Genomic DNA, 72,089 nt, shown 5'->3' with positions numbered 1-72,089 from the left:
ACATTATTATATTGTGTTAGGAGGCTCTCATGGTCAGAGACCCGTTTGGACAGGGGGACTCCAAAGACTCAGAAATCAGAGCATAAAAAGATGTATGTTTTCAATTTAAAAGATCCCATAATTCTGAAGGACAATCTTATGTGGCCTCGTGTGATTTCTGTGAGTGCAGGGTTGTCAGGATGGTTTCCCTCAGCCAAATGGGCAGTCACCAATAAGCTCACCAGCTCCAGATGCCTGCCCTCTATCCTCTATCACTGTTGGGCATGGGATGGGCTGCCTGCACAGCTGTCTGATCTGCCCAGCCAGGGTATGTGGGACACCTTTCTGCAGCCGTGCCTCATCTTGGGCTTTGCTACTGAGACTGTGACAAAGTCCTTCTCCCTGCTGTCCTCAGAAACACTGTGGAGCCAGGCCTGGCCGGCCTTAAGAGATGTGGATTTGTTTGGTACAGTAAGCACAGATGACAGATGAGGTGTCATTATTTCTATTAATGGTTTGGTCTGTGGCTGCTACATTAATCATTAATTGTGCCCTGGATTTGGGAGCAGGCTTCAGGGCCTTCAGCTGTTTTCCTTTTGAGACTGTCAGCCCAAGCCTGTGGTTCTCTGCTGGATAGGTGAAGCCTTCAACATCCTCCTAGACCAGCTGCTTTGGTAACACACAGGGAGTTTGAAATCTCTCCATAAATACTGTGCCTGTAGTGCTGGGGTACCAACCACCAGCCATGAATTAATGTGGGGCACTGACAACTGAAAGAGCCCAACACTGTTTTAATAAGTTTGAGCTGTTTCAAGCTGTGGTCATGGCATCCCAGATGAATGAGGGGGGATCCTCTTGAGACAGCAGCTCCTTCAGCTTCTTGAATGCTATTTTGCAGAACACCTGCCCAGCTTGAACCGTTTTCCAAAGCTTCCCTTGTGCTGCTGAAAGCAACCTGAAAACTGCAGGCACATGGGGTCCAGGTGGAGCACTGGCTTGTCTTAAGCTGGGTAGGTGCTGATTAGTTGGCTGTCACAGCAGAGAGGCAGGTCTTGAGCCTTACCAGGCTCCTTCTGGCTCCAGACCTCAGCGTTGGGCCTAAACAGCAATCTAAATGCCTCAGAAAGCTGGGTCTGTCTGTGTTTGAAAGGCGATGCTGCAACCCAGTTGATGTAGGACTGTCCATCATGATCATGCAGCATGGCTACCTGGCATTTTGTATCCAGCTGCAGTAATGGAGTCACTTAAAATCAGCATAACATCATTCTTTCATTTGATGGATTCAACAGATTTGACAAAACTCCTTCTAAAAATGCATGGAGCCCTCCCACATGAACCTCCTTCCCTCCCCAAGGCTGTCTCTAATCTCTGTAGCACCCACAGGATCAGTAACTATGACAGATGGTACCAGATGATAGCCTATAGTTGCCCTATACTGCTATATACGCCTAAATCTGTAGTAGGTCTAACAGATTAGAAATCAATTATATAAATAAATAAAACCACTAGATAATTTATTATTACATTATATTCTTCTAATATATTATTTATTAATAATAAATAAATAAATACACAAACAAACACATCTAAGAATATATAAATAAATACTATGCAGTTGGCCTAACATCATAAAAATGATGCTTGTCAGTCAGCCATCACCGCTTTTAGGTGTGGAAGAAGGTATGATGCTTGCAGAACAGACGCTGCTTGCTTTGACTGAAGCTGTTTGAAAGTCCCTCCGCAGTACAGATGGGCGCAATCATCTGATCCAGTTGGGATTAGGTCCATGTAATTTAGTATTGTGGAGAGAGATGAAAAGATTTTGGAGAGGGTGCTGCCTGTTAGTGGAAAGGATAAATTGGAAGTGCTGCTAAAAAGCTTTGGGTTTTACTTTCAGATACAGAGAAAAGACTCTACAGAGAGAATTTACCCCACAATCTCTGACTAGCAGAGGATGGCCACCTGAAGGAGAAGATGACAGTGTGGTCATTTAGTTACTATTTTGTCAGCTGAGGTTATCTGGTTATCCAGAGCTCACATGCATATTCTTTCTGTTTGTAAAAGCTTTCCTGAAATAATGTAGCCAAGCCTCACTCTAGAATAGAGCAGTATTCATATAATTGTTTTTCTGTGTTATAACTTCGCCAAAATTTAAGAGTTTATATTTAAAACCTTCACTGTCAAAATGTGTGCACAATTTCTATTCTCTGAAGCAGTTTGGCTGTTTCCAAGAAAGCGATTACTGTCTTGCTCATGTGAAAAACCTCCAAACATTTTAGTACAGGTAGAGCTCTAGAGCAGGGCTGGAAAGCTGGGAGAGGAACTGGGCTGGTGTCAAGGTTTGTCCCTTGCTTGCCCTGGGAAAATTACCCCTGGAAGACTGAGGTTTCTGCTGTTTTACTTCATTCTGTGTGCAGGCTGTACAGGCTCACTGTGTGTGTGGCCATAGACTCATTGAGTGGTTTGGGTTGGAAAGGACCTTAAGATCATTGATCACTTGGAGAATTGTGTGCAGTTCTGGTGTCCTCAACATAAAAAGGCCATGGAACTGTTAGAACAAGTCCAGGGGATGGCCATGAGGATGATCAGGGCTGTTTAGCCTGGAGAAGAGAAGGCTGCGTGGAGACCTCATAGCAGTCTTCCAGTATCTGAAGGGGGCCTACAGAGGTGCTGGGGAGGGACTCTTCATTAGGGACTGTAGTGATAGGACAAGGGGTAGTGGGTTAAAACTTGAACAGGGGAAGTTTAGGTTGGATATAAGGAGGAAATTCTTTACTGTAAGGGTGGTGAGGCACTGGAATAGGTTGCCCAGGGAAGTCGTGAATGCTCTACCCCTGGTGGTGTTCAAGGCCAGGTTGGATGAAGCCTTGGGTGATATGGTTTCGTGTGAGGTGTCCCTGTCCATGGCAGGGGGGTTGGCACTAGATGATCTTAAGGTCCTTTCCAACCCTAACTGTCCTATGATTCTATGATTATGTGGTTACAGCCTCCCTGCCATGGGCAGGGACACATGATGGAGGGGCAGTGAGGGATGGGTGGGAATGAGGATGCAGGAGCAGGAGGTAGGACAGAGACCTGAGTTTGGGGAGGGGGCTCAGGCATTGGAAGTCACAAGCTGCCAGGAAGGTGGAAACTGTCTTGAGGAATAGAAGAGGACAGGTGTGCAAGGGTAAAAATTCACTTACTCCCTTCGCAGAGAGCAGCTCCCTCTGCTAAGAAACCAGAATGGCCATTTTTCATTGGCATCTTTGTGATACACCTGAACAAGTGGTTATTTCTGCCTCACTAGGCAGTTTGGGGCTGTGTGAATGCAGCCTGAGAACTTCTTAGCCCCTTCCTCGCTTGTCATAAGGGGTTGCTTACAGAGTGAGACATGGGACAAATTAAAAATACCAAGCAGTTTTCAGGTTGCCTGTGCAAACCTGACTTTACTATCTTGAATGGTAACAAGAGCAGCCTCGGGTTACCTGCTCCCACATGGCATTTCCAACAGACTTGCAAATAGTTCAGGATATACAGACTGAGGGATGTATCGGAGGTGTGGGAAGAAAGGCTGTCACCTCCAGTACCTCTGCATTATTTGTTGCAGAAACTGGGAAAGTGTGCAGTGAATAAGATGGAGCAAGGGAGAGTCTCCTGGGATGGGCTGTTAAATACTGCCCTGGAGAACTCGATTTTCTTCCTGATGCTGCCTGAATTCCATGGGGATTTAAATCACATCACTTCGCTGACATTTTTCACAGGTGATGCCTGTGTGTTCTTCAATTTCTGGATTTCTTATCTGAGCCCTTCAGTCTGACTTGTTGAAATGAAATGAAGAGCACTTGGAATTTCCAATGGAGAACAGGAGAGCTCTGCTTTGTTCTGGAGAAATATAGTGCAATAAAATGCTACGTTCCCTAAGAAAGTCAAACTGTAAATGTTTCAAATGAGTTAGACCTGTTGACATTCCTATCTCTGTACAAGCCTCTATTTGTAAAATGGACATAAGGAAGTCTCTTAATCTCACAGGACATTTGTGAGAACAAAGCCATTGTTTTGGGGAAAACACCCATGCTAGGGAGTACGTAGGGAGATGGATAATTCTATCTCTACAATGAAATTTGAGTAACTTGTAATAAAGGAGGCATTGATGGAGCATGGAACAAAGATGGAAATAATATAAGGAATTAACTCCAGCAGTGTTGGGTGCTCTTTCAGAAGGATAGGAGCATTGCAGTTTATGGCCACGTAATTAACAAATACCACAACACACATGGGATGGAGCTAAGCTAGGTTTGCAAAGGCAGACTTGCCTCAGGAGCCCTGTACTCAGCACTACCAGCTGCTCCTTGGGTTATGGTTGTGCCACAGAACAGAGAGGAGCGTTAAAGGCAGTGAAAGAAAGAGCAATGAGGGCAACTGAGAAAATGTTCTGCCAAGCAGTGCCAAGTGCCCTTACCCTTGGGTGCTGTCTGCATTGAAATACATTTGTCCAAAGGTGCTTGTGCACCTTAGAGATAGCAGTCAGTGAGAGTTTGGATACCAATAGGTACGCACATATGCGGCAGGGCTCAATTTGCAATGCAAATGTAGTTACTGAGGTAGATAAATTTAATTATTTAGAGACATTCAAGCCAGATTTCTGAGTGCCACACTCATGCGTATTTGTCAAAAATAATCATTTGCTTCATTTACTCTGCAATGATTTTCATATTTTGGATTGTCACCTCAGCTCTTAAAGTTGTGATGTATGGCTGGCACCAAAATACCTGAGGAACTCCAGACAAAGAATAAAAGCTTTGGAACGTGGCTGTTCCTGCTCTAGTATGACAACAAACAGGCTTTATTACTTAATACACAGACCTAATACCACCATCTGGCAGGTGAACACAGAGGGAAAGCAGTGTGTCAGAAAGCCAGATTAGCATTGTAACTAGGTGTGTAGCCATTGGGAGGTGTCCAGGAACAGAAGCTGTACGTTTCAGAGAATGAAACCTCAGCAGATGAATTCCCCATGAGGTAATGGGGAAATCCTGCTCTCCTTATTCACTTTGGTAATTTCACTGAGGTATGAGAAAGGCAGTTTGGACCTGTATAAGTCTCGTGAAAGGTACAGGAAGAGCATGCCTAAGGCAGAGATCAAAATGACAATGCTTTGGTAGGGCAGAAATGGAAAGAAATTTGGAGCAGATGTGCAGCAAATTTTCTGAGAGCATGCAACTAATTTTACTCTTTTCATATGCAACATTAGGAACAGTACATAATTTTCAGCCCAAGCAGATTTGGCACTGGCATATTTTAGAGGTTTTTCATGTGGAGTGGTGTACTGCTCCAGGCCCTCCGTTCCTCATGATTGATGTGTGCTGCTTTCTGTGTATGAGAAACCTCAACCTGTGCAGGTATAAAATGGGCACATAAACGGGAGATATCCAGAAAGGGCTTTTCCTCACAACTACAGTGACTGAAAACTCTGGACAATTTTCTTTATTCATTTCATCAGATCTCCTAGGTTTGGTGAACTCCTTCCTTTTCTAAATAAGGAACCTACTTGTTCTCCTTTTTGATGGATTATTCTGGTTAACCACCCAGCTTTTTACAACTAATGCAGTATTTCTGGAAAGGATCATATCTTGCAAATCAAAGATATGCTTTTGTATCATAATAAAAAAATATTAGGTGACAATGTCCGTAAAAATAATCTTCATTCAGTATTTTTATCCTATCAAATATTTTTTCTTGCCATACCTGTATATCATTGTGACACATTCTTTTGCTAAAAGACTTCCAGGGGGAAATATTAAGTTTTCTTTCCTTCGATAATATGTGTTTGGGAACCTTGATTTTTAAAAGAGAAGCAAATTCTCCTCCTGTTTGAGGGCCTGCATAGAGATAATTTTGATTGTATAGGCCACTCATGAACAAATCTGAATTTGTTCCCTTGCTCATTTCTGGTCAGAGTTCAAAGCACAAGTACACAAGACTGTAAGTCACTCCTTCTGGCTAATTAACATGATTGTATACTATTTGTCTTCCCAAATATATACTATTTGTCTTTGCTCAAAGTCCCTTCCAAACTGGCTTTGAACACTTCCAGGAATGGGATAGTCACAGGTTCTCTGGGCAACCTGTTTCACTGTATCACCACCCTCATAGTGATGGTGTTGTAAGAATTTCTTTCTTATTATTCTCATATCTAATAAATCTACCCTCTTTCAGTTATGATAACAATGTTTAGCTTTTGTCTAAACTGCCAAGAGGTCTTTGAACTGGTGCCACCAGGGAAGTATTTCACTACTCTTACGTGACATTATTGCTACCTTGTCTGGCTGCTGTTTGCAGGTTCTTCTTTCAGACCCATCAAGAGGACGAATGGAAACATCAGTGGTTCAAGAAACATGGTCTCAGTATGAGGATCAAAGCATTTGAATACCTACTTTATGTGATATGTTGTAGTCTGAAGAGGATGAAATTATTAAGTTTTGGCTACTCATAAATTTTTCAGCGTCCTTTGCAAAGAGGAGGCTAGAGAGGCCTGGGTAGCAGTTAAAAGAAACAGCAAAAGAACTATTGATGGGTAGTGGAGAGGTGTCAGTTTACCATTTATTTGATTTTCCTGCACTGCTTCTTCACCAGTTTGCATTAGGCCCAGTGTGGATTCATGAAATTTGAATGAGTTTACAATATTTTTCAGATAAGAGCAGACCTTATGCAGAAAAAAGTATTATGCAAGAAGTAGTATCAATTATGCAAGAATAGGGAGAAAGTACAGAGCAGCTGACTCAAGGCAAATAGACTAAGTGTTGGAGAATGCTGCGGTGCTGCTGATCTATCTTTTAATGAGTATTTATTAAGAACAGACAATATGTGAGCTCTCCATTTCTGGCTTCTCTTCAGCTGGAAGGCATCAATAGAGGAAGGCTAACAAGAGTGGTTTTGAGATACACATATATTAGGAGTGTGTTAGAAGCTACAAAGAGACAGAAAAATGGTGCAGGTATGGAAGGAGTATTGTATTTACATTTTCTGCAATGAAAATAACATAGATTTGAATGTTGCTCTTGCTATTGATTCTTGTTGACTTTATTGAGAAACACACACAGTCAGAGACATGCAGTTTGATTTTATGTGGCTAAACATTTAAGCAAAGCTGTCACGGGCTTTTCAATGAGAAATTCAATTACTGAGATTTTGACAACACTTTCTGTTTTCTCAGAATTATTAAGATCCGATATCATCCCCACATTTTACAAATGTATTTTTTTTCTCCACTGTTTTATCCTTTTTACTGAGGGCATCAGTAAGGTTTATTTTGATTTTTTTTTTCTTTTTTCTTTCCCCCCCCTCCCCATTGCATTTATTTCTTTGCTTCTCTTTCCCCCTATTCTGTTAATCTCTTTTCTTTCTTTGCATGCTTTCTCTTCTTCCATTTGCTCCTTATTATTTCCACTGTTTAAATTCTCCCACTTTTACATTAATAGGTGAGTCACAAACAGTCAACAGTTTTAGATGGCCTGTCTTCTGCAGTAAAGAGAATCAGCCTTTCCATTTGTGAATAGATAACTTGAATAGTTCTTGATAACTTTGAATGTCTTTCTCTAGCAGTTTGAAATGGTGAAAGAGGAGGTATGAGGTGGGCTTGTGAGGGAAGATGATTCTGTAAAACCGAATGCTGTGGTGTATATGATATTCTCCATTCTGAAAACATTATAAAAAGGCATGCTTAAAGATTGCTTTTGATGGAGCTGGACACATTAAACATCTAATACGGTCTTCCTATCAAGTGCTGCTTGCAACACAAACACTTCACAGCGTTCTATTACTGAAGCCCCTAATTGTCTCCATTGAAGTCACAGGGAAATTTATAGAACTATTTCCATGTAAGGCAATCATCTAAAGACCTGAGTGCATCTGGAAAAATAACTGTAGTCCTGTTTAAGCTTTCCTTTCTCTTCAAAATTTGCTTACTGAAGGACCTTGGCAGTTCTCTGACGTCATTTGGCATCCTCAGTGTGTTACATGACAGAAACAATGCCTGCTGTGTTAGCTGCTCTGTCTGGTATCCCAAAATTTCATGACAGAGGTGAATTGAAAGTTCTCAATACATGCATTAATTCTTTGTTCCAATAAGCAGAATGAGAGTTGTTCCTGTTGATCCATGTACTATACCCTACCATCCCTGTTGATCTGAAATGGGGGACACTTCCAGTACAGTTGTAGCTTCTTCTAGGTAGGAACTACTAAAATGAGATTTGAGACTAAGGTCATAACCCTTTTCCTACCACTTGTGTGCAAAACAAGTGTAAGCATATATAAAATACGCTGTTGGACTTAATGATCTTAAAGGTTTTTTCCAACCTAAGTGATTCTATGACTCTTTGATCATGGTGAATGAGAACAGCTCAGCCAAAACTATGGAAGATATAGGGGACATAAAAGGCAGAAATGTGATGCCTGGAGGAGCACTTCTTCTATTTCTCTGGTTAATCTTGCTTCTTTTCAGCCAGCTAATTTAGAAAGTGGGACCCCAAGGGGGTCCCTAGTTTGGCTCTGGCAGTAATTCCCACTGGCCTACTTAATCCAGATGCTCACATCTAATTCAGATACTCAAATTAGGAGGTTAGCACCCTACACTGCATCAGCGGAGAGAGAGATCCTGCTGAGCCTGTTGAAAGCAGAAAGGAAACTTTGCACTGATGATAAAAAGAATCTGGTGGGACACTTGCCTGAGGCAGGTGGTATGAATACTCAAATGTGGACCAAAGCAACTGCAGTGTAAACACACTCACCTGAAGCTGTGCTAACATAATTTTGAATAACGAAATATGTGCAAGGAAACCAATTTGCCTTTAGATATCCCACAAACAGAAAAAAATCTTCAGATAAATTATTCATTGTGAATTATTTGCATAGGCTGATAGGAACTCATTAAACACCGAAAGACTGATTTGCAAGAAAGAAATTAACAAAGTCTTTAGCCTGGTGTTTCTCTTCTCCTAAACTTCAAATGATTGACTATCCAGCAAATGATTTTGTCTCTTCTGCTCTTATTCTGTTCTTCCTGGACCATCCTTACTGAATGTTTTATGGCAGAGTTTTTCCTGTGAGCCAAATAGTTTGAATTTCGCAGCTACATATTAAAGTGCATCAGAAAACAGTTGAAGACATCACATTTTTTTCCGCTTACTTGTGGCTAAATTGCTACAAATTTTTAGATTGCCATACTTAAAAGTATTAGCTACAGATCCATAAATCTCCCATTTTTTTCTAACACATCCCAGACTGTACAGGCCAAGAATCCAGCTTTTCCATTAAGTAATATGACAAGCAGTTCTAGGTGCCTCTGTTTCTGAATACCCAATCTGAGCCAATTTAAAGGGACATCTTGGGGCAACCTAAATCGCTATAGCACATTTGAGTTAGAAAAACCTGGATTCTTGTAGAAAAAAGGCTGAATCAGTATCTAGGTTGTTTCAAGCATTTTTTTTTGTGTAACCTGTTCTTTAAAACTTGCTAAAGATGGCTCCACAGAAAGCCTAGGCAGCATATTCCCAGTACATGCCTATTCTTGGAATCAGGGTATGTAAATTAAATTATATTTGCTGCAAGTTAAGCTGATTTTGTCTTGTCCCACCTTCAGGGGACACAAGAAACATTTGATACCTGTCCTTATATGTTCTTTTCATACAGAAAAGAGTTACTGTGGGTCTCCCCCAATTCACCTCTCCTAGACTTAAGTAGGCTTTCCTGCAGCAGGTGCATTTTCCTGATTCCTTATTCTCAGTCAGTTGAGTGCTCTTTCCAAGCGTCATGCCCACAGCGTTCAGCTGAAGAATCATCAGCTCCAAGGAGAACAGGAAAAAGAATATGTCTTCCATGTCTTCTTCTGTATGTTATTCTTTTAATAAGTTGGGTAAGAATTAGGTGTGGTGGCTTTGTAGCATTGCCAGGTTTTACTCATGGTGAAGCAGTGACCAAGTGCAACCTCAGATACTCTTCCCCAGACTTGCTGCTTAACCAGTTTTTCCGCATCTTGTGTTTGCACCACTGATTTCTCTTTCTCCTAATGATTTGCCTTTTTCCAAATTTCTTATTGTTGATTTCACATCATTGTTCCAATGGGTCAAGTGCATTTTTGACTTCTGTTCTCAACTTTTGCAATTCTGCAGTCCTTCCTGACTTTGACAGACAATATTTTATTAATATAGTCACCCTTCCACTATCCATGCTAGTAGCAGTGAAAAGAGCTGGCCCTGGACAGCCCTTGTGGGATTCCCCTTTCTTGTGTCTGCTAAGGATAACACCGAGCATGCAAAATATACACACACACACTTACACACACAGTGCAAACGCGTAGTGATAGAGTACAGAGATGGAATTGAAATTTGACGTGATAATTCCTATTGTGCCACATTGATTCTGGGATGTGAAGACAATTACATCTCATAATCACTTCCCCACCTTCCCCTCCCCAGTAGTGCATTTGACACTCTAATTGCTTTGTGTACAAAGCACAGACCAAGACTGCTACGACAAAATAACACTATGATTCTGTAACCACTGGAAAAAAAATAATTATATAACCCCTCCACATATAATTTAGTTCTAGCACTCATTTTACTTACACTTGACTCACAGCACACTTTTTATAAAACTGGGTAGCATTTTGCCCCTTGCTCGCTCAGCACCATTTTGGATATCAGTGGTTAGATCATCTTTCTCTGTTACTGTGGTTTAGTGAGGAAAGCAGAAAGTTGCTCATTTTGCCAGAGTTACAGATTGCTTTCCTTTGCCAGTGGAAGCTGTGTTGGCTTAGACTGGAGAGGAATGGGCTGAGATCACCTTTTTGCACTTGAGTATCTTCTGTGAGCTAAATGAGGATGAGAATAAATGAGGAGAGAGGAGGATGACAGTGTGGGAAGGCAAGGTGCTAGGAAAATCCTTCTCTGAAGAAAGGCAGAGCTGTCAGGGAATGTACATCGTCACTCCCAGAGAAGAAAGGGACAGTCCTGCTGGAGGTCTGTGGAGCAGTGCCTTTGCATGTTATGGAGACTTGGTGGGACAATCTGTGGATCCTTGGGTAAACTGGCAGGAGCCTGGTTTTCTGCAGACCTGAGCGTCACCTCCCTGTTTTTAGGGCATGCTGGAGCTTTCTTGATCTCCAGTCACACTTGGAAGACATGTTTCCCATTTTCTTTTCCCTCCAGCTTTGTGGCTGGGAAGAGAGCCTAGGCATTAGAAACCCTTTGACAGTTCATTACTGGCACAATGGGCCACAAACACGTTGCTGGAAAAACACAATCCTTTAAGCAGTGACCTAGTTAAGGCTCCTACTTGTGCAGAAATTTGGTTTTCCCACCTACCTAACCCCAGTAAGTTGTTCCTTTTCTTTCCCGCTCCCTCTGAAAAGCTGTAGCCCTCTCTTTGCAGGTGTGATTCAATCAAACAGGCACTGCATATTCTTTGCTCCTCATCATCTAGTTCCCCCAAGCACTGACCAAGTCATTGCCTACCCATCAGAAGTTGCATAATGCTGCAGAGACACAATGGAGAAAGGGATATTTTTAAATGTGTGCTTTATTTTTTTTTAAACCTGTATAAATAAATACAAAATGACAAAGAATTTCATGTTTACTAAACATTGCATTTGATTGTATGACATTACACAGTGTGTGTCACAATAGTTCACCTTGTAATTGTGTCCTTTTAGCTGTTGGTGCATAATTCTATAACTCATAGGATACAATTAGTCCTGAAGCTGCATCCAGCCACCCTTTTAGTGGAACCCCTGAGTGCTTACAATTACAAGAGCATATTAGGGGAATGCTTGAGCCAGTTGGCCAAAATTGGGGAATTTCATAGAGAAGTTTGGCATAGCAGAATAAGCTGATGGGAGGGGCAGGATAGATTCTCAACAAAAGAAAAGGTATTAAAGGTTTAGAGCACTTTTATTTCTGATTTTCTTCCCCTTAGCAGCTACAGAAATATATCTGAAGTAATCAAAGTTGGCAGAGATCACAGTTCATTTAGGAATATGATTTTTTTTCATGCTCACTGAGAGCAGGCAAATGGGCAGACCTCGCATGATCAGTTTTTACCTGAAGCGCTGGGTCATATTTTGATAAGGGTAAAAATATACCACTTGATGAAATGCTGATTCTCCAAACCACTCACCATTCTCACCCAGTGAAGGTCAACTGCCAAGGTTTTATAGATATACTCTGGTCATGATTTGCTTGGTGCTTCTTTAAATTGTACTCCATGTGCTATTTCACATTCATTCTCTCTAATTCTCTTTAGAAGGCTTGAATAGAGCTACTTTAGCTTCACACTTAGAGCTTATAAAAATATTTGCTGGGAACAATTTTTGTATTTTGTTTGGACTAGTTAAAGCAAATTGGATTTTTTTCAGGTAGATTAGAATTTGTATAGATTTTTTTTCCCATTATTCTGTGAAATACATGTATTTGATACGCATTTTAGGCATGGGGATAGCCATAAAGGATGATCCTTGACTACTTGAAATCAATGATTGGCCACCTAAGTATGGTTTATATTTGCTCACTGGCTGACTTAATGTATATTAATGGGAACTATGTCTAAAGAAACAGTTACAGATTTGAATGGTGTGTGAGCTCCAGGGAACTGGTGACATTACACATAAACCATACCAAGAAGTTAAAAACTGTAGAGGGGTTCTGGACTTTGATGATCTTTGCCTGACTTTATTTTGCCTTGATCAGGAGGTTTTATGGTAATGTTTAGCTGATTCTGCATTCAAATCTGTTTTTTTTGCTATTGTTTGCATTTCCTATTGCTTTCTTGTGAAGTGCTGCTCACTTGCGGTTCATTTGACCCTGGCTGATGGATTTAGAGCTCAATACCTCAATACCTTCCTTCCCTTTGGCAGCATTTTGAAATAAGGTTGGTGATTATCTGCCTTACTGGAGAACTATTTACCACTTTACTGTTCTATAAAACGATTATATCCAAGCACAGGTACCCTACTGATTTGATACTGGGCATACTGCTGTTACCTGGCTCTGTGACAAGGCCGACACATTAAAGAAGTAAATCAGAAAAAATACATTTTCTCAGCTCACTTTCTGCCTCCCTCCTCCTGCACAGAAGTTCTTGTAAATGATTTCATATGCTTCAAATTTGTCAAACTCAGTAAGATTTTCCTATCAGAACAAAGGTAAAAGTGTGAACTTTTAAAAGAAATCCCAATATCTTCTGCTGACAATCTCAAATCCAACAACCCTATCCTCCTCTCCTCTTCCTTCCAGCATTTTATTTCCACTAGGCAGCATGTTTTGAATCCAGCTGTTATGTTCTGTTTGGATCATACTGAAACCCCATAGTTCTTCCTGGCTTAATAGTGGAATATTGAGCACCTTTCAAAAATTTGGTAGTGGAAAATGAGCCTCATAAAATCACTGGTAATTGAGCCTCATAAAATCAGCTGCCACTTAGCAAAAATAATGGGACTTTCACTTGCTTTCCAATTCTCTTCTTCCTGCTGTGGCAACCTTCATTTCCAAAGGTGCTAACAGAGGATAGAGATGGCAGGTGTGGAAAACCTTCTGGTGTGAATGAAACAGTTCATATTTAAAAAGATTTGTTTGATCTAAACAAAGTCTCTTTCACCAGTTATCTCAACAAAGCCTGCAATATGAATCTCAGAAGAGCTGCATGGCATAGAGCCAAAGGCTGAAGGCTACCAAGCACTGGAAAAGCACAAGCATAAATATGCCTGGATGGCATCCAGAGCACATGTACATCTTAGCACATCTACAGAGCACCACAGAGGCCGATTATTCTTGTAAGCTTTTAAAGAACATTAAAAATATGAATACCCTCTTTAGCACTGCTTTTTCATGAAGGACTAACAAAGCTTTGCCCTGCAGTAGCTCGGGTATGGGTTGTTTTCCATTGTAACCATGCTGGTCTGTGCTTGCCTCTGTGTCCTGGGTCCTCAGTCACTCAGGCAGTGTCAGAGGGACTGTCTGGCTTTAGAATATGAACTGACAAAACAAAACTCAGCTTTTGGCTTCAAGAGGAAGAGGAAAACAGTTATCTGGAACGTGATGGGAAGTGCTTTAAACAAGTGATCCTAGCTGTAACTCCTATGATGTCTGTGGAGAGGTGCTGATGTACTGAAAGAGTACATCATTAATGTACTTTTCCCATCTTTTTTCTTTTTTCCCCCCCCATTTCTCCCTTACCCAAGTTTCTCAGTTTATATCTGGTTTCTTGCAGTTGTCAATAATTTAAAACTCTTACCTTATTTTCAGCTCGTTGCTGGAACAGACCCCCTGAAGAGCTCTCCAGGGCTGTGAGTACATTTGGGAGATTTTCTGTGCAGGTTTTTATGGAGTTATCTACAATAAATTAAGGCATTTCTCATCTGAGTCAGCTTTTTGTCTCCCTTGACTTTCCAGTTTCCAATATGTATTTCTCATTTTTACCTGTGAAATGTTCTCCATAAATTTATTATTTGCTTTTCACTTCAAATGTTTTGTATTCTGAGATTTGGCTTTTGAAGCACACACTGGGCAAAAAAATGAACTCACTGATCTGAGCAATCCTTTCCATGATTCTGAAGTCATATATTTGCTCCAGATTTCCCCTTCCTAAGCCAGTTCTTTTAACCTTTTTCCTGAAAATTAGAATCTTCAGGCTTGGTGTCACCACTGACTGCAAGGCAATAACTCTTCCTTTGATGGAGAGGTTTGAAGAGTGCTGAAGTGTAATTTAAATGGTATTCTCTCTCACACTCTCTTTACTCTCCCTATTTTTGTAACTTTGGTATTATAAATCTGCTGTATAACATCCACAGAGATGGTGATATTAAGCATAATATAATGTCCTGACAATGAGCTTTGAATGCTTCTCCTTCCTAGATGTAATAATATATCCTATGTCACTTGTATATGCCGGAGGCATGTCAGAGCAGCAAAATGTTGCTGGCTTTCCTGTGAGAGCTGCTGCAGTAAGATCCAAACTATTGCCAGAAATTACTCCCATCAGAGGTGCTAATGAACAGGAATAATTGTGGAATTGTAATGTGGCTACTGCCCCTGGAGCCAGCACCAGGAGAGGCTCAGTAGAATCCCACCTCTCTTGAAGCCAGAGATCAGGTACACTGGATTGGTAAAACTGTCAATAGGCAAGTCTGGAGCAGTTTGCAATAGCACACTGAGAGGAAAGAAAAGAGAGGAATTCGATTGCAGATGTTCTTGACTCAGGAATCACTTTAAAAGAGCCAGCATTTCCCACTTCTCACTGTAGGTAAAATGCCTGAGGGCTCACTTTGTCCAGAAAGAAAACTGATCTCACCTTCAAAAGAAAAGGAAATGAATCCCTCCAACATAAGAGCATTTTATCAGAACATATGGCTATTTCAGAAGCATTAAAAGTCAGCTGCTTTCCTCTAGGTAAGAGTTGCAATAAAAAAAGTGAGGGCCCATTTGTTATTTTTCAGCAAGTTACAAGCCAGAATCCATTTGACTGATCTCTTTTTCTGTATGATATTATATATATATATATCAGGCTAAAGTCTTCAGTTCTGTGCTCCAGATTAGGTTATGAATGATACCTTTTATTCCAAAGCAATGAAGTACTGAATCTATATCTGAATTTATATAATTAGGCAGCTGTGAATTTTTATTTTCCATATATGGACAGACTCTGTCTTTTATTAGACAGCCTTCATATACAGTACAGCTGCAAATCTTCCATATGCTGATATAATTTTGCTCACCCCTCATTCTACCTTAGCCCTTCCTTGCCTTTGCAACTCTGAAATTTTTATATCATTACTCTCCCATATGCCTGACACAATAAAACCTGAGTATTTCCCTTTCTAACAGCTTTGCATTTCTGCTGCTAGCTTCTTTATTCCTAAACTCCTCATCAACTTCTCTCTCGCTCCTCCCCTGCTGAATCATTACTAATTTCAGGACAGCTAAACTATTCTTCCTACTAGCTTTCAACTATGTTGCTGGGTTGGCTTTTCCTCCTCTTTATATGGAACCAACTTGAGCTGGGCGTATAAAAAATACATAATTGGTGTGGGGGTGTATGTACTATATATACATTAGTGGGGCATCTCATTTTTCTGAATATAGATGACAAATAGGAAATCATTTTTACTTGTAGCATCAGTGAACAGATTGCTTATTATGAAATATAATCAGTATGTGAAGGCATGTTTTCTGCAAATTGTGTTTTCTGCCATCAGTTTGTTTGTATACATTTGAAATTTTGTTTCCAGCAAACTTCACCTGCGCAACTTGGCAATTTCCAGGAAGACAAGTGTCAGTCTTACTCGAAAGTATGCCTGCTCACAGAATAGAGCATATTTAAGGGGACTGAGTGTGGGCAAAGAGAATCAGAGTAAAATATTCTGCATTTATTTATAATGTACTCACATAGAGTCCGGATACCCAGCTACAAAGGTCTTTAACATGATTCTTACATTTCTCACATGTATAAATTTTTAAGTGAACTGTTGTTCTGCTGGTGGACTGTTAGATGTCTTATTCCCCAGTTCTTTCTAGGTAGGTGCTTGCATATATTTCAGTTATTCTCTGCCAGCAAGCTGAAGTAGGCAAAACAAATCCTGTTCTCCTCAGTAAATTCATTAATCTTTATACCTTTAAGTGATAATTGCAGTGAATGTAAACATGAGCACACATTGCTGTTTTGAGTCTATAATCTTGCTTAGTTTCTGTGTGCAAATTAGTGGTACAAATAAGGAAATGAGATATTTTGGAATATTCTGATTTATATGCAGCAGTGTAAGAAGTACACATGGAATTCAGACATCTCATTTGTGAATGCTTGTTGGGCTCAACTATTTCTCGGTAACCTAAAAAATCAGACTTAACATGCCTCTAATTTGAAGATACACATAATGATGATTTTTCAGAATATACTGATTGAACATTTGAAAAGCCTGATTTTTGTAAATTAGATCTATGGAGAACTGTGTGAAGGAGCTCTTGCTAACACAGACAAATGAGGCACACCAGTCTTATATGGGAGTTTTGCCCTCTTAGTTCCAGTGCAGTGCTTAGACGTAGTGTCTCTTACATTAGATTAGCAATTAGAAAATGGATGTAATTTGATTTTCTGTTTCAGCCAGAATTTTTGCCAACAGTGCTTGTGGATCCTGAATTTAAGGCAACACAAGAAAGAATGACTGGAAGGGACAAGGCCAGGACCTGTAACAGGTGACAGGAGTTACCTTTAGATTGCAGGCCCAAACTTCCCACTAAACTGAAGTGGCCAAAAGCCCTTAGGAGGCAGAAACTCATTAGCTCTCAGGCATGCTGCTGTTTGCAGTGACTGGATTTTGATCTGGCTCACCTGCTTTTTACAGTAAAATGCTTCTTATTTAATTGCTGTAACCAGGTGTAATGGAGCAGCTGTAAATATCACCCTTAGCTCTACCCATGGTGGTTTGCTTCTTCATTGAACCAGTTGGTTCAGGGTTGCTGCTCTCCTCCAAAGTATGGCAAAAAGGTGTAAATAGGTGGTCTACCTGGATGTGGGAAGAGAACGATAGATCACTGTTATGGGAAGATCCTGGTGCAGTGGTTGTAGTTCTGCTGGGGAGTAAGGGGGTGGGTCTCTCAGTGATGATGTGGCTTCCTAAGTTTGTGGATGCTAAGGTGTTGATATGAAAACTTTAAATAGTAAGTATTCTGTTTAATAGTAACCCTTCAGGTCTACCTACCAGATCTCAGTAGGTCTAGTTCTTTTTTGAGCAGATAACCCTAAACTTTTGGTCAAATCCATTTGAGATTTTACCTTATATGTTGGTTGCCTGCTTGGGTTGAGTTTCCTAGCTGGGTTAGCTAGAAACTCTCTGCAAAAAGGGTTTGGATCCCACTGACATGGAAATGAATAGATGTGAAGTGAATGCATTTTCCCCGTGCTTGCTGCTGAGCATTATGCAGCCCAGGACAAGAGGGAGTACTGAAGAAGAAGGGCACCCGTTGTCTTGGGGATGCTGCTGCCCCTGAGCTGCTCCACCATCCCTTTCTGATGTTGGAAAGGGTGCACAGACTGATTATTTGGCCAGGCAAATTAGTTTGTTATGTTGGTGATGGCATGGGAATTGTATAGCAGTTTGGGAGCACAAGAAGCAAAGAGAGAGACAGCCGTTTTATTTTAGGCTTATGCTATACATTGAGATTCATTATACAATTTCTTTTCCTAAATGAATACAAAAATAGTAAAAATAGGTTAAAAAACCCAAACAAAACCCCCTGACATCTTGCAAGCCATTTGTTTGACGCACAGATTAAGACTTCTTGGATCTTAAATAATCTAGAATTATTTATGCTGATTTTTTCCCTTTTCCCAAATTAAAAAAGGATGATGACTTGCAGAACGCCAATGACATCAGACTGTCTCTTGCCTGAGAAGTGGCTGCCCCAGGCAGCCACAGATGATGCTGAGGTGCCCTCTCTCCAGGCAGGAAGCTGTGCCAGGACCACGATAAGGTGAGTGGTGGCATGCTGGGGCATGCTGCTCTGCCCCAACCTATGCAACATGGGCAGGAATATGTGTTTGAATTCCTTCCCGGGATGCTTTTGCCATGTCTTTCTTTAAACACCCCCACAGTTTGGAGCTAGAGCTCCTCCCTTTTCTCTAATGAGGTTGCGGAGGGGGTGAAGGGAGATAAGGTTTCCCTGCACCTGCACTGGGCTGGAACCCCTGGGGGTGCCCTGCGGTGATGGTGTGGTGCCTGGCCTATGGGTGGAAGATACTGCCCACCCTTGGGGAGGAGAAGGGGCTCTCTTCCCTCCATGCCCCCTTCTCATCGCACTTGTGTGTACACCAGGAAGGCTTACTTACTTATTTTTAAATATTTATAAGAAAATAAATAACAAGTAGTTTTAGTTATAAATGCAGGGAAGAAATATTTTCCCCCTACATAGCTTGATTTGTATATATCGGGGTTTTAACACCCATAGAGGCCGGGGAGGGGGGGGAAAGCTGTGGGTAATCCATTCTGACCAGGGTCTTCCAAAAAGTGTCTTCCCATGGGACTTATGCCTTACCACGGACACTCTGGCTCAGCAGAACCCAGCAGCACTGTCATTACAGGAGGCACATGAGGAGCTACCTGCGTGTGCACAGGAGCTCCTGCACGCTGCTGGCTGTGCATGCCCTGAGGGCTGCCAGGCTGGACTGTGGGACAGGGACATGGGAAAGGACCCTGCTGCAGCGGCTGGTCTGGCATCTGCCAAGCCCACACAACAGAGCCGTCCTTGCCCCTCTGCACTCCCAGGCACACAAGAGTAGCTACTGTAATTGGGGGTCCACAGTGAACTCCAGGCTAACTCCTGTTAACCCTGCTTCGCTTCCCTGCACCTCCTTGAACTCGCTATCTGCTTCAAAAGTTAACAATTAAGCAAAACACCAGTTTGCTAAGTTTTGAAGCAACCAGTTCTTCTCCCACAAAGTCCACTTGCTAAAGAGCTGTTTCTTTCTCACTGTTTTCAAGGGAAGGCATAGTCTTCCTTCTGACTCTACTGAACTCTGCCCAGTTGTGCTGCCACTGTTTTGTTTTTCTCTTGGAATAAAAATAAACAAGGTGTTGGATGAGGTGGGATTTGGAAGCTCACAGGACAGTCAGCCTAGAGAAGAGCATTTAAAAGTGCACCTTTCAATTTATAGTACACATTTTACCTGAATTCAGCGCTGGCTCAGAAAGCTTCTGAGAGCATATACGAATCCTCACGTGGCTCACTGTAACCTCAGGTACTGTTTTCCCTCCAGGTTCATGCAGTTGACCATGATGAATGTGTTTGCTTGTCTTTGGAAAAGAAGTTCTTTTTCTTTGCCAGATAGCTTTTTCTCAACCTTCACAGTTCTAATTTTAATCTAACTAGAACATTTTCACGTAAAGCTTTGGGCAGAAAATTCTGGCTTCATCAATTAATTTTTTATAGCACAGTTATTCCAGTTATACCAACTTTTCACTCGTCATTTTTTCCTCCAATTAGAATACTTGTAAATCGAAAATGAACTTGTGCTAAGACAACATTAGGAATTATGTTACAAGAAAACTGGACTGATCTTGATGATCATATGTACTTAGGCTACTCTGTTTTTCTGTATGCTTACCCCATAGTAAAAATATACTGTATGCTATAACTTACTGTATGGAAACTGTAATGTGTGTAGAAGATACATGTGCCCTATACAGTCCTATATAGTCTTGTTAGCCTTAGCTTAAATTTTTGCTGTTAGATTTTATTCAGTGCCTGACAGTGTATAACAATACCCTGTTCTACTCTCTGAATTTATACAAAAATTGGGTCACCTGTATTGCAAATAAAACCACAGTGATACCTGGGCTAAAAAGCCACTGAAGAGTATGACAAAAAAACTGCTTAAGCCTAGGTAGTCTTCCAAAATAAAGGTTCACCAGTAAGGGTAAAATCTTATGCACAGTTAGCCACTGGGGGAGCTTTGGACTGAATCAGAGCACAGTATCTGCACCTATGAATCAATTGGCACAGTGAGGACCAATTGACTTTGGTGAAGATTATAGCTCCAGAGGAAAAAGTCAAAGAGGAGGAAGGCCAAAGTGGCTTAGCATAGTCTGAAACCTTGAGAACATGCTGTTTCTGGTTTGTGTTGAGGTATTCAAGCCTCTCCTGTAGAGGAGTATTTGGTGCATTGCTCAGACACATCAGGATTCAGGCAGAAATCAAACAGACCTGGGCTGAGTACTACGCCTTGGACATTTTCATGGCTTTGCCTCACTAAGCCTGAAGGTGGGGAGTAGGCTGGCAGCTTGAGGTGAAACACAGTGAAAAACGTATGGTGGTTGGTTTTGGCTCTGCTTAGGGGAAGCTTCATAGACTGCCTCCTGCTTGTCCTGTTCCCTGTGCAGAGAGGCACAGCTTGTCCTCCCCCCCAGTAAAAGGCAAACAGCAGGGGTTAGTAGTTACCAATGGGGTAATACAGCACTGGGGGGGGGGGGGGGGGGGGAGGAATCTGCCTTGAAAAAGATTTTTAGGAATGGGGTGCACAATCATTCTTCAGAAAGGATTTACATGTCATGCTCTGCCTTGGGGCAAGGAAATGGGCTGCATGTCTGTTCACCCTGTCTTCTGTGGACTCCCAGGCATGCCTTGTGGCAATTTGCCATAGGAGTGCCCCCACATCCTTTTTGTGACAGGTTTGGAGATAGAGGAGTAACTTTATCACTGGTTTTACCACCTTTCTCAAAGATCTCTGAAGGCCTCACATGCTGAGATTTAATGAGATCTGTGAAACTACAAGCTTGTCTTTGGACATCTCTTTAAAGATGCTCCTATCTATGCATTTCAATTAGATGTAAAGAGGTTTATGGTAGCCATCTTTGCATCTGGTGTTTGCAAGTGATAGCATCAGGGATAGCAGAGGTGTAAAATCAGCATTAGCCATGTATTCCTCTCTGCAGTGTACAAACAACCTCTTTCACACATCTCCCATTTCCAGCTGTCCCACAAGCCAGTAGATTGCTGCTGCCAAAAGCATTTTGTGGCTCCTCTGTAACTCTCAACTAATTTGCTAATGCCCTCAGAAGTTTAAAAGCCACTGCAGCTGCCTGTTGACAGCCAGGAGATAAGGTGACTGTTATTCAAATGACATAATAACCATAACATAAAATCTACAGTGAAGTATTATTTAAGGAATGATTTTTGGCTGGAAAACATAGCCCCAGGCCTAAGTCTAAAGAAAACAGGGGAAACAGATCTTTCCCATAGCCTCACATTCATTTGGCTGTCTTCAAGGTGTCCGCCTGATTTCTGCCAAGGCTGAAGTTATTACAACTTCCCAGCAGCAAATGTTGTTTGTTCAAGCAAAGAGCCTGTGCGTTCCTGGACACAGCTTCCTTTCCTTCTGGTCAGAGAAGGGGCTTATCCAGGGGAAAATAAACGTTGCCAGCTGCACCGCCAACTTGCTCTGCTAACCAGTGCGTAACGTTGCTTCAGGACAAAATATCTGGTTATCTTATTTTCTGCTAGGGAGGAAGCTTCAGAAGTATCTGTTTGCTTGAAAACGGATATTCACTAGGTGGCATTTGTGGGTTTTGCACAGTGTGTTTTGGGGGATCACTGGGATTGGATGCTAAAGAGAAGTTTCATACAATGAAGCATACCCTGGGCTTGTGACCCTGTGGTATGTGCTAATCACTGCGTGGGGAACAGGCAGCCTCCTGAGCCACAGCACTCACAGAGGTCCGAGACCCATGGCTCCTGCAATACCCCTTCATGCTCCAGATGCTGTCATTGAGGCAAAAACTGTGCCAACTGCTGAAAACTTTTCCAGTGCTCTTACTTTCTGGGTGAGCTGTAAAAAGGAGTCAGATTGCAATACATTCATCTTGAACCAAAAAAGCAATGGTCCGTACATTGTATATTCATGAGACCACCAGCCAGCTTTCTGCAAATGGGTTTTTACAAGCAATGTATAGTTGGAGTACTCTCAGCAAAACATACAGAACTGGCTTCTATAACCCCACTGGGGTTCAACCTCATGATAAAACCTTACTGTAATGAGCCTGTTGCTCTTAAGGGTGGAGGGGGTGGAGGAGGAACAAGATGCTGCTTTATCTGTATTACTCCACATCACAGATGCTGACAGAATTATTGGTTTAGAACTCACGGCTCCAAAAAGATTCAGTAATGCAATATTTATAAGTTTTGGTTTGTTTGTTTTTTTTTCCTTCTCTCAGATGTGATGTTTTCAATAGGCACCTTAGATATGGGCTCTTTGGAGATGCTGTTAAACTTGTGGTTGCTAAACTGCAGTCCCAACCTTGGGTGTTTTCCATACAACTCTGATGGTTGACTGTCTTTTGGAAGAGCCCATAGCTGCAAGGTCTATTGCTTTACAGGTACTAGGAAGATAGAAGGATTAAGTTATACATTATGCAAAACTATCCACTAATCCTCTTAGTGTGCATTACCAGTGAATGGCCTGAAATAGGCTCTCACTAGAAGAGCCCTAACATTCACTTTCTTGATGACATTTTAGTATTTGAGGTTTTTGTCATGGATTTTGGTGCTGAAATATTCAGTACACCATCTTCTGTCTGCTGCTAGATATACTCACATGTGTTAGTAGAGTGCTAACAAAATTACAGTTGGTAAAGCAGATTACATGTTTAACTAGTAGCGAGACATGTATAAAATAAAATAACATATTTTTCTAGAGTGACAGAGTCACTGGGATTTTTTTTTGTTCTTTTTTGTTTTTATAAGAAAAAGAAACCACTATAAAACCATGATTAAAAATGTTACAAGGGATGATTTACATTTTAAAATAAGGTTATTTTTAGGAGAAAAAAGTGATTTTTAACATGAAAGTGTTTGGAAAGCATTTGGTTGCTGTGTACTGCCTTCTTTCCCAGTACAGTTTGCTATCTTTTACACAGTCTTGCATAAATGTTTAAATTAGGGGAGAAAAGAAAAATTAAATGTGATGGCTAAGACCTATAAGAGCTGACTCACTGACTTGAGTTATTGCTGTGCAGAAAGTTTGTAAAGCCTTTACATCCAGCGAACATTTAGTGCTACTTCAGCCTTGACAGTTGACCTTTCAGTCTGATTGGGTTTAGCCACAATAATTGCAGCATCTGCAGTACAGACCATGCAGACAGCTGCTTAAGAACCCAACTCTCTCATTAGATCTTACTTCATGTGTCTGAAATTCAACCCGCCCTTTGCGTGTGTGTGCAAATTCTCTCGTAATACCTGTTACAGGAGCTGAGCAAGGTACAATCCCCGCAGCTCTTTAAAAAAAAATATTTTTAATTTCTCCCATCATTTTGAATATTCCTGGATTTAGCTTGGAGGGGGAGGGGGAAGGAAAACATCCAAACTACTTCTTTTCCTCAGATATTTAGTCACTACTGGTTTCTTTCTTCTTCTTATTTTTTTTTTCCCTCAGTAAGATCTAGTGTAAAAAAAGCAACAAACAAACAAGTTAGACTGTTGTAATTTGGTCAACCACTCGGGTGCTATCCATATCCACCATTTCAACACACTCTATTTCCTCACGGTTTTCAGGATTCTTCTTCTCTTTCCTCTTCTTTTTGGACGGTGGCAGGAAAGTCAGTATCACAGGTAAAATGGCAAAGCAGTGAAAGAAGGTGACTAATGCTATCAAAAACAAGCACCTGAACAGTGTACGGGTCAGATTTGAAGGCACAGCTGCAAGAGGAATCAGACCAACAATATAGCAGAGGTAGCTCTGCAAAATAGCTACCCCATGCACTTCCAGGGCATTTTTCACCCATTTAGTTCTTGTGAACTCTTTGCCCAGGACAAAGGTTGATAACAGTGGAGCACAGTTGTCAATTGTGTAATTAATTCCGTAAATTAAGCACAACACAGAAATACAATCTAGTTCCACTTTCCACAATGTCATAAAACCTATAACTCCAAATTCAACCGAGGCAACAGTTAGAGTGAGCCAGACATTGATCAGAGAGTCTGCCACAAGGAATGCAGAGAAGAAGAGCAGAAATAAAGCACTAATGCAGGAGTTTTGTAAGGGTGCTCCCACTGAAGAAGCATAACGATCCATGTACACAAATGATGGATTGAAAACAATGAATTTCACCTTGGAGGTGAGAGAGAGCTTCCTCAGGGTCTCCAAGAGGTCATAAAGTTCTTCCCTCTTAGTTTCCATTGTCTTGGCCACCAAGAACATCCTGGAGGCCACGACATCAACTTCATTGTTATATTTCTTGGAAAAGATGATATCCTCTGAAAAATGGGCAAACTGAGGGGTCTTCAGGAAGTTGTTCCTCAACATATCAGTGAAGTTCTTCTTGGGCAACCCAGTAGATATGTTGAGTTTCCTAAGGTAATTTAAGTAGCTTTCAAACCAAGATATCCTCACAAAGCCCTTGGTATACTCCAGCACATCCTCCTGGACACTGGTATTCCAGTACTCGATTGACTCATAGATGTAGAACCCAATAACTGGGCTGTAGTTACTGAAATACTTCTGCTGTGCAGTCGTATACTCAATGGTCCGTGTTGCAGTCGCTACGATGTTGCTCAGGTCCGACCCTTCACTGACCTGCAGGTAGCCCATTAAGGCAAAGGAAATATAAACAAGGTAAAAGAGAACTACAAAAGGCTTGACATAAGTGTTTGTTATCCAGTCACAATAATAGCGTTTCAGGAACCACACCAAAAGATGACTCTCGTAAGTGTTTGTTTCCTCTGAATCATCTGTGTCCTCGCTGAATTTGGCCGTCAGAAGAAACCTATACCATGCAGGCTTCTCTTGCAATACCTCTGGCTTTGGTACCTTTCTGCAGAAGATACTATGCTGGTAGTTGTTTTCTATGTAGCCAGTAAACACCAGGCTGGAACCATAAAAGGAGAGTACATAGAGGTAGTTGAAGAAAATTGCAATACAGGAATTGCAGCAGAAAATCCTAGCTGCTTCAATGTTAGTGAAGGGACTGGCACCTATTCCAAAAGTGACCAGGTACATGGCAGTGGTGAGAGAAAACGAGAGCATGGAGTCTGCAAATACAGCTGCAGTCCTCTCTTTAACGTGTTGGTCTTCTCTAGTTTTCCTCCAGGAAGACAACATTTCAAAAGTCCCATATAAACCATGACCTACAAAGAGAACAAAGCGGGTGTTTAAAGTACTCAAATCAACGTGGAAAAACATAATGCAGACATGCTAAAAGACTCAAAGGAGATACCGCTGGCTGTTACCAGTGCTTGATGCAAGTGTCCTGCAGAAGAGAGAAATTATTATGGAGGTCTAAGCCACAGGAGTACATTTGCCACCTGACTAGCAAACCTTAATGCCAGAGCTTGAGGAGAGTTCTGCATCACTGGTGCAGGGTTGATGGATTAAAGAAAAAGGATTTCTTTTTCTGGTTGGCTGTTTCACTTCATTATTTTGGTGTGCCTGCGATGGAAGATGCTTTGAAATTAGTTTTTCCTGGTGATGGGATATGACCTGTGGTGAAAACAAAGAAATACAACCTTGAAGTGCCTTTGGCTGGAAGCAGAGCATTAGTTGGCTGTTTTGTGGAAAATCTGTAAAAAATAAAATTTCCATATAAGCTGAAAATTGTCAGTTAAATCAGTCACTGATTTTTTCCACCTCCTAAACAAATTTTCCGTCAGGAAAAAAGAAGTCCTAGAAACAGAACACACTAAAAAAGCACAAATTTATTTTAAAGATGCAGAATGGTAGAACTGGTATGGATGTGCTTAAGGCATTAGTATTCTTGCTTTACTATATTTAAGGGTTTGTAAAACCAAATACAGCTCTGTTTTTCTTGGCAGTTCCTACATTTTGTAATTAACTCTTAGATATAGCAGTCATGAAAGGAGATGGACCTGCAGACCTAGCAGGTAAATCAGGAAAAGTACATGGGTTTATCTTAAACCCTGGTTGGTCATCTTCCTTTTTCAGTTTCTATTTTGTGATCGATAATCAAGGCGCATTTGGAGGACACAGACCTCTGCTCTCTCCTAGTGGACCTGAGCTGGGAAGGCAGCTATCGACCACCTATAAGGTGAGAGTGGCTGAGATAAAACTGGTTTAATATTTTACACAGAGGAGAACAAAAAAGTACAGTCTTTGCTTCACACCTAAAATGTAAGACACTAATATTTTCCCATAGTAATTCACATCACGTTCATTCTTTCTTAATAGTTCCTTTGCATCTAATCCCACTTTTTTTACTGTCTTTTAATTACTCCTTCTTATTCTTTTGCTGGTTTTGCTGTCCCTTTGCTACCTCTTTGGTCTGCTCTTGCATTATCTCCAGAAATTCCCAAAAGCCAGTCCACAGTGTTTTGCTCTTACCCATTCCCTGATAACATTAGATAAAATTATAAATGCTAAATTAGTTGCAGATGACCCTAAAGTGCAATCACTGGACTTTTGAAGCTGATGCTCCAGTCAGGCAGGTCAAGGTAATTCACAGATCTCTTAGAATTTCAGGCTGTCTGCAGAGTACCAAAATTGCTCTGTTGGCTCTGTTCTCTCTGCCTGTAGATGATTATCACTTTTGCCACAGTATCAGTCAAGAAACACTGAAACTAATGAGGTGTTGTGAAGAACCAGAAAAACAGAGGATATGTTAAGGGGGCTGAAACTAGATGATCTTTTAGATCCCTTCCAACACAAGCCATTCTGTGATTCTATGATCTCATTTATTCTTAAATATATCATGTAGGCTAAATATTTAATTAACTTGTGAAAATAACCCTTCTGTGGTCAGTACCTTTTACTGCAGTGGAAGCTGTAGCTGATTCACTCCACCCTTCCTGCAAGGAATATCCTATCTATATTTTAACAGATGGCAGAGCTGGTCAGTCTGTTAATGCTGAAAAAAATAGGTGTGGGGTACTTTATAAAGAATTCAAACCACAGTGCTCATAAGATGAGATAATAGGACACCTGGTGTGTCTCCTTATCATGGTCATCTGGTATTTAGAATCACAAAGTCTGTGCTCTCATGTAGATTAGATATCTTACCTGCGTTGTCATTTGGAATTATGGCATGGACCACAAATGTCCAATTTGTAGCAGTATTACAGGCCCGGTTTTGGTATGACATTTGGCATTCATCTTAATTTTCCCAAGCAATGTTTTACAGCTGCTTTCAGAGGCCAGGTCAAGACTGTCAATTTGATAAGTAGTACTGTGCCCCCTCTTAAAGCTAATGGGGAATATTGCAAGTCCCCAGATGTAAAATCAAGTGAAAAAGCATGATCAGTGACTGGCACCCTATTGCTAATTATGCTTCAAATAGTTGTGTTCTAGGCCCACTAGGGAAAGCTATTAAGCTTGCTTTCAGTGTGTTCTTTGTAAAGACAGACTGACCTTTATTTAAATGTAACTGATCACTTGCCAAAGCAGGGAGTGAGAGGTTTAATCCATTTATGGCTCCCATAAGTCCTGCAGACAGGCTCGTCTGAGAATTTCATATAGCATCATACGCATTAGCTTAGAGTGAGCAAAGCAGAATAAAATGAGGTCATTGAATATTACAAGTTCTGTTGTGAGCTTTAGCTATAGCATGTTTTTGTAAAAAAACATTACAATGTTAATAGTCTCTTGCATAAAAATACTCAAATAGCTGTATTAACTTGGAAAGCTCTTGACTTTGCTATGATAAAAAGAATTTATAGCTAATTAAATATGATGCTGAGCATGACTTTTTAACAGATATAAGATTTTGGATAATGTCTGATAAGATGACTCCTGATACCACAGATTTTCTTTAAGTAGGAAGCATAAAACTGCAATTTGCTCTTACACAACCTTTGAGACTACCCTAAAATGGAATTTGATTTAGAGAACTGCTCAAGTAAAGGCATGAAGAGGCGTCACCACATGTGCTCCACAAAGCCAACAGAAAAACATTTAGATACTCTTCTATTTTAGGACAGGTTCCTTTTGTTGTTTGCTACATAATCTGCATGGTAGGAATTGGGATTTTCCTTCAACTGTAGAGTCCGCGATTCCTCTGTCCACTTGTATAATAGGTACAACATTCTCATACCTTTAGGAAGACAAGCCTAAATTGCCAAACTTCCACCCTTTTTGCATCAGTGGCACTACTGATCTGATACAACATCCTCTAAGAAAAAGATTAAGCCCAAGCTTCTGCAAAAATTAGGCATGGCAGTCCGAAGATTAGCTTTATTTAACTAGAATGGGATTTTCCTAACCTAATTTACTCCTTCAAATACCAACTACAAGCACAACATGGGGTAACAACCTTCAACGTCATGTAACACACTGATGCCCATATAAGCGTAATCCACATAGATTATGGCAGATAACTCCATGGAAACATTTTCTGAGAATTTATTTCACTTTTCTGTCATTTCAGTTTCCATTTTTTGCATCCCTAAATGATATGCACTGATTACCTCTATTCCTTTTGCTGGTGCTTTGTCTACTCTATATACAAATGAGAAGAAGGCATATTTTTCCTTGCAAATAAATTCTGTAATTGCTTTGACCAATTTTCCCTTTTTAATAGAGATTAAGCCACAAATCTGTAATGATTTAGTGCAATTTGTTCATTATTCACAGTCATTCAGTAAATAATAAATATGAACTCAAACAGCTAATGGGCTATTGGAGATTTTTCCTGTTGACATTTGCTGTTATGATTCATTGGTCGTGCCCTACAGTCAGGATGTACAACCATGAGCTAAGAAGGAGGAGTATGTGGAAAAATAGATTTTTTTTTTTCTTAAGGAAAAAGGGTTCTAAAAGGGCAAAGGAAAATGTTATGGAAATAGAATAAAGGTATTGGATAAAACGGAGACCTTTCTTTCTTATTCTTTTTTTCCCATGGCTTTGCATTGTAGGACATACTCCTACCAGGTGTCTTGGATGACTGAGGACAGAAACTCTGGCTTTTGTAGCCAAAGAAGCAGATAGTCACTGTTATTTCTGGGGAGCTTAATTTTTTTTTTTTACAGGCTGATGTGGGCTATCTTTAACTTTAGAAGCTAATAACAATACCAGCAATAAAAACAATAAATTATGCCTAGCTTAAACACAGCACTTTTATGAGTAGTCTGAAAATGCTATAAAGAGTTTCATTGGCCTCCTTCAGATTCAAGTCTTGCAATTACACATGCTCTGCAAAATCAATGTAAAGCATGCATGAGAAAAAAGAGCACTTGCAGGAAGTTGTGAAAACTAAGGCAATTATTTTATCTTCCTTCAAATTATCAAAGTATTTACCTCATTTTAAGCACTATTTATGTGCAGCACTTAAACTGTTCTTTCTAGTAGCATTTTAAAATCTCAGAAAAGAAATGCATCCTTTCTCCTGCTGAGTGGTTATTCAAGCAAGAGGCCTTTATGAAGGGGCACCAGCAGCCTAGGCTTAAAGTTGGCTCTGCTCCTGCCTGGAAAATTGTGAGACCGAAGCAGAGAGGGCTGAAAGGATTTAAAGAAGCCCCAAAGCTTGTGAGAGGGCAGTGAAGCGACCTCCCTGTCACCGGAGCCGCAGGTCAGCTCTCTATTAATTTGGCTTAATTACTTCCCTGAAACAAAGGCTGCTGCCCGCTTTTATTGTTTAGAGATCAAGGGATATGTTCAATTTTACATTAAAATCGCGTGAGGTTTTGGTCTTACTGTGATGAGGCTGGGGTATTAAATAGACTTCTTCTGTAAGAAAATGTAAGAGGAATGACTGAGAAAAGGGTTTGGGTTCCTTTCCTTGCAGTTTTACCCATCTATGAAAGCAGAGAATAATGCTACACTGTGGGTCTCATTTTTTTGTTCTTATTGTTTCAAAGGTTGCATGTCTCTCTGTGTGTTTGATGCTTGAGTAAAACCTCTCTGAATAAAGTACCACTTACAGGCTGTGAAGTTACAGCCTTCTCTGGGGAAGGTCGCATTTTAGGGGTAATTAATTTTATTCATCCCATTTTAATGCAGTGGCACACAAAACACTAATAATGATTGATCTACACTTCAGTGAGCTGAATGTTGCACCAGTACGTATGTTGCCCATTACCTGCCAGATTTAAGACTAATAAAGCACCAAACTGTCTTCCTAAGGGGACAGACTTCTCTAGCAGCAAAGCTGGGGTATGGGGTGTTTCCTCCTTCTCAGGCAATGGTTCCTGTCACCTATGGAAGTTTGGTGCTCCCTCATTACTATTAATTCACTTTTTTCTAATCCAAACTGTACTAAAGGAATGGTTGGGATTGGAATGGTTGGGATTTGAAACATCAGCAAACTCTTTTTTTTTTGAGGCTTATCTTTTAACCTGAAATCTTTTCCTGAGAGTGCTGGCACAAAAGACCTGCTGAAATTGGGAATGAGTCATGGTAGGTTGTATGGGAGCCTTGTAAACTTGGTAGGCAAAAAATGGAAGCATGCTCTGACAGAATTACAAAGGTTAAATCTGGATCTGGATCTAAGATTTTTGCTTGTATTGTAATGGCTGCATCCTTGTAACACTCTTGGTTCAACTGGATGAACACTGTCTCGCTTAGGTTGATTAAAGCCTGAAATCACCCCACTGAATAGCAGCACTTCTCTGCAATAGGAATTTAGTGTGCTGCAAAGAAGTGTGTGAATTTACAAAGGGCCAGCTATGTTACACCAGTTTTCTTTGTGCAAATCTGTGAAGGACAGCTTAATTTGCATGCCAAGTGGAGTGAAATATCATCCACAGAGACAAATATCTGATGAATTAACATGAAATAGTTAGGATGCTATAAATTCATATCCCAGCTCTCTGCCAATGCAGTCAAGGTCTCAAGAACTGCACTTGCACAAAATTAGTACATAGGAGATCAGAATCATACTGCAGGATTTGCCCTTTCCAAAACGATACCTGTAATATCATATGATATAATGAAGGTGCAATGAATTTTCCTAGCTGACAGTATTAAAAATAACAATGTTTCACTGGTCAACTCTGGGATTACTTTCCACAGTAATGTCAACAAAGAGGCTGAGATAATTTTCTCCTGCTGACTTATTTTTTCCAGTTAGATCAGTGAGCTCATCAGCTCCCATCTTCTGAAAAGCCAAGTGAAACTGCTAATCCGGACTCCCTTTGTCACAGGAGTTGCAATCAACCAGCTGTGGGCTAAACACGCAACCTGCCTCATGCGGCCTCTCCCAGCAGGCATGATTTTAACTTGGAACATATAGCAAGTTCAAAGTGCTACTGAATATGCAGGCACAAGAGAATTTGCATACAGCTAAAGCAAACCCCTGGTTTCATACCTTGTTCTCACTAAAATAGTAAAATACTACAGCTAACGGAGATCCTATAGCATGCAGACAGAATCAGCACTAAGCACAATAAAACAGTTTTCACTGAGTTTATAGCAATTTAGCAGCAGGGGTTGAGCCAAACAGGTAAATTATTGTTGACATGGTGTTGCAACAAACTGTGGGTTACTCTAACCAATGTCCACCTTTGTGGAACATAAACAGTGCTGCAACACCACAGTTTTGCCACCTGAATGTCAGACCTCAAGGACATTGGATGTCCCACTGCGTGCAGACTTGCCCATCCCAAACATTTCTGCTGAGCAAAGAAAATGCACTGCAAATCCTACTTGCTTTTCCCTGCTCTTGCCTGAATACTTCTGGGAGCTCAGTTCACAGTGTAGAGTAAAATCCTATGTGATACTAACATCCTATAAGGTACTCATCTGATGAACTGTGTTTCCAGGCAGCAATGTTTGTATTAGAAGAATTACGGCAAGGGGACTGAGGGCTGTAGGCAGTTGAGCAGTCTTAAATGCATCCTCATTTGCAAAATCCCCACCACCCAAGTGCAGCCTGACTTCATTTCATACCTCCAAGCACAGGTTCAAAGGTCACGTAAGCCTGAACTCTATGCGCAGGCATGGTATCTCCATTAACAACACATGAAGAATGACACAGGAAGGGATGTACTGATATAAGTGTAGGCTGCACATATTGCAATACTTTATTTATCTCCTGTCACACAGACCCTACATACCTGTATTCTAACCTAATTACAGCTATGACAACATACCACAAAAATATTTTGACAATGCTGTTGGGTGGGGTCAGTATTTGAAATTATTGTTTTAAAGACTACTAAATTTTACACGTATATCACTAGGGTGTACTATGCTTGCAGATGTTAACATCTGACTTGGGATCTTTCCAAAAGAGAAACATGCTGAAATTAGGTATGTCAGTCTGTTAGGCATCTAGGCATGATACAAGCAGATCAATCTCTGAGATCGGCTTACATCTGAATATTAGCCATTCACCTTCACTTGTCAGCCTGATCTCTCCAGCCATGTTTTCAACAGCACCATCCACTGCTGTCAGAAAGCCACAGGCATGCCCATGCATTCCTCAGCTAACTACCAGGATCAAAACCATGAGCTCCTTGCTGCATTCATACCAGATAAAAATCTGCCTCAGTGTCTGGAGAGAGAGAGTTTTGTTTTGTGCTGTATCTACTTGGCAACAAAATAAGAGAAACCAAAATGTTTGATAATATGCTCCCAGTATCTGCTGTGTTTCACAGCTGTGGGCGGCTGTGCCCACAGAAGCGCACTGCTGAAGATAAAGCATCCCCATACAACACACTGCATTGGTTGGTGCATGCAGAGAAGGAATCTTCAACTGGTGCTCAGTGCTCCATGCTGTGAGACCACAATGTTATTTTTAGTAGTAGATCCTGCAGAAAGGCTCTCTAGGCCGTTAAGCCTGCACTCAAATTGCTTAATGCACAGGCAGGAAAACAAGGTGTGTCTGAAAGCTCAGCACAAGGTGATGATGCCTCATTTACGTCTCGTGTAGTGCTGCTTAAAAGGTGATTAAGTTCCTCTTAAGACTCTCATGGAACTCACATGGATCTGCTGCACCGGGGTGATTTTGATTCCAGTTTTCTGGCAATGAATGTCTGCTATAATATCCTACATTTTCTAAGCTTCTAAACTTAACTTTTGGAAATGCCACATAGGATTGGCTCTCTGTTCTCCTGTGCAACAGTCTGGTTTGGCCACGTGCAGCCCTTTCTGAGTCATACTAAAAAGTACATATTTGCACAAAGAATGCTGTGACAAAATCATCCTCATGCTCTCGGTCTCCCCCTAAGTCGCTGGGACACAGTCAGTGATGCTTGGGGTAACAGATGTATCTCAATTACAAACTCCCAAGTACTATATTTTATCATGGCAAGCAAGCAATAGTGAGATGATGTTTCAGAAAATTGTACAAATCACAAGGTAATTTTAAGAGCACGATCTACATATTACTACTGAAATCAAAATCATTCTGTATATAAATCCTGAACTGAAGAAATACATACACATACACAAAACACATAGACATTTCTGTCATTTTTTACCTATGTAATGGGAAAAGAAACAAAGAGAAGAAGCAGTTTAAATAAGTAGAATTAATGCCTCGGTATTCACAGTTCTAGTTTTCATCACAATCCCTAATCAGCAATGGCAGTGACATGGTTTGCCACTTTTTGAGTGTGTGTATTTTAAAGCTATTAATAATAATAGAAGAATATTCTCATTTTATATTACATTTTCAGATTGTTTTTTTAAACTATACCAAATTCAATTCTAATTAATAGAATTAAAAAGATTATAAAGATTATATGGGTAATTCACCATGCATGCGGTTAATCTTTAATAGTCCCATTGATTTCACTAGAGTAAAAATTACTGATTTAGGCTTCAAGAAAATGCTGTTTTTCTGTTGTTGGGTTTTGTTCTTTATTTTTGAGGGGGGCTTAATCACTCTTTTTTAGTATTGAACAATGTAATATTTGAGATTTTGTTACACTGATAGCAAGAATGTCAGATAAGCATGTTTTAAAAATAGAAATACATCTGAGAGAAAACTTGAGTGGCTTTCTTATTTTGAAAAAGACATAAGCAAAGCAAGTTATAGTTCAAAATCTACTTTTCTATATATAAAGTGAATATTTAATTCCACTTAAGAATCAGCAAAGGCTTGTTTTGGCATTTAAATAGCCAGCTGTCAGCTCTGTTTAAACGTTTGACTTGCTCTCCTCTGTTTTCATGAAAGACCTGGCAAAAGTTAAATGTCCTATTTTATGCAGTGCAACAGAAGTTGCTGAGCATTAGAGAAATCTGGTTTTAGCTGCTGCAATATTTATGTCAGCATGGCACACTCACCTACTGAGTACCTGGGCCTTGTGCAGGTCTATGGTTCTGGGGTAAACAGCAGGGGAGCATTTAACTCCTGCTGGCCTCCAAAGGGTGTCCCTGCCCCAGAGTGCCCCGCTCCTCCCAGGAAACCCTCTTCCTTGTCTTTAACTTGGAAACATATGAAAATCCCCCAGGAAGCACAGTGCCCTGCCTAAGCTGTTATCTGAAGGGACAGGGACCAAGGCTTAGTTTTTCTGCATGGAGGATGACAAGAGGAGGAGGGCACAGGGCTGTGGCTGCCTGCCACCACTGCTGGCAGTGTACAGACCCCGTGTACCCCAGGGGAGCCACGACCACCCTCTGCATCAGGGAAGCTGCATAGGATGGGAAGAGTGTGATGCTCGGATAATAAAGGAATGACAGATGTGGCTACCAAAATGAATTCCCCACCGATGCATGTACTTCAAGCCTCACTAGCTAAAAAGGCAGTTAGATATAGAGTTATTATGTTGAGTACCCCTGGGCTTGTCTTGCATCATGAGATAGAATCATAGAATCATAGAACAGTTAGGGTTGGAAAGGACCTTAAGATCATCTAGTTCCAACCCCCCTGCCATTGGCAGAGACACCTCACACTAAACCATATCACCCAAGGCTCTGTCCAACCTGGCCTTGAACACTGCCAGGAATGAAGGATTCACATCTTCCCTGGGCAACCCATTCCAGTGCCTCATCACCCTCACAGTAAAGAATTTCTTCCTTATATCCAATCTAAACTTCCCCTGTTTAAGTTTTAACCCACTACCCCTTGTCTTATCACTACAGTCCCTAACGAAGAGTCCCACTCCAGCATCCTTGTAGGCCCCTTTCCGATACTGGAAGTCTGCTACGAAGTCACCACGCTGCTTAGATTTGCATCAGAAAACAAAATAGGAGAAGAGAAGGCTATGTGGAGACCTCATAACAGCTTTCCAGTATCTGAAGGGGGCCTACAGGGATGCTGGAGAGTGACTCTTCATGAGGGACTGTAGCAATAGGGCAAGTGGTAATGGGTTCAAACTTAAACAGGGAAAGTTTAGATTGGATATGAGGAAGAAATTCTTTATTGTGAGGGTGGTGAGCCAGTGGAACAGGCTGTCCAGAGAAGTTGTGACTGCCCTATCCCTGGCAGTGTTCTAGGCCAGACTGGATGAGCGTTTAGCAACCTGGTCTAGTATGAGATGCCCCTGTCTGTGGCAGGGGGTTGGAACTAGATGACTTTAAGGTCCTTTCTAACCCACCATTCTTTGATTCTATGAAAACTGCAAACTGATTTTCTCCACAAAGTTTTTGGCAGATTATATGCCTGCTGTGTAAAAAAATTACTTGAAGGTAAATGAAAGCTACCTGCAGTCACCTGTGAAAGGTTACCGTTTATGCCATGTTATAGAACAGCCAAGTGACAAGTTCATGACAGCTCCTGAAGACAAGAGTAAGACACAATGAGTATATCTGAGCAAAACCATGTTCTAAATCTGTTTTAAATTTCTAAGCCCACAAGGCAAAATAATACTGGCTTCTAGGAGTGTTGTCCTAGTGGAATATGGGCCAGTGGAATACGAATTGTTTTACCACACTTCAGGTTCCCCATTTCTCGTGAGAAAGCTGCAACTAAAACATCACAGGCATATCCTTAAATTCTCCCACTTAAACAATGTTTGTCATTACTATTGTTCATGATATATAGATCAGTTATAAGTGAAATGCAATGTTCAAAAAAACTTTAGTTAAAGTACATACAACCTATTCTTTTTACTGATTAAAAAAAAAGAAAAAAATTACAAGTTTGGAACTCTACTTGGGCTTTCCATCAAGCACCAAGATTTAACTTAATCCAATTTAACTTTATCCATCTCTGCCAGCATCATGTGCCAGAATGCAAAGGTCTCATGACCTGAAAATGGCAGCATCCTTCCCAGTCACACGTGCCTTTTGGCTATTGCCTATTTGGAGGATATAATTTATTAGAAGCCCAAAATGTGGACCATCTCTCTCACAGGAATACTTAAAATGAAAGGTCACATTGGTTCTTGTTGACCTTCCCCAGGTCTCCATTGACCATATGAGTCCAGTATGTAAAGTATACCATAAACATATATATAATATTCCAACATATACAGAGAGATAGCAAAAGGTTGATTTTCTTTACCACTGAACCTACAGGTTATTTTCATATATACGGTAGTTTCTCTTGAGGGACCTCTCCAGCTGAAGAAAATGAGGATGTCGGAGCCAAACTTGCAGCACCTTTGACTGGGACACCTCTCACAAGGTGCTCCATTAAACCATCACATGCACTGACTTCTCTGCAGTTCAAAGAATGCAGACAGTAAAAGTACAACATCTTTCTGATACTCTTTGCATAAATGAATGCTCATTAAACGTACTGTGTCACCTCTAACACACTTTATGTATAACAAGTGTATACTGGAGCACCACCAGTGAAGAGAAATAACGATTGTATAGCACTTGGTTTCAGTATTAAATTCTCTAATCTTCTTCCTACAGATACAGCTCCTCTTTTCCAAAAGGCATTATATTTACTGAGTCATAGACACACTTCTGAAGCCAAGAAGCATGTATGCATGCAAGGATTTCACTGGGAGTTGTGGTGATGCAGGGGAAACATGGACACATCAGTTGTAATCATGTGTGGCCAGCTGCAAGCTCTACTTGCCCTTTTTGTGCCACATGGGAAAGGGCTGGTACAAGTGTCTAAAATACTCTGCCACTATTTGTATTTTAAGCCTATTTCCTTCCCATGCATTTGTGGCTTCTTGGTGTTTGGGTTCCTCAAGGGGCTTGAGGCATCATCCTTCAGAAGGACTAGAAGAACTAGAGAGAGGGAGACCAGGATGTGGAGGAAGTGGTTAATCATCTCACTTTTGGGTACAAAACACTCACTTTGGTGAGATGACTCACTGACACACTGAGTGAAGAGGGGTGGCCTGGAAGCTTACTTCTTCCCCAAGAACGGAAATGCTGGATAACATATGAGAACATGCATGCCTGCTTAGAGAGCTCAGGAAGAGATTGAGGGACTGAGGCATTAAAAGAGAGGAAAGAAGAATAATGAAGAAAGTTATGTGCCTGGGATTCTGCTCAGGGTAGATAAACCCAGGTTTTTATTTATTTGTTAGAAGAAGAATGAAAAGAACAAAACCCATAATGTTTCAGAACTATAACTGAACTGTACAGGGTTGAACTGGGAAAGCTGAGCAGATGCAGTGACAAAAAAGTAAGTGTACTTCCAGGGCACAAATGGAGTCCTTCAGCAGTGTGAAAAAAAAGCAAAGGATGAACGGTTGATAACTGGGAAATCTGAAGCAGCTGAGATACAGTTGCAGGGTATGGTAGGGACCTGTCTGTGAGCAAAGGATGTTATTGAAGAATATAGGGAAAATGGCAGGAGCAATGGGCCCAGCTGCAGCTGAGGAGAGGGAAGGAGGGGAGAGAAATTGGAAAAAAAAAAGAATCAGAGGGGACACACTGTCAGGGTGGGGAAAACAGGAGAAAAGATGAAGGAAGCTTGGGGGGAGCAAAAGGTGCAGAGAGCTGTGCAGGCATCAGGAAGGAGATGCCGTGGCCTGGAGCAGGGAGATGAGTGAGACCTCGTGGAGGAGGCTGCTGGAAACTGCAAACGAGATGGATGAGATGGGAGAAAAGGGCAAGGGGGCAGGAAGCTGAGGGAGCCAGCTGAGGGAGGACAAACTTCTTCCCAGCACAAAGAGGGACAGCTGGACAGGGAGAGTGAGAAAGTTTAGCTCAGGGAATAAAAACAAGAGAGACTTGGTAAACTTCACATTTTTATTAAGTGGCAACAGGAAAATCAGTGGAAAAGTACTATACAAAGTCAAACATTTGTGTGTGTGTGAGTGCTGTCTTTGAGTGTGGACTGGAGGGCACCAGGGAGACCTATGGTGGGGCGGTTTCTCTCTCTTTGAAACTCTCTGTAGGTAATCAGTGTTGACACTTCAGCTTTATTGAATATAGCAAACACTTGGGTGCTTGATAGGGAGGATAATAAATGCTTTTAGAGGGTACAAATTTGGCATATATTGCAAAACCTAACCAGCACATTATTTCAGAGAACTGAAGGAGCCCAGCTCCCGCAAACGTGCTGGACCTGCTGGCCCAAGCCCAATTGTCTTAGGGTTTTCACACTGGTTGTAAGCTACTTTCCCCGGTTTAGTTACTTGCTGCCTTCATGGCATCAATCCCTTTAGCAATCATCTCGCCCTCCTGTGCTTTTTACTCCCATCATCAAACACACTGACTTCCCCTATTCTTTTGTCTTCTCATGCTTTCCTCCTGACCTTCTTTCCCAGTTGTCTCTGACCTCAAATCCCATCATTGCTGCTCCAACTTTTTGCATCCATAAAACCCCTGGACAGGTATCTCAGCTCACTTCTTCACCAGCACATCTCCCCCTCAGGCAAAGCATGTGGAAGGCATACATCCAATAGTCTGTTTCTGAGAAGCAACAGATGAGTCCCTGCATCTGCAAGATGCTCCTAGGAGCCTTGGTACCTCCAGGTACCTCCCAAAGTGTTCTGTACCTCTCCTGCTCCTGTGCCTGCTCTTGCCAGATCCAACCCTTGCCAGATCCTTCTCTGCCTGACTTACTCCAACTTGTGACTGAACCTCAGGAGGACCATGCCTGGTCCTTCCCAGTGCTTCCATCTGCTCCCTCCCAGTTTGCCTTCCCTGGACTTGCTCTGTTGACCATTTTCCCCTTCTCTCTTCCCAGAAAGGGTGTACTGACAGGGATGTGAGGTTGTAAGAACAGGTATTTGCATTCATCCCTGTTTTGCTGAGTTTCACACAAGCCCGGCTATCATTTCCGTTTGCAGCATACTGCAGGCTCAAGCTGCTCTCATAACTACTAGCTGGTTTTACCCTGCCAGCATTGGAGGCTAAATATAAGCCCGTGGAGCCGGCCTTGCATCCCTGCATGCCCGTATCTGGCAGTGCCTGGCATTCCACCGCGATTTCACTGAGCCCATGCTTTTCACGAACTTGGCAGCTGAAGAGAGCCGCCTCTCCCCAAATAAGCTGTAGGAGTTCCTGAAGGAATAGGAAACAGACTGCTAGTTTTCTCTTCAGTGCAAAGGGCAATGTTGCAATTTTTGTTTGAGTCCCTAAGTTAGATGTTGTGCTCTGCCTCTGGGAAGTGAAAAAAGTCATGCCAAGAACTTGTTCAGCCAGTGCTGCTTGCTGCCCAGTGGTTTGTTTGGTAACACTGTTCTTTTTGAGGAAACTGGTATTTTTAAAGGATTGGCAGTTATTAAACAACATTTAATGCGTAAGGGAAACTTATGATGAATACATTAGCATCTGTGCCAGACCAAACATCTGTAATTTTTAACATGTTAGGCAATAGAAAATCGGAATTTTCATTCTGCTTTTCAGCTGCCACTATAAATCAGCTATTTTAAATTCAAACAAATTGAAGAATTAAACTTTTTGGTTCTTGGGGTCAAAAATGAATAGTCTTTGTTCAGCAAACGATTCCACAGGAACTAGACATGTGAATAATCTTGTCCTTAAATTACTTGTTTACACACTGATAAATGCAGATGATAGTCTAAAAGAAAACCAGGGGCATATGCTAATTCAAAATATGCCCAGACGAATGGTGGGATCCTGCCAAATTTTGCAGGTTTTAGGCTTCACTTTCACGTTAGAAGTACCTATATAAATCCAGAGCTGAAGAACTGTTCCCAGCTTGACTTGACAAGATGCCCCTAGAGAAAAGAGCAGCTTCAGCCAGCCTGCCCTTCCCGCTCTGCTAGTGACCACCGGTAACCAAAGGGTACCCCTGCTCTTTTGGTGCCTGCTGAGGAAAGATATTTCTGGCAACATCTCTGCTGGCTTCAATTTTTGCCATTCAGTTAGCAACCAGTGAGGGCTAAAAAGAAACCTGCCACAACATAAAAATTGTTACAGTAGTCAGTCATCAGTGACTGAGTTACTTAATGAGACACCTTTTGTGAGCTGGGTTACAATAACCTGCCTTCATTAAAAAGTAAAATAAATTAGAATAAACTACCATGAAAGTGATTAAAACCAAAGCACGAAGTGTTTAAACCAGTATGTCATATTTAACAGGTTGGTAGGCAAAAGATGTTCCTGCCTACACTTACACAGCCTGAGCTTAAGAGTGCAACTTGATAATTCAGTAACTTAGAATTGTCTTATTGATGCAAAGGCTAAGGATTCAACACCTACAGATGAGGGTACCCTTCATTGTAGCTTGTTTGCTCTTTGAAATGATTGGTGCAGAAGGGATGTTACAGAAAACAGATTTTTAACATCAAGTATTACAAAGCACCTTGAACAGAGTATTTTGCAGAGATACTCCCAAATTATCAGAATGTGCTTGTGACTGGACAAACTACTTAAACTATTCAGAAAGTAATTCTTGAAAGTATGAAAAAGTCAATAATTGCAAAACATTGCTGGCCAATTTCAGCTAATGCATCTTGGAAGGGCAGTGATGGTCTCAAGATGAACTTAATGAAGATGAACTTCTACATATTGGTTGGAATAACTAATTGTGCAAACAGGGTAGAAAGTGACATGGAGGATCAGTGAATTGCCATGTGCCATCAAACAAATGCTAACTATTTCATACTGCTGAGAAAAAGATGAATGTCATATGGGGATGTATGAACAGGAGTGCCATATGCAAGATGTGTGAAATCATCCTCCTACTCTACTTGCTGCTGAAAGCCTCAGCCTGAATCCTGCACCTGGATTTAGGCACAGCACTCCATGGAAGATGTGGAGTGGCCAAAAGCAAGAGGACTGCTGGAAGTCTGGTAGGCATAGCGTGAGGAAACCTGGAATGAAAGGGAACAGAACTGGGCAAGTGAGAGTGGTCCCAAAGATGCAAAGTAAAATAAAATAGTTTTCCAGATGCAGTGGATAAATCAAGAGAACAGCTGAGTTGCAAAAGGGGAATTCAGGTTAGACATGATGCAAATGCTGTAGCGGTAGTGCAGTGAAACACAGGGGGAAGCAGCCCAGGAGGAAACAAAATGCAGGGTGAGAAGTATCTGTTAAGAAAGACTTGATCTGGCCCTGTGGCAGACAACAGATGATGTCTGGATTGCGTCTCCCTGGCTCCGTGATGCTGACAAAAACTTAAAAATCCTCAGCTGCCATAAACCTCATTAATGATTTATACCAGTAAAGGGGCCTTGCCTGAAATGTGTCTAGTGCAATTTTTTTCTATCTAATTTTTGCTTTTAGCCATAAGAGTATGAGTAATAGCAATAGGGCTACACTGTTAGCCAGAAATCCTTTAGCTTTCTAAAGGTCAGTTTATCTATGATCTAATCTGATGGTCACTGAAATTAAGTGGAAGCAGTTCAGTGGGCTATAACAGCAGGTGGTTTGTGTCTCCAGCTTTCAGTTACCTTGAGTTAAACCATCCTTTATAAGCAAAACAACATAGAGGAATGAAATAAATTTTGAAATGCATGCTGAATCTTTCTGTTGCACTGCAGGAAAAAAGAAAACCAGAAACCCTCCCTTTCTAGCTCTCTGCTGTTTTAAAACAGCTCCCATTAAAAATTCTAGTATGTATGTCTTTAGTGCCTTCTGTCCACCCATTGATACTCCTGTCCCTTGGGAGACTTTATGCAGCTGGGGAATCAGGCAAGATTCATACGAGCTTGACTGCTCTGTCTTGACCTGTTCACAGTGAGAGCTGAGCTCCGTATTCTAAACTTACTCCTTGTAAGAGTAGAATACTTCAATTAGGCAAGACCAAAAAAAAACCCAAGGGAAAAAAAAAAAGGAAAAGAAAAGCAAAGTTGGTTGTACAGCTTGGCAGTTAAAGGAGCACTAAAATAGAAGCGTGAAACTTTTCATCGTTATCTGTAATTCTTTAAGGATTTCAAGTCTAAGATAGTCACTATTAGTGAAAAGTCGTCCCAGGGAGCAGATGCTTTGCCCCCTAAGCAGAGCTAATATTTCATATTTTTGCATTGCTTTCCCCAGGTATTTTCATTTTGTACAGCTGGACTTCAGACTGCTTTTCTACTGCTCTTGCAACACACCTCCCTAATATCGTATGTAATATACACTACTTAGTTTGAGGAATTGACTTTTGTAACAATGCACAGGCATAAAAACCCACAAAAGAAACCAAAGACGTAGGTCAGAAAGGTAGCCTTCTTTTGACTCTTTCTCATGCTGCATTTCCTCCAGATTATGATACAGTTTAATTTTCATGGATGTCATCTGAAAATGAGAGCCAGTGCAATACAGCTGAATTCTCTTTATCACTGAATATATTCTGTACATTAACTGGGAGTGTGATGCACTGAAGCATAGTCTTTAATTAAAGTGTAACAATACCACAGCTACAGTATGAGCATGGCATAGGAACACGGCACTGGATATAAAAATAGCTGTGCTGAAACCTGTCATATCACTGCACGATGTGACTAAGTCGGTGGAGACACTCTTACACTTGAAACCTGAAGTATTACTGAGCACTGATTTTCAGTTGGGGAAACTGTGATCAAATCAATGCATGTATTATTCTCCACAAATGAATAATGGCGTGAATGAGGACATATTAAACACCTACAGTTCACAAAGGTTTTCACACTGGTTATGAACCAAACACAAACAAAGAGGCTGTGAACTCTCCAGAGCTCTCATTTTGTCTCCCGTGAAGTCCTCCTGCCTGTTTGGATACAATGCACGGCACCCCACAAACGCTCTGGTGTCAACAAGAGAAGGCATCAATTTTGGACTGGGAGCAAGCTGACCACCTTCTCTCCTCCTCCTTCCTACCCTTGAGGAAAAGAAAACAACACGAAACTACCCTACACCTCGCAGTGAGCGAAGGTGATACAACAACCGGGAAAATTAATATGCCTCTGCTGGCACCAGCACCAAGGAGCAGCCAATGCTGCTCCCCTCACAGCCCTCCACCAGGGGATGTTCTGGCACTACGTGGACGGGTCCGTTCTGACTGAGGGAAGCAATGCTCTCCATGCCAGTGCTGTGAAACCCTCCCTACTTTCACTCGGCCAACACAGGGGCTTCAGGAGAAACGCAACCCAGAACCGACCACTGCCCTTATCCCACAGACAGGTGCCTGGCAAGCCATGACAGCACTGCTCTGCCCTCCAAAGGACACAGCGCTCTCTTAATGCCTAACACAGCACCCCTTTGAGTTACTGGAACAGCTGACACTGTCACTGTGGCACGGGGACCTCTACAAATGTTTCCCTCCAATGCTGGCTACCAAACCCAGAATCAAACATTCACAGAAAAGCAGCTGGGCTCCCCCTCTCCACATTTGTGCATCCCTGTTCCTTGCTACTGCACAGGCACTGCATCCTACAGCAGTGTGCTATGCTGCACTGGAGCCCACAAGCATGATTTTAACACCCCAGCACAGCACAAACAGTTTAGGAAAAAAGGCTGTGTGGATTTGGCAGGGAGGAGTCACTGGGAGCCATGCAGTGATGCTTCTCTGCTTGCTGGGAAATGTGTCAGAGAGGCACAAAACACACAAAAGAGAGAGAGGAGATAGGAAATAATTACCTAACATGACGAAGGGGATTCCCAGGAAGGTGGAATTGTATTTCCCACCAGTGAGATTGATGATCCCGGCTGCAGTCAGGGTGGCAAGGGTCACGGTCAGCAATCCCAGCAGGCCAAGCCAGGGTTTGCTGCGGACACAATCCTGCATGGAGCAGCAGAGAATGGCCAAGGTGACCACAAGGACCAAGCTTGTGATCAGGTAGCGTTCTGACACCCTGCTTGTCTTCTGGAAATCCTCCTTCAGCGAAGAAGAAGTGAAAGGATACATTTTGATTTTCCTGTTGGATTTCTGGAAAAGTTCAACAGTGTCACAAAAAATGGATTCCCATTTCTCTGCCACCATGTCATTCAAGGAGTTGATTGCCTGCAAGTAGTAGGTGAGCTGAATGGCTTCTGCAGACTTCACCCGGTCTTTGCTGTGCACAGTAACCCCACCAAGCTGATGCCCGTTATACACTTCCCTGCCATCCTTTAAGTGAGTAATCGGATAAGTGATTGCAAAATTAGTTCGATTAGAAGAACGAGCAGCCTTTAATTCCTCCAGTACATGCACTATGTCGTCCACTATGCATGTCTTGTCATTGTTCAGGATACATATATGGGCAAACGTGTAATTGAAACCAGGTCTTTGAACTTGGATCCTGGTCACAGCAGAGTGCAACTACAAGGGAAAGAGAAATCACACACGTTATTCATCAGTTCATCTCACGCAGCAGCAGCCAGAACAACAGCGGCTCCTCACCTCCGTCCCTTTCCTATTTGATCTAAGCAACAACAACAGAAGTTCTGGTGACAGTAGTATTAATAGCACACTCATTGCAAAAAAAGGAAACATGCATTAAAATAGCAGGATTATTCCCTTGCATCCCTGGCTGGTAACTCAGGTGGGTTGTGATTTGCATCTGTGCCAGGTACACCTGACGTTTACCTCTCTAAATAAGAAAACTCAAAAGGCCTGGACTTTCATTTTCAAGTGATCTGAGTGAACATCAAAGAGAGAGCTACAGCCCAGCCATCTCCGGGGACTCTGTCATGCTCAGGATTGCCAAATTACTCTCTCTAACAGATAAACTGCAGGTACAGAAGGCATAAGAGTAATGGGACCAGGGATGCCACCTGTGTGGGGTATACTGGCAACCTGGCAGCAGCAGGGGACTAGCACTCACTCTGAGGCTACATAAGCATGTCCTAAGTGTAGAGATTGTCCATGTAGCAGGGATAACTGGCATTAATTCATCTTGCCCTATTTTCCCCTCCCTCTTTCCCCCATCAAATCCTCAACAAGTCTGAGAGTGGGAAGCAATGGCAGAGACTGACATTGGTTTTCTTCCTCTGAGAGGTTCAGTTAATCAGGGAAGGACCTACAATTTTAGGGACTGCAAGTTATCACCGCTTATTGCCTGGTCTAGCAGCTCTTAGTGCAGCCTCCTTTGTAAGTTGTTTGTCAACCTTCTGAAATTTGCCATGTCTGAGCTCTGACCTAAAGCACATTAGATTATTTTTGAGCATCAGGAGGGCAGAAAAATTACCCTTACCTCTTGAAAAAATATAGAAAACTCTTGTAACCTTTAATGAATCCATTTTAGTCAACACAGAAGAGGCAAGAAATCTGAAAGATGACTAGATCTGAAAGAATAGCCCTAACAGGTGGAGTTGCACTGTTTTTCAAAAGTAAAATATTCAGTTTTCTAATGTTGGGAGCATTAGCAAAGTGCAAACTGTGGGTTTTTTTTTTGCACATTTTCCTTAAAAAATGTACAGGCCTCACCCACCATCATCACCATTTAACTCCTTCTGTGTCACTCCAGCTGTGACTTCCATAAGGATGCTGCTGAGGCCAAGACTACGTTAACTACCACAGAAGCCTGAACAGATTTTCCCTATGGCTGTCATGTTCTTCATGGTGGGTAACCAGAGAAGTTCAGGAAGGTGCTCCCTCTGCCCTTTTCTAGGTGATGCAGGGGGTACTCGACATCCCAAATGCCAGAGGCCCCTGCATGCTGCTGGATATGTGCTTTGTGCATGGCTTGGTGAGTCATGCGATCCTCTTGAGGTGTGAGCAGGGACGATGCAGAGGAATGTTCAGCCCTTGTGCTGTCTGTTCCAAATGGCCCTGTGGACATGGCAGTCTGTACAGCCCAGTTGCTTGGGTGGCCATGTCTGCTGCTGTGATCACAGATCTGCTCTGAAGAACTGCATTGATTTATCCTTTCGTCCCTTTTACACACAGGAAAATGATAGAAGGAGCATTGCAAAGGTGTGGTGACAAAAGCAGGGCTGATAAAAGAGAAGCCTTCCATTACCTGCAAAGCGGAGAGACTGCAGCTCTTTCAGGGAGCTGAAGAGCCAAATTAAGAACTCCTCTAATTTCTTTTCCTTAAAGGGGATATAGTTATTTTATGTCTTCAGATTTTGAGCAAGACACAGAGAACTTGCTACATGGATGTGGTATTTTCTTTTTTTCTAACTGCACATACTGTTTTCTGCTGTAATCCAAAGAGGGCACGGAAGCTCTTATGCCCAGTGGAGAGGCTGGGATCGGGTGACATTTAATGGAACCAGCTCCTTTCTGAAGACAAACACTCATTAAAAAATAGAACACAGGGAGAGCAGTAGAGCTTATATACTCATCTGGTGGCAATGGACAAAATGTTTCACAGACAAAATCATGTATCTGATGAAATTAAATAGTCATAGTGTCTTTTGTGTGGTATTTATGTCCGATCATAGAAAAAAACCCAACATTAATATGATACCATGAATCTGATTGTTTCGTGATGACATTGCATAATCTGTGATGGGTACAAATTTAGTTATGTTGCCTCAGTTCCTCAGGATGCTATGACATCATATAAGCAAAGATGACAAAATTCCTATATTCTCAACTTGTTTCTCTAGTAGCTTGGCGGTATATTTTTTCCCCATCTGAGAAGTTTTAATTTTTGATAGAACAACAATTCAATGTTGACATTAGAAAGATAGGTTTGAGAAATTAACTGAACTAAGCAATCTCTTCATGGTACTGTGAGAACACAGTACCTGGCCATGGTGAGAGGCTAATTCCCCATCGTGGTGGGAGAAGAAGTGACTGTCTGTGCAGCAGATTAGGAGCTTTTGTTTCATTTGGGAAGTCAGTCGTGCAAATTAAAAGGTTTTCAAGAACATGCCAAAGAAGTGAACCTGTATGGGGAATTCTTCCTGTCTTTCAAGCCTGTGTCTGCAAAAGCTCTGCTTGCAAGTGCTGTTTTGGCATACAAATTCAAATATATGTTATTACAGTTTGGGGAAAATACCCTTATTTATTGAATCAAAGACAGGTATCTGATTTTAATTCTTTTACAATGGCAGCTCCTGTATGGTTTTCATTGACAATGGTTGTAAAATGGGATGTCATATGAAAAAGCACAGCTGAGGACAACTAGGAGGAACAGAAAAAATTTCCTGCTTGTATTAGATTCACAATACAACTTCTTCAGAGAGGATTCATTGAGTGACACAATGCAGAAGAAACTGAACTGTTATGCAACTTTTATCAAACAATGTGTGTTTGCTATTTACCTACCCTGCCTCACTGCTGCGTTTGCTTCCTTCTACATCTGAAGCACTTTCTTTTAATATTCAGGTTATTAAATAACCTCATGTGTCACAGCTGTTACTTCATCTTTAGTGAAAGGCCAGAAGCTAAATGTCATACCTAAAATACTCATTTCTTCTTGGAAATGATCATTTCAGATGCAGGAGCCTGTTCTGCGGCAGTGGCCCCGTGCTTCCTGCAAAGCCATGCTGGGCTGGACCTGTGGGGGTGACCTTACCATAACACCTCCTGGAGAAGGCGCTTTGGGAAGGAAAGGGGAGCAGGCAGCCAGCTCTGTGTCCTGGCATATTCCATCAGCCGAGTCGCCCCCAAGCCAGCTGCAAGCTTGTACAGTTCAGAGAAGCTGTAAGATGTACTCTGAGCTTTGCCAGTGGCCACGTTTGGTCGCCTTGAGTTGGAGGCAAGCAGCCAAAGAGGAGGGAAATCTGCCATTGCCTCCATCCCAGCAAAGCATGCCAAGCACTGCCCCAGCATGCCCAAGGACTCAGCTTCAGAAAGCCTGACTGAGACTTTCATCCTCAAGACAAACACATCACTTCACCTGCACTTGGCTTTTACAGACCAGATCCTTGGAAAAACCCCTCTGTCACCTCAGTTGCAGGACAGGGACCCGCTGCAGTGTGGCTGCAGGCTGTCTCTCTCCCTTTGCTTGCCTGTGGCAGCCCATGTGCTGCAGGGCTGCTGCCTCTTCCCTGCTGAGGGCCACAGTCCCATGGCACTCTCCTCTGCTGCCATGCTGGGGATTCAACTGCAGTCACTTGCATCCAGAGCTCACAGCCATAGCCCAGGGTGACTGCCTTCCACAGAAAACAGGAGGTCTGAGAGGTTACAAGGGCATGTCCTACCAGTTCAAGGGATTACATGGTCTGCAATTTGTTTTGCCTATGGTACACCAGGAGGTCCCCCAGGAAACTTTAGTTTGTTAACAGGAAATTGTAAAGGCTGTTGTGTGATGGGGACAGCATTAAAAAGTGTTAATGCACAATGCATATTGCACTCCTTGGTGCAGCAGATTTTAACAGCAAGTAACCATATTCTGAATAAATCTGGCACCTAGTACTGGGACAAATGACTGACCACCAGATTCTCATTTATCCAGCTGTTTTCTTGTCTTTATTAATCCTATTAGAAGAAAGGGATATTGAAAGGAGTAACAAAAGCTGAATGAACATTTTTTCTTGAAGGGAGACATGCACTGCTTGCTCGTCGCTCACAGCTTTTTCAGCTAGCTAACAGTGCAAGGAACCAAAAAAGCAGTTTGCTGCTGAGATGACAGAGCACTGCAGTATGAGAACTGCACAGCATTGCCTAAGCTCCCTTGCCACGGTGGCACACTGTCCCTGAAAGCACTCACGCATGAAATAGTAACTTTCACAACTCCCTTTTATCATTGCTTAAACAATGACCATCACTTGAAATTCCCCTCTCCCTTCCGAAAATAGTGTATATGTGTCCTGTATCATACCACAGATTTCTAGAACAGTGTTTTCTATTCCTTCAGACTTTTCATCATTTGTATTTGGTAATCTCTTGGCCCTGGTCTTTGTTTACTTTAAGTCCCATCCTCACTTGGTTATTTATTTCAGACAGGCAGGAAAGGTGGCTTCAAGCAGGAGACAAATCCCTTTTGGCAAATATCTCCAGGTGAGAGCTTTGCTGGTTTCATGCCTCCACACCAAGCCAGATTTCAGCCTGTGGCACAGCTGACAGATGAGAGGTGGTGAAATCAAACTGCCTCATTGGCATTTTCTCTGAGGGCCCAGAGGGTATGCCAGGAAGCAAAAGCTGAAATCCTGTCGCTTATCCTGGGCTAAGCCGTTTGCTCCAGGGCCTCAGAGTGCCACGGCTGCAAAGATTTCTTCAAGCTGTTTTTGGCTGATGGTCCTCCTACCTCTGCCATCAGCACAGGAAGGCAGGCGCCAGGAATCAGAGTCCCACAGGAGGCTCAGTTTGGTTACCCTGGGATAGCCAAGCCTTGCACTGGGCTCTGTGAGATAGCTCTTCCCTATACAGAGCTTGGCACAACTTTCAGCTGTGGCAGCACAGCTGAAGCTGAAGGCAAAGGGTTTGATTTTTTCTTAAGTCCATGCAGAAGATGCAGGGAGCTACAAGAACGGGGTGAGGAACACCTTAAGCTCCTTTGCTTTGTTCAGAAGTCTTTTCTTTAATTTAAAATTGAGCAGGTATTATCAGAATTCTATCAGTTTAACCAGGTAACAAAAAGTCTGCAGCCTCCCTGTGAAGTAAACAGATCCCATCCCAGCAGGGAGGGGTTAGAAACTGCTGATTCATTTGCAAAATGGTCCAATCCCAGAAATCCTTAAAACCCGCATTACACAACCTGCTACCCCCATCAAAACTATGGGCAAGCTGGAGAAGGCATGAGGACTCTAGTGCAATGTCCACTGGTGTCCCACAGTGGCACAACTTTGCTCCCACAGAAACTCTGTGGCAAGAGTGATAGCAACATGCAATGGGATATTTCAGTTATTCCCAGCTCATGGAAAAACATCCTGACTCCTGCAGGATCAGTCACAGCCACCATTTTTAATATTAAGGATGTGTACAACTACCTTCTACTTATCATACAGACTGCAAAACTGTGTTTGGTTTTGCTGCTGAGTAGTGACGTGGTGTGTTTTATAGGGGACATCACTCATTGTAGGGACTTGACTGTGACATACAGTTGATGAATGGTCAACTAGACAAAACTAGCTAGACATATGGATGTCCTGTACTGTGGATGATCTGGCACATAGATATGTTTTACTCGCAGGAATAAGATCTTTGTAATGCTGTATTACTTCTTGTTGCTATTATCTGATATTATCTGACTCTGATTAGTCTTTCAGTCTACATCTGATGGTTCAAATTAAAAATGAGCATCACTCTAGTCAGTGTTGTGAACTCTTACAATTCTTTTACTGCAGTTTTCACCAAGTCTGTTTTGCCTCTGAGCCCTGAAGCCTGGAGTATTGTGATTTAAAAGAAAAGAATAATCTCAGTTTTCATTAAAAGAAAATAAAAATGTCTGATTTCATGGTTATGAAGGAAAGCCTGAGAAGGCTCAAAAAAAAAAAAAAGGTGAAGAATGAACTCATTATCTACTACTGCATAAAATCTCATCACTGTTTTGGGTTCAGAACTGAAAAACTAGAAAGCACAAAGACAATGATTTTAAATATAGATTTCATTTTCATGTGAAGGTGGTTTGCTAGTTGGGTAATTTTTACAGGTAACTTGTGCCAAAGAAAATAAAGAGGAGAAAAGGCCTTTAATGGATAGCTATAAATTTCTCCACTTTTTCTACAATATCAGTAATCTCTGTCATTTTGCATCTTTGCAGAGTGCTTTTTTATTCAAGAGATGGCCTCAGTCAAAATGTAAAAATGCTGTAAGAGGGAAAAGACTTGCACAGTTTCGAGCTTAACTGACAAAGGAAAACACTGTGGGCTCTGCAGGCATGGGCAAAATAAATTAAGGGTGTATTTTCATCAGAAGAAGATGCAGTGAAGGAAGGCAAGGGAGCTCCAGAATGTGGCTGTGCCCTGTCATCAGTCTGAGACCCATGGCAGAGGTTCAAAGGGGGTTGGTGAGCAGCAGTCTCCTGATCAAGTTGTTCTGGCCAAGGGATGGAGAGCATGCAGACAGCCAATGGAGGAAGCCAGTAGATCCTAACAGCTCGGGATAAATCTTGGAAGTTGCAGCTGGAGGGTGTGCAGCAAGGATCGCTGTGAGTAGCTGGGTTCTTTTTCTAGGAGTCCTACAATCAGGTTTCCTGAAGAGGCGTTAAGATGCAAGCTATGTATTTTTGCTAGTACTTTTTTTAGCTGTCCAAAACATGGTGAATTATATTTTCTTCAAACAATATTCATGTAAATAAAATCTAAAAATTGTTCAAACTACAAGTCATCAAACGAGGGACAACTATTAGTGCTCGAAGTAGCAGATGTTGGTGCATTTACATTTCCATCTGCCTTCTTGGTAGTTACAGAAAATTGCTAGCTATGATTTTTCTTTTCTAATCTGAAGTGGAGAATCTTTTCCAATCAATGTCGTCTCACTTCTGACAACTGTCATGGTAATTTTGCCTGAATTTTCCCACCGAGAGAAGCCCACTGTTTTCTTGGGCCAACTGCTGCAGGAGGACAGGGAGCCTGGGCAGCAAGAACCCCTCTATGCAGCCTGGTGTGTGCCTCTGATATCAATCTTTCATGATGGTAAAAAAAGAGGAAAACTTTGCTCCTGCGACTAATCTTGCACCACTTCCACCACCAGTGGCCTTCCCCATGCATCCCAGATCCCTCCATAAACACCCCTCCCTCCTTACACTCCTTCTCCGGGGGCTGGAGATGAGATGTGGGCTCTTGCCAAGGGCTCCTCCAGCAGAAGTGTGAGAAGCAGTCCTTTTCTTACCACCGGGAAAACTTAATAGCTACAAGTTCACAGCCCATCATGTTAATTAACGACTCAGCTCCTGGTTCTCCCTTCCAACACGAGACGGAGTTCTCCTGCTGTAAACCCTAACTTACAAGGCAGGGCACAGTCACAGCTTTTTGTAAGCCCAGCAGTGGTTTCTGGGAAGTCCCAGCAGCAATCTCAAGCTCTGCAGCATTGCCTGGGGCACCAGTGGCCTGTTTTTGACGGCTGTGACCCACGGGGCTTCCAATGCCTTGCCCACTTGCTGTGCTTTCCTGGAGGGATGATGTAACCTGTCCAGGCAGGCATTGAGAAAATCTGTCCCCCATGCACTCTATTTGTTAGCTGTGAGGTGAGATATGACCTTCCAAGGCAGGAAAGGAGATGCAACACGGGGTGCTGGGCATCTCTAGCATGGGCTGCCCGGCTGGCAGCAGCTTGGAGCACAGGGTTGTAGGGGAGCATTGCACCATGGCATAAAGCAGGAGGGAGAGCAGAAGGGCTCCAACCGAGCCAGCACTGCTGGAGCAGGGGAGGGGGGTGGTGGGGATCGGTGGGATGCAGTTGTCCTCCCAGGCACAGGCAACTTCAGGACTTCTGCTCCAGCCACTGACCAGTGCCTGCAGGAGAGACCAAACTCTCTCGCCCACAGGAACCACACCGAACAGCTGCCGCTGCTGACACCGGGATCGCAGGGGTGGTTTCTGCACAGGTTTCCACACTCTCCTCGCTGTGTGCTATTTATTTTCCCCCTTCCCTGGCTGTGCCCAGATTTTACCTGCGTATCTTAATTCTCATCTGTTTTCGCATAAGATACATTTTAGCCCTGCAGCATTGTGCTGCTATGACAACAGGCTTGCACTTCTGCTGCTTTCACACCCTTGTTTTTCTTGTATTAGGACTCTTACCCTCATCTTACAGCCTTGCTGTAAAGACATGACTTCATCCTTTATTGTTGGGGTTTTTTTGTTTGTTTGTTTTTTTAGCAAAATTTGTTCTGCTGATGCTTGCCGTAAGAGTTTTTAATACTGGAGCTGTCTAGAGAAGGTGGAAATCTACTGCATCTATGGCTAGACTCATAGTTGCCTGCCTGTGCCCAGGCATTCAGAAGTAGTCAAAGTTTTAAAATGAAAAACCTTGTGTTAGCCAGGAGGGTTGTGACAGACCCAGCTTTCGGCTCTGCTGAACAACCAGAACCCACTTCCACCGACTTGGAAAATAACGGCTTAAGCATGCCATGTTTGCACAGCAGCACAGTTGGAAATACAGACGGGGAACATAAATATGGTTATTTCCCCCATGAGTTTCCTCACATGTAGAAAATAGGTGAGGAAAGCAGGGAAGACTGTAGACAGAGCACGCAGGGCCATAAAAATTAAGGAGTAGAGAGAGGATCTAAAACCCCAAGTATGAAGTCTGTAAAATTTTGAAGTTAAACTGTTTTGTTCTGCAGAAAGAAGTTGTGCAGTTCTTAAATAAAAGTGTCCTTAAAACAAAATATACGATTTTACTATTTGCTTGAATGTTCAAATAGATATTTAATCAGTTTTCCAGATCCATTGATGGCTAGTTTATATGAGAGAGGCAATGTATAATAAGCACAGTCTGAAAATATGTAGTCAGGAGAAGTTTCTTTAAATAAAATAAACCCTCATCTACAGATTTTCATAGAGGCAAACTGCAAATACAGTCCTCTTCAGTAAAGCATGTTACATTTCAATCTCTTTTCATCTTTGGATCTCATCATCTTAATTGAGTTTTTGCCAAAGAAATAATTAGTACTGTGTTATTGTTACAAACACAATAACATAAAGGGAAGAGAGGATATTCTTCTACAAGAAAAGGAAACCTTTCATTAAAAAATAAAAAGTCTTTTGTAGTATAATGCAGTTAACTCACCGTAAGTATAGAGGAATGAACAGGCTCAAAAGGATGGGTGCCTTGAATTCTGGCTAAATCAGAATATATTTTCTGGGGCTCAAAAATCTGCCTAGACCTGTGCTTCCAGTGCTTTTGTATGCCTTCAACCTACCAAGTTTCTAGCTGCAAGTGGAAACACCACAGTGAAATGGTAGGGGGCTGCTCTAACACTATTTATGTGGCATTTAGGCTTTGACTATTTCTACAAACTTTATATCTGAGTTATCTGAACTTCTGCATGACGGTCCACACCAAATAACCCAGTTACACTTCTTTCTCCAAGTACTTCTTGAAAATACAAAGGTAAAAGCACACTTTATTCAGTTAAATGTTTTTATTTCCTGTTTCTCTCTGGAAAGAGTGAAATCTGGAAGAAAGTCCTATACCAACAGTACAAGATGCTGGTACCCTGTACTCAGCTACAGATCAGGATGAGCAGTGAGTAAAATTTCATTATTGTCCTCCCACAGCATCTCAAGTCTCAGGATGCATCTCTTGCATATCCAAGACTCTACTGAGGCTTTTTGTTGGATCATCTATTCAAGGCCAGCGATTCAGGACACGATTAGGTTTCTGCCTTCCTTCTGGAAATGACTATGCCACCTTCAAACACAACATTGGGATGGCAGACCTAGAATGGTTTAAGCATTTATGGGGAGTTATGAGAATGATGGATAGAGATTTACACAAAATAATAATAAAAATGTACTCATCATCATCTCCAAGTCAAATCTATTATATAAAGCAGCCACACACCTCCCTGCTAATGAGCAGGATAGACCTTGTGTAGAGCAGGCTGTACATTCAGTGAGGGCTGCTGCTGTCGTGTGCCAGCAGCGTCATGTTGGCAGATGCATGCTGTCAGTGGGGAGTCCTACAGCAGCTCCTGCTCCAGGGGCACTGCTTGAGATCTACAGCCATGAGGCTGAGCCCTTCCCTAAATGTCTTCCCAGCCAGCCAACAGGGTATCATTAGTAGTGGTAACAGCGAGTTTCTTGGGCTGAAACATGCTGTGAGAAATTGCAGTAAGCTGGACAGAGTATTTTAGAGATGCCACTGAAGAAGTTATTTCATTAACTAAGTAGTGGATTAGGATATTAGAGTAATTAACTTTTGACAGTACCAGCTATGTTTCGATTTCAACTGCTCAGGCCCCAAAACTTTGTATCGCTTTACTAAGGGGACAGTACTGGAAGCTGACTTCTTCCTCTGTTGAAACCAGGGGAAATCTCCTCTGTCACATGACTAAGGTAGCTGCAGCTGTTCAAGGCTCATTCCTTCCTCTCCCTGGCTGATGAGGTGGGATACAGCAGGTAAGAAAGCTGAGAACTGTTGCAAGAGCAGCTGGTGCTTGCTTGGGGCAACAATCCTCCCGGGTCTCCCATCCTCCAGCTAGTGGGTGGAGATGCAGCAACAACCATTCAGGAGGAGCTAGTGTCCAACCTGACGCCTCTTCTAAAGCAAAGCCTCTCCCCTGGGAAGGTCATCCTTCTCCAGGAAAGGAAAGGTAGGCAAATGCTGCTGTATAGCTTCTCTGCCCTGACTCTGCCTACACAGACACATTTTCAGGCATGTAGGTGGGATTATTCCATGGTTTCACCTAGGACACTTATTTAACAAGCACTGCGCTTCGAGTTGGTTGGCTCTGGACTGGGGCTGGGGATGCTGTTGCTCCTCTCTCCCCTTCATGCAACTGCACATATATAAAAAAATGTTGGTGGCCACTTTTCCTTTGGTGAGCCATGTTAATACAAAATGACGTAGCCCTGCATCACCATAGATGTAAGAATATTGGGAGACAGGAGTCCTCCCTCCTGTTTTCTTGTGCTTTGATCTACGGGGTGTCCACAGGGTTGGACAGGCAGCTGCCTGAGCCTGGCTTTGCCCACAAACAGAAAAATAACTAAGGCAAAGGCCATAATTTGTTCTTCACAAGACATACTGGAGTTAATTAGATAAGTAAAGAGTTGGAAATAATGCATCAAATACGCCTGACAATGTCAGATTAACAATAAGAATAAACAGTCAAATGACAATGTTCATTACATCACTAAATGAAAAATAACCATTTTGTTAGCAAATTTTGTTTATTTAAAATGAGGCAGTGTTAAATACTGACAGAACTTTGTAAGTTATAGCTCTTCTGCTGATGAGATACATCTTATGCAGAAGTTTGCTTGCGGAAAGATTCTGAGTACCATTTATCTGTGTGTCACTATGCTATTGACAAAACTACAGATCTCTGAAGAAAGTGGTACAGAGAAAAAAAAACATTATCATTATTATCCTATGACTGAGTAAATGTGCACATACTGGATACGAATGCAATTCATGATACAAGAAAATGAAGGAATGAAAATCATCTCTCTGGAGTTTTCTCATTCGCTGGTAACATTTCTGTTACTGTACTTAGTGAGTCGATGCTCATTAAATCTGTTTGCTCATTACCATTGGGTAATATGTCAAAAAGAAGACAAAATACCAAGTGGCTCTGTGCTATAGTTCTGTATGTACATACAGTGGAAATAAAATATAAGTAAACCCACTGTAATAGTTATCTCCTTGTTCAGTAAAGAGTGAGGTCTCCCCAGAGTCTCTTACAATAGGTATTTGTCTCTATTTTCCCATTTTAGAAGAGACACTCCCTGAAGCGATTAAAAGGAATTAACCCTGGCTTTTTGTGTGGGCTGCCAGCTTGACATTCAGGGGTAAACAGAAAAAAAAAGCAGCAATGCTGAGTCCCTGGGGTTTCCACACGGCCACAGTGAGAACGTGCAGGACTGCGCTAGCCACACCTCTGGTTATTTGTAAATGTCCCTTTCTTTTTTCTCGGGTGAACTTGACCCTCTTAATGGACAGGTTTTGCATCTGCCCTCCCTGCTTTTCCTTCCAAGGCTGTTCGAAACTAGCAGGGTGTAAACTATAGTACCAGCTCCAAAAAATGCAGATTTCCGACATGTTATGACATCTAGCACGGTGAGATGTCCTGGGAGATTGTGACTCGCACACTCTGAGCCGCTCAAGTGACAGGGAAAGACGCTGCCCGCTCTGACTAGAACCGGCAGCGCAGGCTGCACCATGCCTGCAACCTACAGCTGAGCTGCGTTTTAATTCAGCTACAAAACCAGCATTTTCTGTGCTGGTGGGTTGGGAGTGGAGGGGGGGAAAATACTACCCGCTAAAAATAATCGGCTGAGTTATGTCATTTGCCTTCATAAGCGGTGAGAAGAGGGTTTTGTGCGATCCCTCTCCAGGTAGAAGCATAGTTCAGAAACTGCAGAAGCCCCCAAAAGCGTTCTAGGCAGCTTGGCATCTTGGTACCTAACTGTTTTTGAAGTTTGAGTTTATCAAAGCCCGAGTCGCCCTAACTCAGGAACACGGCTGCAGGGCGAGTACAGAGGCACCGAAAAATCATTCCAGCCCGCAGCCTGTCCTTCTCGCTCACCCAAAGCGAGTCAAATCACAACAGGGGAAAACGACTGAAAAAACAAGGAGGGGGGAAAGGGAAAGGCAGCGGAGCCCGCGGCGCTGGCAGGGAGCGCTGTGCCGGCTCCCGGGACGGGCAGGCATCCCAACTGTTGCAGAGAGGGGACCGGGTATCCGCGGTGGCAGCAACCGAGGCACGGGTGGGTCCGTGAGCCCGGCACTCCCGCGTAGGTGCGGAGAGCGGGATAGGGAGTGGCGGGATGCGGGGCCCCGGGCCAAGCGCGGTGGTGGCGGTGCCCGGGGCCGGGAACCCGCCGCGGTTACCTTGAGGATGAGATCGGTGTGGTGCTGGTCCAGCATGTTGGCCTTGCGGAAGGAGGTGATGATCACCCTGCCGTACCTCCCGGGTGTCTGCAGGTCGGAATAGAGCCGGTGCTTGGAGCGGTTCACCGGGAAGAGGCTGTCCACCAGGTTCCTCTCGATCTTGGCCAGGCTGTGCGTGGGGGCCAGGAGGTGCTCCACGCTCTCCTCCACCCGGTAGCGGCTGAAGCTGGCGCCCAGCAGAATGGAAATGAGCACGGGCGCCGAGGCGAAGAACACTGGGTGGCTGGCGACGAAGTGGCCGAGCCGGGAGAAGGACGTCCCCAGCCCCCTGTGCAAGACCTGCCGCAACATCCTAGTGCGGAGGGCGCGCAGGAGGGCGAGCGCCGCGTCGGAGCCCCCGCAGCTCCCCCACGGCCCCCGCAAGACCATGGGGCAGCCCCACCGGGCGCCGCCTCACTGCCGGCCGCGGCAGCGGGGGGCCGGGGGCCGCCGCCGCGAGTGTGCGGGTGTGCGCGATGTGTGTGCGCGAATGTGTGCGCTCCCGCCTGGCTGCGTGCGCGGGTCGGCTCGGGCGCTAGTCCTCCCGCAACGCCGCCGTGCCCGGGAGGAGTTTCCAGCGCCTCGTTGCCTCACTTGCCAACCCGCCGCTCCTCGCCGCGGCCGCGGAGCGGCGGCGCGGACAGCAGGTGGGGGGGGCAGCCCCGCCGCCGCGGCCCCACCGCCCCTCACCGCGGGAAGGGGCAGGCGCCGCCGCTCCCCGCCCCCACCGCGGAGTTTGCGCGGGAGCGGGGCTGCCCGCAGACTGCTGACTAATCCCCCTGCCGCGGCAGGCGGGGCGGGCGCGGGAAGCCCTCCGCGGCGCCCCCGCCGCCGCCGCCCTCGGCGCAGGGGCGCGGGGCCACGGCGGGCGGCGCCTACCACAGGGCGGCGGGCGCAGCGCCGCGCCTCCCGCCGGGGCCGCCCCGCGGGCCGCGCTCGGGACGCGGCGACGCGCCCCGCCCAGCCCGACTGCCGGCCGGCTCCGCCCGCCGCAGCCGCCGCCGGCACCGCCGCCCCCGGGACGGCCGGGTAGCGCAGGCTGCCCGCGCCCCCGACGGGCGGGCGGCGGAGCGGCCGCCTCTCGTGGAGGGGCAGTTGGGTGTGTTTCGTGGGGGTCTTTGGCTCTGGGACTCGCCGCCAGAGCCGTCCGGACGCTTCCCCCGGGGATAGCGGGGACCGCGGACCGGGGTGCCCGACGGCGCGACCCGCACTCCCGCCGCGCAGCCTACCGCCGCGGCGCCGGCAGTGCGGTATACCCCGCAGCCCAGGGCGGCCAGAGTGGGCATGTGCGAGAGCCGCACATGCCCATTAGGGAAGCTGGTCGCCGGCGGCGGGGCTGCCCCTGCCCGTCTCGCCGACCCCTGCCACCCGGCGTCGGCCCCGGCAGCGCCCCGCGCTCCCGCGCCGCTGTTGCTGCCAATGCGATGAGATACCGTACGGTGCTGTGCGGTACCAGAGCGCACTGCCGCTCCCCTAACCACAAGCCGGCAACCCCGGCTACCACCTGTGCGTAGGTATATCTCGTCCCCGAGGGGTGCGATCGCGGGAGACGGCCTCATTCGTAAACGCGAATTGGAGTTTAATAACGGAAACGAGCGGCAGTGCTCGTGTGGGTCGTGTCAGTGGCCGTTGGCATAGGCGGGTACTCGGGCTCATGCCGCTGTCAGCTGGACCTTAGCTGTTGTTCGTCAAAGTGAAGGTGCCGGTTTTGGGAACCCATTTACTACCTGGGCCGGTGGTTTTACGAATCGGTGAAAAGGAAGTTTCTGTTTGATAGCTGTTACACGTGTTGCATCTTGAAACAGCAGCAGTTCCCTGTTTTGATTATTGATGACAGTCATCCTTCCTTTTACATTTCAGTAGTGTCTGACCTAAGCTAATGTTTTGTCATGCATGCTTCATGCACAAAACCTCCTTGACATCATTCCTGTCTCCTTGCTCGCAGCGGGGTCACCAGCTAGAATATTAAACTCTTTCCGTGTTTCACTGCTTCTAGTGTGGTGAGTGAATGGCTTGATTGAGTGGTCCCATTATGACCACTAAGGTCCCCATGTTCCCTGGTTCTTCCGCGTTTTGTGCCCAAGCCCAGGAAATGCTCCTGGCAGTACTCTACCTGCAGGCTGCCATCTGGTGTGCCTGATCCAGGGATGCTGGGGTTTATTACAAGATCGTGCCTGCTGTTTGTGTCAGTCCTCCATCAGTTTAAGATTAAAAAATAAAGAAATTATTTGTACATAGTTTGAAGAGAACCTCAGCAATAGAAATGGAACTGGAAGCACAGACGTGGGATAGGAGCAGGGCCAAATCTGAGTGGTAGCAGGTGAGGCCATAGAACCCGGGTCTCTTGCCTCCCAGTGCTGTGCTCTCCCCTCATTGCCTGTTTCCAGCTGCACACCAGTCACAATACAGGCACAGGAACGTTGCTGTATATGAAGGAGGAACACCAGAATATGCTGAGTGCCTTATGTCATTAGGAACAAGTAAAGAGCTGCTGTCATTGCTGCTGACAGTGTCATCTATGCTGGTATTTTTTTTTTGTAGCCATTAAACGTTTTTTATCATTATTAAAAATGAAGTGGTTTATTAATTATTTCAGCAGCCACCCAGTAGCTCATGCACAGGTCTCCAAGATATCTCTGGAAAAGTAGTTCGAGGACCTAACATCCAGCCCAGTTCCAAGCACCTTAACACTGGGTAAGCCATAGGTAACCCAGTAAAATGGATGAAGAATGTATCCATTTTGCAGGGACAGAAAGGAAAGCCAATGTATCAGCAGTTCTGCTGGGTGTTCCTCTGTCTTCCCAGAGCAGTCTTTTTTATTGCCTACTGTAACCAGCATCAGACTGAGCTGTTAGCTGCGGTGGAAATGATGTCTTTCCAAAGGTAGTCATCGATTTTTATCCAACAGAAAGTCTGCCTCCCTTTAGCCCAGGGAATTGACCTGCCTTTTTGCTGAGGGGAGTGCCTGACGGGGATGTACAGAGGTGGGATAGGCAGCTCGACATGCTGCTGGAAACACAGCTCAGCAGTGTGTACTGTAACCACGCTGAGTGAGAATGTTTGCAACAATGCGAGCATCTTGCGTGTGTTACCAAACCAAAGGCAAGACGTTCTATGTACTCCTGACTCTACAGGTAGTGAAATTGCCTTGTTACTGACCACTGCTGCTCTAGTATTCCAAAAATTTCTGTCAAAATACATTCTGTGGCATTATGGTTGTTCAGAGAGGAGCAGCTGGAGACCTCCCGCAGTACTCTGTGGAGAGCAAAGCATGGCTGAGATCTCACCTCTGTTGTAGGGGAAAGCTCTGGTGACTGGAGCTTTTGCCAGGAGCACATGCCAGGCAATATGTATCAACCTGTTGAGCACTAACCAGCTCTGACTGTCTTTTGGAGGAAATGGAAGGGTAGGATTTCCATCACTTATATGTGCTACTCTGCTACTGCTCTGAATGGCACTTTACAAAATAGATAATGATGTCTCATTGCTCTAGAGAGTTTCCAAACTAAATTAAGAAGAGAACGATGGGAAGAGATGACCATACAATGAGGTGCAGATGCTGGGAAGAGGGATAATGAGGGGGAGGGCAATCTAATTATGTACTTTCAAAGTAAACGCTTCAGGGCAGCTCCTTTTGAGGGCAAAGTGTTAAAGGGCGATGGGAAAGTCATAAAGAATGCATCTGCACAGGGTTCAAGGCTGTTCCCAGGAGCCAATCTCTCTGCTGTGAAACATTTGTTGACTCTCAGGCTCATGCAAGGATAACACCTTGGCCCATGCTCAAAGGCTCTCAAGGCCAAACAGATCTGGTGCTTAGCATGAAGCCATGCTGTCATTCCTGGGGTCTGCAAGGCCAGGGCGGGTCAAGCACCCCAGAGCCCAGGCCTCAGGGCTTTAGCTGTCTGCTACCACAAACAGGATGCTTTGAGCATCCAGAAATGAGCATCTACCTATGCATCTGCTCAAATCTTGTTATGATGGCAAATCTTAAAACTAATGTGAGAATAAGAAGTGGGCAAGGTTTTATTTAAACTATCCTCTTTCCCCTACCTCCCCAAGAGTGGTCTAATGAAAGAAAAAGCTGAGGGAAGTGGTGGAGGAAAGGATTCCTGATGAGTAACTTCAGAAGAGTGAAAAGGGCCTAGGGTAAAGGAAAGGTGGCAGGAGCAGCTGGGATGGCTGTGGGAGGTATGCATAGAATAAGGATTTTGTGTTGTTTAGTTAGGCATGAGAAACCAGAGAAGATATTTTAGGAGTGTGTGCAGGGGATTTAGTGCCGCGAATGGGGAATGATCTTTGCCACAGCGCACTGAGCAATGTGTGATGCAGATTCCAGCTGGAGCTTGGAGAGAATGAGGTTACCCACAGTGAGGAGATGGGTAACAAAGACTTTGCTATTTTTTTTTTAAAGGGATCTAAAAAGAAAATTTTCAAGGAGAGTTTAATAATTATGGCTAGATTCTTAAGGGGTGCAAATCCTTTTCAGTGAAGTTCTCTGTGTTATGCTTATTTATACCTGCTGAAAGTCTGGCTAGTGACATCCAAAGACACTGTGTTTTGTGCCAAGGGAAAAAAATGACAGGTAGCCAGCCCAGGACAGCTGGGGAGAGCAGTAGTTCTCATTGCATCACCTGACCAAGCTCCACTTTATCTTTCTTGGCCTTAGATCTGGGACCTGGGCCAATGTCAATTAAATTGGTTAGGGCACAGACAAGGTTAATGATAAAGTTAATCTCCCATTGCTGATTGGTGAGGGAACCTTAGACTTGTAGCTTTTGTCCATTTGCAGTTACAGAAGAGCAAAGCAGGAGGTCTCCTCCTTATTTCCAGCCTGCATCCCATCACAGTGGGAAGATTACCCACAAGTATTGCTCATTTCCCTGATACATGCAGCACTTCTCTCACAAGGATGGCAATTTGCTTGTGTTGAAAAGACCTTTCTAGAAGCAACCATGGAAAACAGTTAAACTATTGACTGCACTGGCTTCAGTGCAGTCAATAGTTTAACTAGTTGTGGTATTAGCTAATAGTTAATAGATAAAATATAATTTAATCAATGAAACTGTTCACTTTTATCTTTAAATCTTCTCTGTCCCACCTTCTCTTGGCTGGCAGAAAACAGTGGGGCATCATGGGCACAAACAGCATGATCACAGTTTGAGAACTTCTAAACTAAAGTGCTTTTTTAAACTCTAGAACCAGAAGAAACATAAATGAAATACAGGATCAAAGCAGAATTTTTAGCATGTGTGATTTCTCTCTGAGCAATTGCTTTGGGACATGAAGGGTGGGGCTATCTGAACAATAGCTGCCTTCTTAACCCAAAGTACAAACCATGAAGCAATACCCTGCTGAGGCATGGCCACACAGTTTGCACTCGCCATCCACAGATTTTATTGCCAGAATTCAAGATAGCTGATTTCTTACCTCTTGAAATAGGCTACTGACAAAATCAGTTGTGTTGGAATTTTTCCTTCAGCATATGTAAGCCCCTAGTGTTCACCAAACGGAATGGAAGAGAGAGGTAAAACTGACAGCTATGGCTGTGCATGCACTTTGGCGTTGCACTCCCTAGTGCCCTGACGTTCTGCCACCCGTGGCAGGACATACATACTCTAATTGGACTTGCTAATACAGATCTTGGGAGAAGTCACAGGAACTGGAATGTCTTTTTTTTTTTTTTTCATCAGCTAAAAGGAAAGAAACCCTTGCTCCTGCTCCTGCATGACAATATCTCTTTTGCAGCCTCTCTTGTAAAATGTAAATATGTAAATGCTTCTTGCTGGCCTGTTCCTACTTTTGGATAGAGATATATATATAAAGAGAATGCAAATCACCAAGAAATACTTTGACAACTGGCACCTGATTCTTTCCCAAGTGCCCTGATGGTCACTCTTCGGCAGCTCTTTGCTGATTCATGAGGAAAGTGTGTGTGACATCTTTTATAGAATGTAATAAAAAGAGGGAAGTGCCCTCTGTGGCTGGTGCTGCAGATCTGTGGTCTATCTCTGAGATGCTCCATTAGCCTGCTGCTGGCAGTGATGACAAAAACTGGAGATCCCCGATTGTACCATTAACATGAACAGACTGAAAAAAAATACCCTGGAACGTTACAGAAAGCCTGTGCTTTTCTTTTTTTTTTTTTTTTTTTTTTACCTGCTTGTATGAAAACTCAGTAGAAGTGAAAGATGGTTCTGCCCCCTCGCATATTGGCATAGGCTGCACAAAACACAGCTCTGCTTTTATTACGGTTCCCCCATAATACGTTAGATCTAGATTTACTTCTTAAGCCGAAACCACTGGATCATCTCTCCCTGGCTGTATTTTTGGCCAGGCCATCTGATACTTGCTATTGACCAGATTATTAATCACAGTCTCTCACCTATTTTAAAACAGTGACTGCTGACACTTCTGTCAGCCTTAAGGAAGGGTCTTTCCTTTGCCGTAAACAATAATGGCCTGAAAAAAAGCCCTTCCTTGCAGAAAGATGGATTAAGTTCTTATTTTGAAATGCAGCCTAAATGGCCCTGATGTACTGAAATGTTACAGCTAATATAAGCAGACGAGTCAATTTACAGCTTTCATACTACATTTTAAGAAACAAAACAAGCAGACAAGACAGCACAATAAATCTGCCTGGTGTCCCAGTCTGGTTGATGTTAATTGAAAGCAGTTATATCAGATAACTCGATGATGCAGCTTTCCTCCTCCCCCCTCCCCCCTCAAGAAAAAAAGTACAAATTTTGTCAAGATCATGAATTTGTCTAAAGAAACAGAACAGACTTAAACAATATATTATTTGGGAAAGAAGTCTGTGAACCAACGAAGAAGCATAGCTGTGTAAGTACTATCCTGCTAGAATAACCCTGATCATACTAGAAAAACAACTATATCATTCAGGATTCAAGAGAACAAAAGAAAAAAGAGGTATAATTTGTGGATAAATCATATGGGGAAAATAGGAATTTATAATTTCACTATCACAGTTAAGTGTATAAAGTGTATGGCTTCTTTGCTTTTAGAATAAAGACCTGCTTTAAAAGACAAATTTTAGCATAAAACAAAACATTAACTGTGAGTTTAGTAAATATGTCTAGAGGCACTGGGCTTTTGGCAGAGTGCAACTCCTAGAATAGTGTGAATGTTTTTTTTCTGTTTATGTGCCTGCATACAAAATTCGGCAAAACAAGTAGGTTGCAAGTGAAAGTGGAAGAAAACACAAGGAGCTATTATTGAAATAGGTTAGCATCTCATTTCAGATTTGGAAATAAATACAGATATGCACATGTATATGTGAATGTACACACTCGTGTATACCATATATATAGATCTCAAATATAAATGCTTTCAATATACATTTACATATGTAAATGTATATTTTTATACATATTTACTTAGAGAGGCTTCAGTCAAAAGGAGTAATTAAGTCAGATACTAAAAAAGTTTTCTAAAAGTACATCTTTCTAATAGTAATGTGGAGCACTAGGGTCACCTGGGAAGGGTGTAGGCTTTCCAGTATTGGAGAATTTTAAAAGCAAGCTGGGTAAATGTGGAAGGTATGACATAAATATTGCTAATCCCATTTTGGGGTAGAAGAAGGGACTAGGTGTCTAGGAGGACTCTGGCAGTCAGCATTATTTCTTGTTTCTCTAGGATATAGCCAAGAGGTAGGTTAGGTTTTACACAGCCACATCTGATGGAGTGTAAGAAAACAGCCTGAGATCTGCAGATGCAGAGACATGTATTACTGAGCACAGAGGACAGCTCCTCCTTAGCTCACCTACAAGAAGAGAAAACATGGGTTTGGTGGTAGTCCCTGGCAGAGCAGCCAAGCTGTATAGACAGGGCTGGTCAGCCTATTTCTCCTCTGCTTTACTGCTTCACATTCTGACTTTATAGCCCTTGGCTAGGCTTTGTGTCTCTAAAGCTGTTAGTAAAGACAATTATCTAAATATAAATTACTGATGTACAGCTTTGGGACAGCACACTGAGTCAGAATCGTCTTCATACTGCTCTGTCACATTCTTCCACCTGCATCTAGATGGCATATTGAGTCATATTGACAGTGTAGTTGGCTATAAAGTAAAAGACCTTCAGTAAAGGACATTAAAAACCCCAAAACAACTTAAGTTTTCTCCAGTCTTTCAGAATATGTGTATGAACTGGTATCAGATTGACTAGATTTTAGAAAATATCAGAAGTTTGCATCATTTACAGGATGCAGCACAGACAATGGATCAAGGACTGAAAGCTGCAGGCACCAGGTTCTGCTAGTGCTGTATGGTCGCATGCAATTCACTGTAATCTCCCTTGTCTCACTTTCCCCATCTTTAAAATTGGGATGATAAAGGTTGTCTGCCTCTCACATGGAATGGAATGAGCATAATCAGTGACTTAGCAGCACTAAGGAAATACAGTACGATATACCAATGCGGAGTTACAGAGTATTCAGACCAGAAACCCTTACTTGTAAGATAATTTTTAATGCTATACTTTGTTATGCTTTATCAACTGTTATTCATCGTCAAAATGAGCCAATTAATTCAATGAAAATAAAGGGAAGGTGAATTTTAATTATTCTTTAACCAGCCTATTTTCAGCTCCCTGCAAAAATACAGATCTCATATGGTTATTATCACAGCCCTGCCCCAGTGCCTTCTCAAAATACACTGAGAGTTTGTATGTACCTCTATGCTGTTTCTCTGCTGTGTCTGGAGCTGCTGCTGTCCCTTCTGTCTGTCACAAACATGTCTTTCCCCTGCATTGCTGTAAGTACCATGAATGAAGTCAGGTATTGGCTACAATCAATCACGAGAAAATAGTAGAAAAGGACCAATTAGGACAAGTAGCAAAACAAACAAACCAGACCGGCCACATTATTTTACAGCAGGGTATTTTCCATTCATACATCCCTTATTTTACATGAAATCACTAAAAAGGTACCACAATCATATCTGAATAGTCCTTAAAAATGTTCCATTACTTGCTTACCCCAGATTGCCAGGTAAAGAATATGCAAGACAGTAGCTGAAGATTTCTTTGAAGACTGAATTTTGGGAAGACAACAGACTGCCTGTTTGTATTTTTAAGCACTAAAAGTCTCTCATGACAAAGCATGGAATTTACTGTGCTGGGAGAAACCCACTGCAGTAAGTCACAGGTGTGCATTTTACGAGCAGGAGATATGCATAGAGCATTTGGTAGAGAGCACTTATTCTTAAGGCATACATTTTCAGTTCAGAAGCACTAGATATTTAAAAAGGTGTGTATTCCAAGGAAGAAAACATCAGATTCCTTTCTACCTTACATGCTTTTTTACATAGGAGTGGCTTGATTTTCCAGTTGTTCCTGATGTTCCTGAGATAAGAACAGAAGCAGGGAATTGTGCTATTGTACAATGTGTGTACAATGTACATTTGATCTTCATAGGGTTTTGGGGTTTGCTTTCTATGAAAGCTGCATCCCAAACAGTGCTTTCTGCTCATGTGTATAGAATTATTCCTGCAAATCTAATAGGTTATTCTACATTTTAATCGAGGAGCTGCTGATCTACCCGGGTAAGTGCCCATCAGCATTAGATGACACACAATTAAAGCAGAGTATCAAAACCTAATTTTCTAAGGCAAATGTTTAAAATCGCATATGTGCCTATTTTTGGATCAAAACCCCTTATCAAGCCGTACACTGACTTTCCTAGCAAATACAACTGTGCAGACCATGGCAGTATGAATCATCAGCTTGCCTCTGATCAGAATTCAGGGTATATTCTGGTTTGTGTATAATGCTAATTGAGTTTGGCTTTGCATCTGGAAGCACATGCTTTGACTGCATGGGAATATCATACGAGGAAAGACTGCTTTATATCTATCTCAATGAAATTTACTGTAAATTTGAGGAAATCATTAATAGGATTTTTTTTTTCCTCAAGGCAGCTGCAAGCTTACATTTTGGTTCATTAGAGACAAATGTTATTCCTAAGAATAAAATCAGTATTTCATTATTCTGTAATATGTCACAGTAGTACTTAGAGCCTCTTCTTGCTGTTCCTGTAAAATTCTTCCCAAATTCACTAAGTCATAATAATCTCAAAAGTCACTATTTGCACATGCTTAGCAGATGGTTCCTAAGAGATGGCTGCTTAAATCACACTGTATTTAGCATGCTCAGTTTGGGGCTTTGCAATTGCTTTTTCTGGAAGCCAGGGGCTGCTCTGGTTCCTGGCAATTCTGTTAAATTCAGGGACATTGTTTTCCTGTTTTCCTCTTCTGTTTTTTGTATCATGGAAGATGAATTAGTCTGACTGGAACGGGAAGGAAAAAAGGTGCATGGAGATACAGAAGCCTTAGGAAGCTGATGGGGAATTATGCTGCAGAGGGGAACTGGGAGCAGGTGGGATGTAGCATGGAGATACAGAAGTCTTCGGAAGTTGATGGGGAATAATAGTGCAGAGGGGAACTGGGTCCTGGGAGCAGGTGGGATATAACAGTAAGAGACTGAATCCCAACCTTGGGAACACATTACTTACAGGAACAGAAAATTAGCAAGAAGATGTGTCTATAACCACCACCATATATCCCTCATCTTTGTATTACTGCATCTCTTCTGTTGCCAGAGTAGAGTATTGACAATCACAGTAAGGGGAGTGTTTTATCCTCTCTTGGAAAGTTTCCCTCTCGGCTTGTGATGTCAAAGTCTGTATAATAGGAGTTCAGATCTGCCAATGGGTCAACACTGCATGCAGGAATGCAGCTGGGGAGGGGAAGCCATTTGCTTTAAAATGACACCTTCCTGCCCCCCCTAATTTATATACAGATCTATATGTAAAGAGCATGCAGGTTGCAGAGTCAAGTACTGCAATGTTCAGAAACACCTAATTTGAGATGCCAATTTAATATTCATCTGGCCTGAGTGTGCACACACATTTTACTTACATGGAATCACATTAGCTTTTTTTTTTTTTTTAAATTAGGATTAAGCCCTTCCTTTTTAGGTGTCCAGGATCAATTAAGGAAGAAGTCGGTATTGCACATGGAGTGAACCTGTCCTCTGGAGGCCAGACACTGCGTTCTTTGCTGTAGGCGCTGGACAGAAGCTGTGAGTGGAACAAAGAGGAAAGAGGAAAAGGAAAGATTCATGAGTTAGGTAGCTGTATACCCTGTTGCAAACCAGATTTTGTTCTTGCGTCTCGCTGCAATGTCTGACTGCCCGAGGACTCTGGCACTTGAGAGCTGGGAAGTACAATTTTGTCTTGGTAAAAGTATGTGAGGAAAGGTCTCGAGTGGGGAATAGCTGCAGTAAGGTGGGTGATCTCAGTCTTGACTTCTGAAATTTCTTATCTGTCTTGTCAGGGCTGGGAGATCGTCTGAGTGAAAGAGAAACTCAAGATAAGTGACACTAATCCCTGGGTCACTGGTCTGTAGCCAGAGGTTCAGGTGGCTTGGAATGGCCTGGACAGAGGTGAAACTGGCTGCAGATCAAGAGAGGAGGAAAAGGAGAAGAATATGAAGAGTGGCCAGGCTTTGGCACAATCAAGCTCACAGACGTGAGAAAAAAGGTAATGAGAAAGGGAAACCTTCAGTAAGTTGGAGTTCAGGGTCAAGAGAGATTGCTAAACTCCACCATCTCTTGGTAAAGCTTCATAATTTCTTCCCATTTGCTGTTCCTGAGGCTCTGCTGCTTTCAGAGGTCATCGAGGATGCCACCAGCCAGCTGATGCATCAGCTGCCACAGACTGTAAACACAGAGGATTACCTGGAAAAAGAAAGGTCGATTACTACTTGCAAAGAAAACAGTGCCTTCCATTTACACTGACTATGATGTTGTGGATTCCTTCCCTCCAGTTCTTGGAAAGAGCCTATGAAGGAGCTTGCTGGTAATGCACTCAGCCAAATCCTGTGGCAAGACAACATCTCTGCTTCTGCTGGGCTGGTGCACAGGCCGTTGTTGTATCCTGTGTCACTATGAGGTTCTGAGTTTTCTGCTCTTCCTTGTTCTGCTTTACACTGTCTTCGGAGTCCCCCTCTGCTTCCCCTCAGACCACCTGTGTGCTCCCACCGTCTCTGCCAACCGGAGCCGCAGCAGGCCGTGCCTACCATCCCCACGAACACCGTTCTTCGACTGCCGGGCATGCAACGGCAAACAAAGGGGTGGCGGGGAGGGAAGGCGCCAGCACCTCCTACCCCTCCGAACAGGTCGCGGCGGGCGGCCGGGCGGCTGTGGCCACGGGGCGGCGGTGTTGCGCAGCGCTCCCGCGACTCTAGCAGGGCCGGGCGGGATCCGGGGCCCTTGCCCCGGGCCGGTGGCGGTGATGTCGGGACCTTTCCGGCCCGCTTTGAACCGCCGGGGGACGGTGCTACGGAGGGTCCGGTGCCTAGAGGCGTTGCGGGGCCGAGACGCAATTACGTGGCCGCGGGGCCGGTGGCGCCTCCTGAGGTGGCCCTGCCCGGCGGCGAGGGCAGCCATGGGCGGCTTTCTGGCTCCCACTTGGCATTCACGGGCATGGAAGTTAATCCCTATGCAGACAGCGCAGACGAGCGCTGGCTGGCGGGCGATGCCTTTCTGCGTGCTAACGGCCGCCGAACATCGGCGGGGGACCAGGCGTGGCCTTGGCAGCAGGCTGCGGTTGAGAGCGGCTGTGTGACTCCTTGGGTCATTTGAGAAAACAAGCCTGGATCTCTGAATCGGATGCGTTGGCTCCTGAGCTGAAGAAAAAGCTGGTGTTCTGCTGTGAGGCTGCATTAAGCATTTGGGTGCTACCCAGCCAGCATACCAAATACTACAAAGCAATATGATATTTCTGTCCAAAATAAATGGTCAGGTTCTATCCTTTAGCTGTTTGGGTTTTTTTTTGTTTGTTTTGTTTGTTTTTTTTTTTACCTTTCAGATACAGATGGATACTGCTGCAGAAAAGAAAGGCAACTCCAATGCCACGGAAAAGCAAGACTGAAGGTGTAAGCAGTGAGGGACAGCCCTGGTATGGCACTGAAGTGTGGGAAGCCAGGGCATTCCTGAGCGGCAGTGGCAGCGGCGGTGGCAGCAGCAGTAGAGTGTCTCTGAGCAAGTGTCAGAGTGTCTTGGCAACAGTACAAGATGTCTGCAACTTTCCTTCACTTATGCAGAAAACACGTCATGTAGGCAGTGCAGTGGTGCGTGAACACGACAGTGTAGGCTTGGTTTTGAAATATTTGCATTGAAAGCAAAGGCTTGTTTGGATGGTGTAGGGAGACTGAAAATTTTGTGACAAAGGCTATGGAATTCCTCTCTCTAGCCATTAATTGGTTGTTACAAATCTGCAGTGCAGTCATTCCCTCCCCTCCTTTCCTCGCCTTCAAATTATTTATTCTAATAGTAATATTAGTTTTAAGTGGGGTAGAACATGGACTAGTTTCTTTGGTAACCAAGTCGGTTACACACCCACACAAAGTTAGAATCTGCTAGGTGCAGACATTTTCCCTTTTAGAAAAGATGTGGGTTTTGAGAACCACAGCAGTAGGGCAGCAGTGTATGTTCTCAGGGAGTCATTCCAGAAAAAGTTCCATATTCCATATGCAGATTTTTATCTTATTCCTGTTCTTTTGTTTATACACACATATGGTACTTTTATATATTACCTATGTATTGATTTCTCCAGTGACTTCAGGATTATGTATTTCTTCCTCGTCCCAGTTTTTCATTCCTTCCCACTTTTCCCTTCACTCCTCACCACTTGTAGAGAAAAGGTGGCTGTGAAAGAGCACACAGTAGGAATGCAGTACAGGTGAATAAGCTTGCAAATACATACTGCATTGCTTCCTCCTTTATTTGGTGTAAGTAAAAATTTGCAGTGTTCCTTAATCTGCCCTCTGAAACTATAGAGGTGAATTGCAGCAGCTTTTGTAGATAGATCGATAGCTTCTTTTAGGGATTTAAATATGAAAGAGGCCTTTCTGTTCTTGATAGTTTTTTGAAAGCAAATAGGTATATGTAGGATTAAAATTAATTTCTGAATATGAGTTATAACAATTATTATGACTAACAATCTGTCATATTGTCTTGATCACGATCAGTAGTTTAGTCTATAGCAGAAGCAGAAGCTTGGAGACTTTTATTGCACTTTCTCTAGTGACACGTCAAA

The 72,089-nt window shown here is 43.0% G+C and overlaps 1 protein-coding gene across 1 annotated transcript; it reads right to left on the bottom strand.

Moving 5' to 3' along the window:
* Positions 1-23,762: 23,762 nt before the first annotated feature.
* PTCHD1 (patched domain containing 1) lies at positions 23,763-58,541 on the bottom strand. The gene is made up of 3 exons (XM_034060079.1): positions 57,938-58,541; positions 44,254-44,914; positions 23,763-25,619 (listed from the first exon to the last, which is right to left on the bottom strand). Exons 1-3 carry the CDS (start codon positions 58,364-58,366, stop codon positions 23,965-23,967), a joined length of 2,745 nt encoding a protein of 914 aa, XP_033915970.1. The 5' UTR covers positions 58,367-58,541; the 3' UTR covers positions 23,763-23,964.
* Between the last annotated feature and the right edge of the window lie 13,548 nt (positions 58,542-72,089).

The sequence above is a fragment of the Melopsittacus undulatus genome, chromosome 2 (assembly GCF_012275295.1).
Source record: "Melopsittacus undulatus isolate bMelUnd1 chromosome 2, bMelUnd1.mat.Z, whole genome shotgun sequence".
In the NCBI taxonomy this organism is placed as follows: Eukaryota; Metazoa; Chordata; class Aves; order Psittaciformes; family Psittaculidae; genus Melopsittacus; species Melopsittacus undulatus.
This window is presented reverse-complemented; position numbering and strand designations above follow the sequence as displayed.

Coding starts and splice junctions, on each gene's coding strand:
- PTCHD1 (XM_034060079.1), bottom strand. CDS start 58,366: ATGGTCTTGCGGGGGCCGTGGGGGAGCTGCGGGGGCTCCGACGCGGCG. Junction 44,915..57,937: donor ACACCGATCTCATCCTCAAG/GTAACCGCGGCG, acceptor TTTCCCTTGTAG/TTGCACTCTGCTGTGACCAG. Junction 25,620..44,253: donor AATCCCCTTCGTCATGTTAG/GTAATTATTTCC, acceptor TTCTCTTTGTAG/GTCATGGTTTATATGGGACT.